A 70823-nucleotide genomic window follows, 5' to 3' on the forward strand; every position below is an offset into this window, starting at 1 on the left:
TGCTGCCACTGGAAGATGCTCCCAGCAGGCCTGGCTCAGGCGCTGTCTTTTGTTCCTTGCTTTGCTGCAGCGACCACCACCTTCCCTTGTCTGGATTTTCTCTGACCTCAGACACTGCTGTCAAGGGCGGCCGGCTCCAGAAGGCTCCTTCCATTGGTCTAATCTCTCTTCCCCTCTGAGCTGGGCTGACTGGCTCATCCTCCTCCCTGAGCTGGCATCTTTTCAGGAAGCCAGTCTGTGGCTTTGGCTGTGACTGCATTGCTGTTACCCATCACAGTCTCAGCAGAAACAAATTTCACCGGCTGACTTTTCAGCATCCCACAGTAGGCAGGGGCTGGCTTTTAAAGGAAAACTTTGATTTTCTGAACAGTTAAACCCCATGGGTCTGAAGCCAGACACCAGGCTGGGAGTCAACACAATGGACCCATTAGCAGGCAGGCCCTAAAGACGACTCTTGATAGAGGGACGAATCATAAGACCTCAGAGCTGGAAGGGATGGCAAGGTCCCTTCCTTCCTAGTCCCACCTGAACCAAAAAATTCAGACAAGTAGTCAACCAGATTCTGCTCAAAGGCCTCTAGTGAAGAGACATCTCTCTCCCCTCCCCCCAAAATATACAAAGACACACGCACAACCCATTCCCCTTTGGGACCCCTCTGTTAGCCTGCCAAAATGTTTGCTTAGAAAGGCTCCTTTTGGCATTTTCCTAAAATTCACAGTATCGAGTCTGCACCATTCTGTGCCCCACCATCCATCACAACCAATGCTGGCTGCTCTGCTGCGCCCTTTGTCTTCAGAGAAACTGACCCCATTCCTCCAGAGCATTCTCTTCAGGGCCTACTTCTTAGTGACCTGCCTGAACTGGGGAAGCTGCATTCCTTTTGGTGTGCTGACCCCCTGAGGTCCTTTTCAGCCCTAAATCTCAGCTCCTCCCGTTTTCTTCCTAGCAACAGATTCTCCCCTTGCTTGGGGAAGAGCAGGAAAAGGCCAGGATCGTGAGCGGAGATCTATCCCGTGGTTTTGGTGTCACCTCTGCAACTTAACAGTTTTTCCTATTTTTACGCCCAGAGCCAGGCCCCTGATGATGATGATGACAATGGCTAACACTTTAGGTAGGCCTCCTAGGTTTGCAAAGCACTTCACGTATGTAAGGGCCGTCCCTCGAGTCCATCAATCCACCACCCCTTAAAGCAGGCTACGTAATACCCTAGCTCGTCACCTTCAGCAGGTAAGAATGCCCCTAGTTGGTCAAGCCCTCGATCTCTAAGGCATTGCACTAACGGACAGCCTGCTGTTCCCTGCGGACACCAGCTCGGGGCTCAGCCTTTCTTGCAATTCCAGCCCAAGCCCGGGGAAGCAATCGCTTGGCGGGGAGGTGGGGAGTGGGAAATGGCAGGGTGCGGGGGGGGGCAGCAGTGACCAGTCGCAGGCTCAGCATCAGGGACCAAGCACGGCTTGGACCCCCGAGGAACTCCCATTTTTGGGGTGGGGTGGCCGTACAAGGCACGCTCCTCGAGAAGTAACTGCAGGGCGGACACCCAAATGCACGCGCGGTGTTGCGGCTGGATACACAGAGCTGCATGGGCGCTCCTCCAGCCTCACGCCAGCCCCGAGACACGTGCTCCCAAGAGCCGGGACTGCGCCTGGGGGCGGGGCTCCAGGGCCGGCACAGCCTCCACCCCTAGATAGCTCCGCAGGAGCAGAGGGGGGACTGCGGTGGCGCGCGAGCGCGCGGGGAGGCGGCAGGGGTTCCCGCGCCTGCGCACTGGCTCCGCTGCGGGCTCGGCGCGGCCACCGCCCACCTCCTCCCTCCGGGTCCGGGGCCGCAGTGCGCCTGCGCGTCCTGTCCGGCGCGCGCGCCCGAGCTCGGCGCCCCTCCCCCACTCCTCCTGAGCCCGGCCGCCCGTCAGTCAGTCAGTCAGTCAGTCGGTCGGTGGCTCAGTCGCTCGCTGCTCGCCCTCGGAGCCGGAGCCGCAGCTCTCCTCGCCGTCGTCCTCAGCCCTCGTCTTCTCGCCTCGCCTCTGCCCTTCCCGCCTCCCGTTGGCGAGGCCATGGCGGAGCCGTCGGCGGCCACCCAGTCCCCGTCAATCTCGTCGTCGTCCGGGGCCGATGCCGCCGGAGCCGCGGCGGGCGGCGGGGGAACCTGCCCAGGCCTGGGGGGCAAGAGCTGCGCCTCGTCCTGTGCGGGTGAGGAGGGGGAGGGCGGCGAGAAGCGGCGGAGGGGGAGGGGCGGGCGGCCCCGCGGGTTGGCAATGAGGTGGGGGAGGGGTGGCCCCTCGGGGGGGCGGGGTGGGGGAGGGACAAGGACGGGGCCCCCCCCGTGACCCCAGCACGGTCTCGGGGAGGGAGCCTCAGGTGGTAACCCTAAGCCGAGCCGGTGACTTTGCGGCGGGCGTGGGGGTGGAGCAGGGGCCCTGGGGTGGGGCCGTGGGAAAACACGGGCCGGGGGGAGAAGACCGGAGAGAGAGAACACTGGGGTTGGGGGGCCGACACCCCGCCCCCACTCTTACCCCCTCCCCCCATAGCAGAGCGTGGGTGCGGAGGGTGGGGAGGCAGTGGGGTGGGGGCGGCACGTTGAAGAGCAAAGGCGGGGAGGGTGGCTCCGCAGTGGGGGCTGGGCAGCCCACCCCGAGGGGAGACGGACCTTGGAAAAGCCCCAGCCCCTCCTTTGCCTTGGTTCCAGGTCTTTGAGATGAGGGGGGCAGGTGAGCCAGAGAATGAACGAGGAAGGGTCCACGCCCAGCTGGGGCAGTCAGCTCGCACTGATTAGGCACCTACTGTGTGCTGGGCACCCTGGGAAATGGCGAATGGGGTGGGGGAAGGGTCGGACTTGGATTGCGGAGCTGCGTTGGCGGCCTCGGGCCCCGGAGGACGAAGGGTCTCGGGGGGCGGGGGGAGCTCACTCGGGCGGCGTGGCCCCTGGCCCTTAGGGGCCCGGGTTCGTGACGGGGCAGGGGCTCGGGATGGCTCCCTGCGCTCAACCTACGTCCTCCGCTCCGAAGCTCGGGGCGCCCCCAGCCCCCGCTTTGGGAGAAGGTGGCAGATGGGGGGCCGTTTGTGCGGCGTCGGAGCCCCGGGAGGGAAGGTGACCGAGGCCGGCGGGGGCGGCCCCGAGACCCCGGTCCTGCCCCTGGCCATGGCGGGGAGGGAGCGGCAGAGCCCCACCGCTGTCGCGCCCATTGTACGCGCCCGCCGGGCGGTGGGAGCTGGCTGGCAAGCGCCCCCCTCGCCCAGATCTGCACTGCAGATGCCTCCTCGGAGGAGAGAAAGGCCAGTGGGCAGGTGACAGCTCTTAAAGGGGCCTGAGCCTGGAAAAAACCAGCCTTCGAGAAGGGCTCCGTAGGCGGTCAGCGATCTTAGGTTCATTTTCCACGCAGAGTTTAAGAATTTCATTTTAATTTCTTCATTAATCTGTTACTCGACTTCGGGGGCTGGTCTCCACCAGTCATCATTGTCGAGGTTAGCTGTCGATGTCCTTTCTTACTATATTCTGAGTTCTGTGGTTTCCACCTGTTCAGTGGCTTTCCTGTCCTATTGGGTTTCCCAGTGTGCTTATGATTATTTAAGTAGAAGCAGTTTATTTCATTGAAAACTGGCAGAAGCTTCTTTAGGTCAGGGTTTTAGCTACGCTGCTGAGGAGTGAGGCAGCAAATTTGGAACCCCCATGCTAACGTTAAATAATTGTTCCTCCATATTTTTCTCTCCCTTCCAAATTCTAAAGGAAAGGCAGTTCTATTACTAAGCAACTTGGTTTGTGGGAGGGGCATTATTCTTCGCCCTTAGCAACTTGGGGTTTTTAGTATTACCTGCCTTGTTCGGTTCCTTTGCTTTCTAATGTATACATGCCATTTAATTTCAATTTCATTTTGTGATTTAGACCAGTGGTGTCAAACTCCTATAGAAGGAGAGGGCCACTAATCCATACGTATGGATTTTAGCCAGTCCCTTTGTATTAAAATGTTATTATCTATGCTTTATTGTGCTTTCATTTGTTTTGTTAAATATTTGCCAATTATATTTTAAACTGGTTTGGCTGTCACTCTTCTGTGTTTGACACGTCTGATCTAGACCATAGTTCTGGGAATGAAACCTTTGTGCCTGATGGTGATGGAAGTATTCTCTAGAGGAAGCACTAAAATTTAATTCTAAAACTTGCAATTTTTGCATAAGTTAAGAAATCACTTCAGGATCACTTCTTTCTGTTGGCTGTCTGAAAGAACTATCCATCTTTATTAATAGAGACATGTTGAAATGATTTTGTTACATAGTAAAGCAGAGTACAGCCTGAGTTAAACTGTCTAGCGACACAGTTAATATTTTCTTTCATCTTTATCTTTGGTGTCATTTGCATTAGCCACAAATTTTTTTTTGTTATTTGTACTATCTACTAATGAGGGCAGTGTAACTGGTTTTCTCTAAGAAAATTTATATTAATGTCTTGATTTTACATCACCTTCATTTCCAAATGAACCTTTCTCTTGTCCCTTTAGAACAAAGAATAAAGGAAAAAATAGCTCATTGAAACTAATCAGCATATCAACTAAGTCTTGACAGTATATACTATATTCCATACCCACAGTCCCCTTCCCCTGCAAAAAAGGGAGGGAGGTACATTTTTCATCCATTCTTCAGGCCTAAACATGGTCACTAAAATTACACGGTGTTCAGTTTTAACTTTTTTCCTTCTTTCCACATAATATGTCTTTTAAGGTAGGTTTGCATTGCATTTTCATGATACGTTTAAATGTCACATCGCTTTTTCAAGAGTTAATACTACTAATTGTGTCGGTATGCATGTCCATATATGTATGTATTCTAAATGTATTGGCATGTATAAAACATTTTGTAACTATAAATGAAATTCCTCATATGTAATGGGCAGGGTCCCAAAAAATTGCACACACATTAAACATTAGTAAATGCTCTCATATTTTTGTGTTACCTTACATTATAATTTTAAAGCTTTCATATCTTTATTTCTGGAAAAGTCAGCCTCAGTTTTCTGATTTATAAAATAAAGGGCTTGTTATGTATGATCTCTAAAGTTCCCTCCATTTCTTATGTGATACGGTAATTTTTTTTTTCCTTTCTTACCACAGTAAATGATATCTAAATATTTATGTGAACTAAGAAAACTCACAACTTTTAAAGGAAAGAACCTTGCTTGGAAGCCTTTAGTAATACAAATAATCAGCACTTGCCTAGCTTGTTTTTATTAACTGCATATTTCTTCCTGTATATGGTACTAAGCTATTATATACTAATTTTCCTTGTGACAGATCTGTTGGAGACTTTTAGATGATAGGCACTGTCATTGTTCACACATAACATAAAAATGAAGATTTTGTTTTACATGTCTTCAACACATTATTAAATACCAAGGTGGAAAGACCTAGATGTCTTCTTTATACAGTACAGTTTCTTTGAGCCTTCTGCAACATCTCTATTTTTAGGTTCTGCACTTAATACAAAAGCTGCATATAAAGATACTCCAGTGTGTAGTCACCAGTTCATTACTGAAGCTTCCTCGTTGCAAAATGGTTTCCACAGCTCTAATAGTAGCAATCAGCCTTCTGCTTGCATAAAAATAAGATGAAGTTGGTTACTCCCAGACTAATTTTAACTGCCTTTTGTTCTAATTTTAATGAGTTTGTGAAGTCTAAGGCATGTGTCATAGTAGTATCCTTAAGGTTGTAATATCATGTCAAGCTGTTTAGAGGTGTTTTTCTTAAATCCTCGTCATTTTCTGTGCTTCTCTTCCTTGTTACTACCACTTTTGTGACTTTCCTGGAAGTTATACCAGCCAGGAAAGTCTAGATAGACTTGTTTGTACCATGTCATAACTTTCTTTTAAAGAAAGAGTGATGCAGTCACAACTTCCATCAAGGAAATCTTTGGTTTAGAGAATCAAGAATGAAAGGCCAGAAAGTCTTTGTGGAATAATGCAGTCACCAGTTTTCTATCTCGGTTGGTCTGTCCAGTGCTTTGGCAAGGTAGAATCAGGTCTGTCTGGGTTTACAGTTTTCTGACTTGGGCAGCAGCTGCAAGACCTTAGGCAAGTTGACCCTTGAGGCACTATTTACTGTTGCATAAAATGTAAGAGTGGGATTGAGAGAGTCTCTTAAAGTGCCTTCCAGTCTTGAGATTCTGTGAATTTTTAAATTTGAAAGTAGCGAGGGATCCTTGGGTGGACAGCTGGGAAATTGACTCTTGGATTCCCTTTCTAACATTTTTATATGACCAAATACTAATGTAACCTAGTAGCATGAGGCCCGAGATGAGTTCTTAAGGTAGGATGAAGCCTAGTAATCATGTGACCTTGGGCAGGACAGCTTGTGTAAGCTCTGGGCTTGTTTCCTCTTTTGTAAGTTGAGGTTATCTTCTACTCTGGCTACCTCCTGGACTTCTGAGGATCAACTGAGATAATGTTTCAGCAAGCATGGTATAAAGTGGAAAGTATTATACAGGAGATGAAGGAGGTCAGGGGTCCCAGATTTCTGCCTTTCAAGGAAGAAATGAGTGTTAATGTTGGAATTGAAGTGAAAGGTACTCACCTTTTTTAAATGAGTAGTAAATCCAGGGATATTATATAGTAGTTGCTTCTGCTAGTCCAAATACAGTTCAGAATTTGTTTAGTATAAATTGAAATACATTCCCTTCATTTTATACTGTCATATGAAATTTCTTGTGAAATTCCGTAACTTGCCACAGTCTGGAGTTTACATTCTCTTAAATGAAGTGCCAGAATAAAGTCTATGGTATTTTCCTCTTAAAAAACATCTTGGACAATTTAAAAACAAAACAAAACTAGAATCACAGATTCCTAGTGTTAGAAGGGGGCTCAGAGCCTGTATTTGGCTTTCATAGCCTGGCCCCTTCCTACCTCTCCGGTCTTATACTTAATTCCGAGTAGACATCTGAATATGCCTCCTCTACCTCAGCCTCCAGGCTTCCTTCGAGACTCAGCTTAAAACCTATCTTATGCTAGCTGTTCTGTCCCCTCTTCTCCCTCTCTCCCTGCAGCTCCACTTTAGCTTACATTCCCATTGTACATCTTGTATCTTCAGAGTTGTTTGCATGTTGTTTCCTCCATTAGATTGTGAGCTTCTTGAGGGCAAGAACCCTTTTTTGTATCGAGGGCTTAGCCGAGTACCTAGCACATAGTAAGTGCTTATTAACAAATGCTTCTTGACTGGCCAGTACATGGATAGGAACCTCTTCAGTTTGGGTTTAGTTCTCTTTGATGGGAACTTCCACTGGTACCCCTTGAGTGGGCCTTTTGAAAGTAGCATGTTCACACTCCCAGCAGGCCAATTAAATAGACTTAAATTTACATCCTAAATACCTAAATATTAGAGTTGCTTCAAATCTTTGAGTACTTGCAATAGTTATTTTTTCACTATGTGACGTATGAAGAAACAGTGAAAGTTTATTATGGCAAAAGTTCCACACGGAACAAGGATGAAGGTCAGCAGTGCAAGCTTGATTACTTTTGCCCTTTGTGCTGGATAGGAACAAAAGTGGATAATCAGACACTTTCTACTTTAAGTACAGGGGGGTCTTTTCCTTCTGCTAATAAGCCAGATTAGCCAGTTATTCTAACAGGTGACCTTTCTGTCCATCTTAGCCCTGCTGGCCTTTCATCTGATCTGTTAAGGGAAGGAAGGAAGCAAGGAAGGAAGGAAGGAAGGGAGGGAGGAAGGAAGGAAGGAAGGACTGAAGCTGTATTCTCATAGTGTTGGCATTATTAATACTCATTTATTCCCTGCAGCATTCTCACTGTAAGTGTTGCCATGATACATAGCGATTGTTCTTGAATGTGGAAACTCCCATCAGTAGAGACTGGAGTAAAGAAAACAGTAGGTAAGGTGGTTCTAGACGATGGGCAATATGATCAAGAATTGGAGAGCCTGTTTGCCGATCCTGAACATAGGAAGACAAAAAGGAAACAATTCCCCCCCTCAAATAGCTTATGTTTTACTGGGGGGAAACCAAGTGAGTGTAGGTAAGTCATGCAAAATACATGCAGAAGACAGGGGCCTCCTGCTGAGGTAGGTAAAGAGCTGGCCTTGATCTGTGAAGAACCACCTTGGACACTTGCTTCGTGGCCTTCCCCAAGTCACCTAACTTCTCTGTGCTCTTTAGGTAACTCTCTAAGACTAAATTGCAAAAAAGGTACTGGGTTGCATTGGTATAGAGATTTTCTTCACCCTGGAGTTGTCTATGATAATGAAATCACAGTTCCCAATCTGACATGTTCAGAGTAAATACAAAGTAATGTTTTTGAGTAGATTCTGCTGGCATAATCATTTTACCCCATCCATCTCCCCTTCCCCAAGGTCCTTTCAATGTAATTTTCATCTAAAGGTATAATTTACAAATAACCATTCTGAAAAGCAACTTAGTAGATAGGAAATAAATTGCAACTAGTGTACTCCAAGTTGTACTCTTTAAAGCTTCTTAATATTTTCCCCTTCCAAAAATGTTTTATTTTCCTCCCAAGAGTTTTTAAAAATTGTTCGTGAGGATTGTCTATTGTCTAGAATTTTAAGGGGAGTTTGGAAAGCAATAGTGATTAGCATTGGTTTTATTCGGTGTATTTTGCCAATTTTGAAAAAAGCATCTATCAGTTTGTTAAAACAATCATCCGTGTGTATATTTCAAACATGTAGGTAAATGATTCAAACCTGGGTTTAAATTGTGCCCCTCATACTTACGTAGCTGTTTGATTATGGGTGAGTTGTAACCTTGCTGAGCTTGTTTTGTCCTCTGTCAGATGGGAATAGCTGAACTAAAGGCTAGCATGTATGTGGTGCTTTAAAGTCCATAGAACACTTTGCAAACATTATCTCATTTGATTCTCACAACTACCCTGGGCAGCAAGTGCTATTATTATTTCTAATTTAGAGATAAGCGAATGGAGGCAGACAGGGTAAGTGATCTGTCCGGGTTCACACAGTTAGGAAGGATCGGAGGCTGGATTTGAACTCTGAGCTTCCTGACCTGAAGTCTAGTTCTCTGTTCACTGAACCACCTGGCTGCCGATACCTGCCTCACAAAGTTGCATGTAAAGCACTTTGCAAATTTTAATATAAATGTCACTTATTGTTTCAGAATTGAATTGATGGGGAAGTTAAGCAAGTGAAATTCAGTTTCCATTTTTAAATTAAGAAATTCCTTTGGAGAAAAGTGCTTTGCTATGGAATAGCCTTAATTCTGGATTGTACTGTATTCGAAACAGTACAGAAGAGCAAAGACTCAATTCAACAGATTTGGTGAAGAAATTAGCAACTCTACATGTCATGTGCTGAGCCCACTATTCAAACTTATTGCTGCTATTAATGACTTATGTTAAGATATACATTTTAGGATCAGAATCATTTAGTACTCTAGCAAAGCAAATTACAAATTATTAATTCAACTGGATATCTAGTTTACTGGTTCAGTTCATGTGATGCCTACTGACATAACAATTGCCAGGAAACTGCCTTACCTTTGGATAAAAGCAGCTCTGAGTTGTAGGCAGACTATTCTGTGATGGATTTCTTTTATATATGTTTGTGTGTACATGTATATCATATATATTACATATATATCAAGAAACACATTAACAAGACTGACCGTTGCTTGTAATTGCATCATTGAGTTCTTTCAGAGTATTTCTGTGGCTCAAAAGACATTTTGTCATAGTGGCAGTACACCTGCAGGAAGTCTCAGGGTGGCACATATTGACCTTAGATTTGTAGTACTTTTTAATGACTTTGAGCAGCAGCATTCTGGTTCTAATTTTTGATTTTCAAATCTACACTTAGTGAAAAGCCTGACCCTCAGTCACTAAGGGTTGGCCATGGAAGGCCTAAAACCAATCCCGTTATGCAGAGTGGAGTTGGGGGGGCGGGAAGGGGAACGGGGGATGTGGTGAAGGGAATTGGAAGATTGCCTTAGGAAGGATATTGCTTTAGGAAAGACTCGTAAAGGTGCATGCTGCAACTCCTATAAACCAAATTAATGTAGAGCCTAATCATCAACTTGAAATTCTTAACATTGAGGATTATTATCATTTTATTGATTAGGAGAAAGAGTATGAAGCAGAAGGGGTTGAAAATAGTTCAAGGTCACCCAGTGAATTCAGTGCTCAATAAAACTAGAGTCCTGACTTGTAGCTTCTGAATTTAGTATATTCAGTGTCCTGGAGAAATTGATACCTGGAAGTTTAGAATATCAGTTATTGACAAAGGTGGGATTGATGTATTCAAGCAAATGAAAGCCAGGAAAACTAAACTAGGTTTGCCATTTGAATACCTCCTTTGATCAGAAAACGATACAAGGATAGTTTAATGGATTTTTGGGGGGAGAGAGTACAAGTTGAAGATAACAGCATTTGTCTTTTTAAAATGCTGCATTATTTTAATCATGTTGCTTTGGAGTTTTAGGTTATTTTCTCCTGATGACCTTATTTAACCTATAAGATAAGAATTCGTACCAGTTGTCCACTAAGGTCCTTTCCAGATCAAAATATTATGTTACTATATAAAATGACCCTAACTTCCTGTATAGTTTTTTTAATAGGTAAATTTGATTCCCCACTCCATTTTTGCTTGCTCATATTGCTATATTTTGTTATCAACATTCACCTTAATTAAGGATTCTAACATAATTTTAAAGTTATATACTTAATTTCATTCGTATGATCCAAATGGAAGGGGACCTAAAAGTTCTAGGCCAGCCTCATTTTACAAATAAAGAAACTGAGGCCCAGAAAGTTTCTGTGACTGTAATGAAAGATTGGTCTTCTCTAGTGGGCAGAGTTCCTACATCAGACAAAAAGCAAAAGACATATTTAACTTGCTTTTCATGGTTGGGGTATCCCAACCAAATATTGTCGTGTTTGAACTTTAGGAGTCCAAATTCTTACAAGCTAACTAATTTCTTATGCAGAAGCCCATTTGCTTCAGTGCACTTTCTAACGTTAATTCTTTTGCATGAAGGGTTTGCCTTGTTCTCCTTCTTATATTTACATTGCCATCAGCACCAGAGGAACATGAAGTACTTCCCAACTCCTGGTAGTGTAGCCATGGGGAGGACTGAGCAGAGGAGGCCACTGACATAAAGAGGCCGTGAGGCCAGGCACTGAAAGGAGTGAGGAGTTCAGCCCCTAGGTTGGTTCTTCTGCCCTGTGGAGCCATTTGGGGTGCTTCATTTTTTGTAACTGACCATAGGGCTTTTCGAAGTCTGCTTGGATGCCTCTAACGTGATGTTACCTTATTATTGATCAGTCATGCTAGCTCAGAAGTTTTCACAGTGGAGTTGGGGAGGTCCTTAAAGTCATATATAATTTGTTTTCGTAATAATACTAAGATGTTCCAATACAGTAAATATCAATAGATATGATCCACATTACAGAAAGATCTTTGGAGTCCTCAATTTTTAAGATTCTAAAGGAGTGTCCTGAGAGCAACAAGTTTTAGAGCCACTGCACCAGCTCAGACAAACCTATTCCCTGCCACAACAGAGCTGGGATTGGAGGGTGAGGGGACAAGGATTGTGCTTTTGAGAATTAAGTATTTTACTGACATTCCAAAACTTTATTTTTGAAATTGGAATCTTTTGGTGTTGATGTTTCTACTAGACAGCTTCAGCATAATTGTTTACTGATTTTGTAATGAAGCTAGTTGTCCCAGGTGGGAATTCACAATAATTAGTTTTTGAAATTGTGTATAAGTTTTCAGAGTATTATGGGCTTGAAAGAGAATAATAATGGAACAAAACTTATGGAAACAGAAAAAAGTACAATTCTTTTTCAAAAGAATTGAACAAAACAAGCATTTTTGGACCTGGCCACTTTTAGATTTGTTTTGCTTGACTGTGTTTTTTTTTTCCCCCTTCTGTTTTTAAAGAAATTAGGAGTATTAGGAGTAGTAATAGTGGTGCAAAAAAATAAAAAAAGAAGGGAGGGTCATTGGATCCTTTCACAAAGTCTAACGGAAGAGTACTTACTTCTAACAGAAGGAAGTCCAGAAAAGTAGAACAGTTTTGAAAGTAATGAATTGAATTATGCTTTTAAAAAAAGACAAGTGATGAAGGGATGGAAATTTTCTTTTACAGTATTCATTGTGTTGTGCTTTGTGTGTATATGCTTTTTTGTGTGTCTAAGTTGAGAATTTTTTTTAAAATTGAAAATAGTTGAACATAGAGTAACACTGTGGTTATGAAGTGGAAAATAGCTAGCATTTGTCCTTACAACAGAAGAAAGTTGTGTCTATTTAGGTAATAGGTGTATAATTCAGTCCTGAATTTATGCATGACCAGTTTTGCAGTTTAATATTAGAGAGCCAGTCACTTTTCATTTCTGTATTCATTGGTAATTAGTTATAACCTTAGTGCTTTCAGAGTGTGAAGCTTTGTGTAGAGGAATTCTTTTTAAAGAAAGCCAGATTAAGGAAAAATGTTCAGAGATGGATGTAATTAGGAGTTGATCAGAGTAATCTACCCCCTGTAGTAATGGAAATGGAACATAAATACTTCCTTTTGCTTTAAAGCCTTTTTTAATTCCACTGAAGTTGAAGAGCATAGTTTTGTTTTTTAAGCTTTTCATTTAAACTTTAATCCTTTAAATGCAGACAAAATCTAAATTGGGTAATTCACTTCAACCAATCCTTTGGGGATCTACTACATTGAAGATACTGGGCTAGGTTTCTGATAAGGATGAGTAAGATAGCCGCCTGCATTTTACATGAAATACATCTTTCAGATAAGTGCTAAAGTGACAGCTGACCTGCCTGAACATTTAGAGGATCCTTTGGATTTTGGTTATTTATTGCAGCATACTGTTCTGTCATTTCACAGATGCCATAGGTCTGATTCTCTTGAATAGTATTTTTATGACGAGATACTACAGTTTGACTTTGAGATTTATGCTAGTTTTAGACAAGAGTTTGAGTCTCAAAACCACCATTCTTGAGTCCAGCTCCATAAACTAATTGCCTTTATAGAATGAAATCTGAAGAATACAGTAAGATCTCTTACATTGTGCATCTGTTAATAGATGCCTATACAATCTTGATGCAAATTGACTGATTATCTTTGCTCTCTATCAGTAGACATGCTGTGCATCATTAATGGTCTCATGTTAAAAATTTTCCATCAAAATAGGGTGTTAAGTGAGGGGAAGATGGAAAGACAGCTGGCAAATTGGTAGGATCTCATTCCCTTAATGCCAGCCTACTTTAATTTTTGGCATTGAATTTGCTGTTTGGTTTTTCTGGTTTGTTCGGATTTCAAACACTATTTGTCAGAGATTTCAAGGTGAAGGTAAATGCATATAGGATTGAGATCATCAGGAAACATTAAAGAAATAGGTAAATAAGCTTATTAAGGAAAAGGGATATTTGTGGTAATAAATGGAATGTTGGTTTTCTGTTTAGAATTGAACAGGTGTGTCCTTAGAGTCCCTACTTGCAGACACCAAGTCACCTTGGGGACACGGTGGAGAGAGTGCTGGTCTTGACATGAGTTCATATCCTGCCTCAGACACTTAATGGTTATGTTGCCTGAGCAAGTCCCCTAATCTCTAAAATAAGGATACTAACAGCATCTACATTATTGTGAAGATTAAATGAGAAAACATATGTAAAAGACTTAAAAGTTATATAAATGCTAGCTACTATTGTTAATAATACATGGTTTTCCAAAGTTGTGGCACCACTTCATAGGAATGGGGGAAAAGATATTTTATCTATATGCTTATTTTGATCAATTTTACTTGTATGTAATGTAAAGTTTATTAACTGAATTCTTTCTGTGTATTTATGGATCAGTGTTGTATACTTGTTCTTGGGCATTTTATAATTAATGCCTATAGGCATATCTCTTAGAAAAGAGTTTCTTAAATTTTAAGTATTTTTATTCTGTATGGTTAAGATGAATGTGTAAAACATTCAAAACTGAAAAATGCTTTAACTATACAGATTAGTAGGTTTGGAGAGCTATCATTTTAAAAGGTGAAGATTGTATTGGGATCCCTTATTCTTGATAAGCATTTGGGAACTCTAGAAAATACACAATAACTTGCAAATTGCTCGCATCAATAAATTACTCATAAGATGCACTTATAAATGTTTTTCAGTTTAATTTTTGTTTTCCTCCCACCTCCAAGAAAAACAAGACATTTGTAACAAATAGGCATAGTCAAGCAACACAAATTTCCGAATTGGCCATGTCCAAGGTATTTTTGATTCATTCTGCACCCTTAGCTACTCACCTGCTAGGTGCTTGAACACTTATTCTAGGGAAAATACCAGTTATTATCTTCTCTTTTCCCCACAAATAACAGTGGAATGTGGTGTAGGGGTTGGATTTGACGTGATAATGGTGTTTGAATCTTAACTTCATTGCTTACTTAGCTGTAAGTCCCTTTTTTAGTTCAGAGCTTCCATTTTCTCCTCATCAGGGGAACTGGCCTAGGGGATTTCTAATGTTCCTTCCAGTTCTACATCACGAATGCTATGATTGAAGTTATCCTTACAGAAAAGGTACTCTTCTTGCCAACTCGTCTTTAGTGGTAAAGAATGTGTTTAGCAAAAGAGTTGATCTGCTCCATTTTCAGAGGTCCTTAAAGTTGAAATAAAATTTTGCTGCCAGGTGAGTGGAAATCTAGCAGTGAAGCTGTTTTTTTCTTCTAAAAGAGAATGATAGTAATGTTGCTAAATCTGACTGGCGGAAAAGTTTTAAAAATTCCTGTGCGAGGTTATCAAATTCTCATCCTATATATTTTCTTTCAGATTCCTTTGTTTCTTCTTCTCAGCCTGTATCTCTATTTTCGACCTCACAAGGCAAGTCTGTAATTTTCTTGTGCATTAATGAAAGAAAAATGTTCAGAAAGAGGCTGTAACTGGGAGTATAAGGCACAAGTTTCTTATTGTCCATCCCCCATCACCCCCTCCATCCCTTAAAACCCAAATTAGTAGCAAATCAGTTCATTGTGTGTATATTCAGCAGCTGTTTCCTCATAATTCTCTAGAAGCATTCACTAGGCAAGTAAGGTTTACTTTTTAAGTGTCAGCCCTAAGAAACAAAATTGACTTTGCCCACTAAAATTTAGGACAGTTAAAAGTGCCTTGGGGGGGTGGGGTGGGAATCAACTCCAGAAAATGTGATATCTGCGTAATTTAGGATATTGACTAGCAGTTATATAACTCTTTTTGACACTTGGTGTTTGGAAGAAAAGTATGTAATCTTGCCTCCACTGCCTATACAGAAAGCACCTGTCAGCCTGCTGTGAAATGTCTTAGCTTAGGTCTCTCTCCTGATTGGCCCTGGAGTAAGTCACTTGGCTTTCTGGCAAGCAGTACTTATCCTAGAGATTGTTGTGACTTTCCTTTTTAAATCTGGTATCTAAGGGGGAAGGGAATTGGCAATGTGGTTAATTTCATGTTTGGGGATGCAGAGGATGAGACAGGAGTGTGGAAAATGTGGAGGCAGAAGCAGTAGGCTTTGCTCATTTGTCCTGCTAAATAAATGCTGCTCCCTTGGTGCTGTTGCTGTGGGCCCCAAATGTAAGCCAGGGGAAAACCCTCATTTAAAAAAAAAGTGTAATTAAATTATGAATAGCGTAAGGCCACTTAAAGAGATTTCTTTGTGGCTGCTGGGTCATAGTTAGAATTACCTACGTTGAAAGTTATACTAATTCTTTAGGGAGTCTGTCCTTAAATGGGACAGAATTGAATGAGCATAGAACTTCAGATGAGTGAATGAACATAGAATTTTTTAGCTATTTAATCTTCTTTACAAAAACTGTGGTAGACAGAATTGTGTGTAGCATGGGTGAGAAATCATGTTCCCTGAACTCAACTGTGCGTAAGTCTTAGATTACATACATGCTGCACATTGTAAAAGGACTTCACTGTATTTGGATTCTGGTATTATACCAGATTGTTAAATTCAGGAAAGGGAAGAACACGGTGGGGAGGAGAACCCCAAAACCTTCTATGTTATGTGCTCAATTTTTATCAAAAAAAAAATCCATTACTAATGACCGTTTTCATGCTGGAAAGGAATTGCTTCTATCTTCAATTGACTATATACTCAATATTTCCAGAAATAAATTGCAAAGAAATTAATCATTCTAGACACACCGTGCATTTGAAAAACAATAGTATATTCTAATAGACTAGCAAAGGAAAAGGATTTTTTGAATCTAAAATTTATTTATAGGAGGTTTCAGTTTCAAAAAGTTGATTAGAATTCTAGGATTATTTTAAACATGAAGAACAACCCCCCCCCCTTTTTTTTTTATAACAAAGTTCTTTTTGGGAAGGAGAGGTAGGTTCAGGTGTTAAAGGAAAAATTAACAGGACTGATATCTTGAAAAAGTGTCAGATTTCACAAGGCATTCAAAACCCCAGCCCCTTTTGATAGTACTTTTTTTTTCCTTAGTGAAAAATGCCTAGATGGAAAAGTTTTCCCAAATAGTACTACCCAGCTGTGTTTGTTGAAGAAATAAAATTGACTCTCTGTCCTGCAAATCTTGCTAATGACCAATGGTAGACATCAGAGATTTGTCTCTTCTGTAGAGTTCTACTCATTGGAGACTGGTTGAGAAATAGCCCTCAACAAATGAATTGGTTCTTAGCTACTTTTGGCAGATTCCACTTTCCTTCAGAACAGAAGGGGAAGAATACCAGCAACAGTCTGTTTAGTTTGAATAAATTGTATTCCTTAAAGAGAATTTTAGCTGCTTTGGGTAGAGGCAAACCATTACGTAAAGAGTTACATAGAGAGTAACCTTATATCACTGGCTATAAATTCTAGGATTCTAAGGTACATGGAAGCTAATGAGCATATGAATTATTTAGAGAGTCCTGTGTTTTGTTTTCTTAAATAGATTAAACAAAACTTTAAAAAATCTTTTTCTTGGAGCCATAGCAAATTTAACGCTAGCCCCCCCAAAGAGTTCCAGATTCATCGGGCACAAAACCATTTAATGACTTCAGATAATGAGGTGTTCAGTATTACCTTTTGCGTAGGGCCAGCTTGAATATAAAGAAATAACAGGAAGACATTAAATGTCACTAATTTAGACTGAGGGAGGCCTGGCTGAATTTAGAATCTAAATTACAAGATTTTCAAAGAGAAGTTTCAGTGTGCTTAGCAACGAAGTAAGTAGTTTTAGTCCTTGAGGTAGAGTATCAACTATACAATTATATAAACTATTAAAGCTGAAAAATGCACTAAGACTTTGGAAACAATTTGTATGTAGAGAAATACATTTCTATAAATGGTTTCTTCTTAAGCTGTTTCGTAAGAAAGTTAAATTAGTCCCTTATAAATCTTGCTAAACATATGCTTTTTAATTATAGAAGGGTAAGCTGCCCAGTCCTGGTGAATTCCAAGTTAGTGAAATACAAATTGCTATTTTACTGTGGTAAAAGTGGTTGTTGTTAATCAAGCGACTGCAGCAGGTCAGCAGGTCCAGCTCTGCTAAAGGGCCGGTAAGAGATGTCCATATTAGACAGGGAGCAGCTGGGGCCCAGAGTTAGTCACCAACTTGCTGCTCATAGTCACACTGCTTTTTCCCCTCCTTTTTCGTGTTTACTGGTTGTTCTTTAAAGGTGAGCAACACTTCTGTTGTTAACACGTTAGCCTGGGAGCGGCTGAAGAAGTAGCTAGTTTAACCATGTCATCACTAAATTGACTATTAGAGTAATGTTTTAAAGATGTACTGCGTCAGGCATAAATGCCAACTAATACATAATTATCTTCTTCAAACCACAATGAATATTTTTCACTAAAAATAGATGCAGGAGAAAATACCACAAGACTTTTCATCTTTAGAAAACGTTGCAGAAAATGATTGGGGCTGGGGGAACAGACAAATTTTAAAAATCTTGCCATGAAGTAGGGGAAACGTATTTGCTTCATTAGATGTTTGCATTCAGTCTGGCCAGTGCAATACTGTATAGGCATCTGGAATAGGAAGTTACAACACTGATAACTTTGGGATAAGTATTGAGGAGGAAAAAAATGAGCCAGTTACAGCCTTTTCAAATTTTTAAAATTAAAAATAAACCAACATTTTTCTTTGTACAAAAGAACCTTTTTTTTTGTTTTGTTTTGGATCTAGCTTAGCTGCAAAGTGTCTGCTGGCTAACTTCCTATTTTGATGCTATGGCTGAAAGTTGCTGATACTGTTTTGCACGTTTTTAAACTTTAAAGCTATCTTTCCCTCCTGTTTTTGTTAATAATAAAAAAAATTCATGTGTAGGAAAACCTATGCCTGAATATTTTTTTCAAGCCAAACTTGTATATGTGTGTGCACATTTGTATGTCTGTGTGTGGCAATGACAAAGTAGTTGATCAAGTTATACTGAAAAAGTATTTTATATTGCTCATTCCATTCAAGTGATTGTCTTTTTGTGATGGGTTAACTGATTCATTGTAACCTATCTTTGAGCTAAGTTTTAACTTGTTCCCAGGTTTCAGTACTGTATTGTAGAGACAATAAATATTCATGTACAGAAATTGTGTCATCTCAGGTAAAGGTGAAGTGTATTTTTTATACTTGACCTTCTTTGCAAATGGCAAGGTAAGAGCCTAACCTAAGATCTTTGCATAAGGTTTTTTCACAAGTCAGTTCCCCTCCCCCAAAATAAGTAGATTGGAGTTCTACATTTTGAGGTGAGGAGAGAGGGAGAGTTGAAAAATAAGTTATCTTAAATGCCAGCTATCTTCATATTTTGAAATTTTAGGAAAAACATTTTCTGAGTTAGATTACATTTTTTTTGATTATGTATTTGCTAATCAACAATGGAAACCAGGGCAGTATTTGTCATTTAGTGGTGATAGTTTTTCTGAAGACCAGAAGCTCAAAGTATAGCTTCTAATTTAATTCTTCTAGTTTTACCTTAGATGTTGCTATTTAAAACTATTGAAGGTTTTTTGGTCAGTATGTCTGACAAAATTTGGAACCTGATCATGTTCACTGTATTCTCAATCTAAAGCCCTTGTTTGCCATGTCTGAGTGGGTAGGGATTTTATCAGCATTCATGCCTCTTGAAAACAAAATACCAACTAAATATTAGACTCTATTAAAAAAAATAGAATGTTTTTTAGAGTTAATTTTAACAGTATTTGACAGTGTTTTTTTCCCACCTGGTTACTGAATGAGGTAGCTGTTTCTCTGAGATTAGAGATTAGCCAGAGTTTTTTCCAACAAGTAACCTTAACATTAGAGCTTATTCATAGTGCACAGTATTTTGAAAGCTATAGTAAACCTAACCTTTCATGATCCTCACAATATTACCATCTAGTCTTGGGCAACAGTCTATCATCACTAAATGTTCTTTGCAGGAATTATGCTTACTCGTCATATCAGAAAGTTGAAACGTTTATTAAATTCAGTACTAATTTGTACTACTTTCACAAAATCACAAAAAATCTGATTTCAACATTGCCTTGCATTTTTTCAATTAGTGAAAGTAGGTTCTGCCCAAGTCTGTTAGTGCCTTTAACATTGCCAAATAAATTAATCTTCATAACTGCTGTCACAATCCGGTGCTGAAATATCTAACAGGATGATAAAAATGAAAAGAACAGAAGGAAATACTTTTTCCTTCATAAATACATGAATTAAACTAAACAAAAGTCTTCCAATATCTTATTGGGACCAAAGAGGTGATGCTAGGTTCTGAGAACTATTCGTATACTTCATAGGCCAAACTAGAGGCTGGCTGACTGAGGATCAGTCTAGATCAACCAACAGACAATTACACAAAAATATTTTTGTGCACAGCAGCTGATGAAGTACCACTTACTTAAGTCTCATTGGAATTACTCTCTATGTGCCTTAAAAATTGTAGAGGCTAAGTTAATTGAAAGTATGAGGGCTAATAAAAACAATTTTTTTAATCAGTGGGGCTTAGCTTTTGCAACAACAAAAAAAAAGAATTCTATTTAATACTTAAAGCAGAACACTTTCCTAAAGATTATTTAACATCAGATATTGCTTCATTCAATATAGTATTTTATGGCATTGATAGTCAGTGAATGTTAAATACCAGTCAATCATTAAGCATATGTTAAGTATCTACAGCATCCCAGACTGAGCTATATAATGGCCATATTTAGTAGGATTTCTCTTTAGTACCATTGTTTCCCTTATGATTGCGTTGTGAGTTAAAAAAACATTGCTTACCTTCCTGTACAGAAAAGAGTTAGGGGCCGGGGGAAACAAAAGAAGCTTAAATGAGATTCTTGTTGTCCACAAATTTATAACCTAAGAGACAAATCAGATGAAGGGATGATACTGGGTAGACCACTTTTATTAAACTCAGAATTGCCGCTCCTTTAAGAAAGGAATCACCAAGTGGTTATCTTCCAGGCTACATCTATCTAATCCAAACTATATAACCATTTTTTAAAGCCCAGTTTACTAAAGTTATTATTGCCATAGGTTATGATAGTGAAAACTGTGTTTCTAAGCCCTGTTGTGGTATAACATTGGAGCTTAGCTGAATAAGTTTAGTTCATCTTATGCTTAGAATGCCTATACTGCATTCTAGCAGAGGTGTACTATGTTTGCTATGTTTGGGTTTGGGCTTTTTTTTAATTCATTAGTACTGGGTATGGACTATAATTGGGTTAAACAATTTTCTATCTTTGTTGCACAGATTGTGTACCACTAACTTTTAACAATTTTTTCTCTGATCTCAGATTATGATTACTGAAGTCTACTAGTAGATCCCATTACAACAGGGTTCAAAGGAGTATCATAACAATGGAATTTTATGACTTTTTTGGTGGAATTTAGCCAATTTTTATTTTTAAGTGTGGAAATTAAGTCTGTAGGTTGAGATGAAGTCACTATTTAGGATTCTCACTTGTTGCTATGTTTGTAGGTGATTTATTATTATTTTCACGTACAAAAGAGAATGAACCCATTGTTGACTTCTGATGAAAGATGCTATGGGAGTGTAATGTTGTGGAATTTGCCATGCCAGCCCTAGGCAAGTTGCAAAGGAAAGTGAACTTTGTTTAGCAAGTTCCTGCTTTCTCATTTTAGTGCCTCTGCCCAAAGCCCTCTGATTTTAAGCTCTCCTGATGTGTTGATTTGTGCTCTCCCTGATCTGAGGACTGAACTTTTCCTTCTATCGTTCTCCAGTCCAATTCTAGGTCCTCTATCAGCTATGAAATTGGAAAATAATCAGATAAAATATCAATAAATATTTATTATGAGGTTCCTTGCACTGTGCTAATGAGCACTTGGTGATGCAAAGACCAAAGGAAAGTGGGCGCTGACTTTCTGGAATTTACCTCCTAATGGGAAGATACTAAGTAGATTAGAGGTATTCTTAGAGGTGTTAATGACTAATTAGGCTAAATCTGTTACCTTTGCAAGAGCATTTGCACATTAAAAGATGACTTCTGACTGTGTTGGTTTTGCTTCTACAGAGAGAAATCCAAATGGTTGAAATATATGAGCTGGGGGGTCTTTTCAAGACCCTTCAAACTACACCCTATAAGCAGTTATCTATGTATAATATTATCCTAGGACAGAACCTTCTTGGCTTTTAACACGTATGAGAGTACTAGCTCTGTGTTCTCTGCAGTTCAGAGGGAAGACCAGTCCTGTCAGGGACCCTTCTCATCAAGACTGGGTCAGATTAGAACAGTGAATTTTATTTTTTAAAATGTCATATCATTTTTAGTGGTACCTTTTTTTATATCATCTTCATTTCCAAATTTCTACCCAGGGAGCCATTTTTTATAACAAAGATTTTTTAAAGACAAAAGCAATTCAGAACTACTCAACGCATAAACATGCTATATCTGAGAATATAGGCGACATTGCCTTTCTATATCTGTCACCTCTACAGTAAAAGTAGGGAAATGCCTAAGGTTGGTCATCAGAATTATGCAGCAAAAACCAGCAAATTTTATAATGAAATGAGACTATGTGTTCTAAATTGTTTAATTTACATATCTTAAATTTTTCTTCTCCCACCTGATTCCAACTGACAAAGAACAGAAGTCTGCAACACTTTGTGTTACCATGTAGTTAAAACTGCAAACTGGTGTTATAGTTTGTGCTACCCTTCTTAATGTTTCTGCAAAGAAAGGCCCTGCCTTCCAAAACCTTCCCTGTGCTTCTGTACTGCTTTGCCCCATTGCATTCATAGCATGAAGTGGCTTCCTGATTTCATGCATGCTTTATAAGATAAGTGTGGTCCTTGTTTCGTTGCCCACGTTTATACATATATGTGCATATACATATATAAATTTAAAATGGAAAGCATGCTGCTTTGCCTGCCTAGCTTATGTATATTGTACTCTGTAAACATTTTTCTCTTCCAAATCCTGGCTTCAGAGGGATTGAGCTCTCTCTGCTCTGGTAAGAGCACAGCAGAAATCAGGACTCCTTTTCTTTCTGCTTCTGAAATTCCTAACACTCACATGATACTACATGAAGAAAAGAGCCAAGTATTAGACATTCAGCCTGTTTTGTCAAAAGAAGGAAAAGACAGTTTTGCTGATACTGCTAATAAAAAGATGGAGAGGCTTCATGGGTCCAATGGAGATTCTTCGATTGACACTCCAACAGTTGGGTTCCTTGACACAGAAGCAGAAGTACACCATAGTCGTCCATCCATTCCAACCATTTTTCCTGAACATCCTGCCATTATAAAGGAAACTGGTTCAACTAAGCATCATGTAAGTAAAGACCAAGAGTTAAAGAACCAAAGTGAGGTATGTGCTAGGGATGATGAAGCTGCTTCAGATGCTGATGTCAAGTTCACTTTGCTGAAAGATCAGAAACTACATATTGAACAGTCTGAGGCAGAAGACAGCAGTAACCATTCTTTGTCCCCATCTGAAATTTCTGGTGTTGAAAAAGATTCTCCTGAATCCCCATTTGAAGTCATTATTGACAAAGCAACATTTGACCAAGAGTTTAAAGACTCCTACAGGGAAAGCATTAGTGAACTTGGTAGCTGGGCGATGCATACTGACCCAGAAATAACTACAGATAATTCACAGGACAGTAGCAGGATATTCCCACTGAGAAACCAAGAGGAAAGGCATTACCCAGCCCCTGCCCTGCTCACCAGACAGTTTTCACGAACTACTGCTGCTCTAGAAGAGGTGTCTCGGTGTGTAAGTGATATGCATAACTTCACAAATGAAGTATTGACTTGGGATTTAATTTCCCAGGTAAAACAGCCAGAGAAATCTGAAAACATTGCTCAAGTTTCAAGGTTAGGGGGAAATGAATATGCTTCAGACATTCCAGTGTCACGTCCTAAAATTTGTGCTCATCAGAACATTCAGAAAATCCCCGTACATTCCATTCATGAGACTGGTCCTAGCACTGAATCAGGGGCATCCCTGTATGAAAAAGTTTCACCTAACAGTGTTGACTCTGCAAAGAAAGTCAGTATTGAAGGTATGGGAGAGAGTGTGCTGAAAGAAGGTGGCACACTTAGCAGATTACCAGAGTCTCAAGGTGGAAAATGTGCATCATCAGGCCTTGAGGGGATTACTGAAAAGGTAGTTTTACCTGATGACCCCCTGAAGGTTGAACTAAATGGGCAGAATTCTTTACTAGTAGAAATGATGGAAGGTGATAGTTCTGGTGAATCAGATGATACTGTCATTGAAGATATTACAACAGATATGTCATTTGAAAGTGATAAGCAAGACTCTGAGAAGCTTTTATGCCAAACTACTGGTGGTGCCACAATTCAGGCGGAGAAACCTGTTTCTGTTCAGAGTACTATAATAGAAGCAGATGAAAAGGAAATCAAAGATGAATACAGTCAAGGTATCAGCAATAAGACATACAAGAATTTCAGAGAGTCTGTTGATGACTTTGAAACTTTACAAGTTCAGCTGGATGTTCATGGAGAAAGTCCAGTTGGGGAGATTTCACATCCAAAGATAATAGCCACTGATTCCACAACAAAATACATGAAGCTGTCGGGTAATTTGGATGAAATCCTTACCCTAAAACCTATTAGAACTGAGCATCTCAAGCTTTCTCCAGGAGAAACTTCAGCAGTGTTAAGAGGAGACTCCATGAGGGAGAGTACAAGTGATGACTCCCCAGAAGACCTTATAGCAACACTTGCAGAAACCCAAACAACAAATAAAGTGTTAGCTGAAGTAAATGCCTTTGAAACAGCAATAGAAAAGGACACAAATTTGAAAGCAATCTTTCCTCTTGGAGTTTTGCATGACAACAAATGCATTATACCAAACCAGAGCACTGATGGCAATCAACTCCAGAATGATTTTCCCAGTCAGAGCACTCCGGTAGCATCTCTTGACTTAGAGCAGGAGCAGCTTACACTTAAGGCCCTTAAAGAATTAGGTGGGAGACATGATGAGAGGATAAAGCCTTCACAAGAGGTTGTGAAAGCTTCCATTGAAGAACATTTCCCACAAACCTCAGCAGATCTGGTCACCTCAACATTCGCTCCAGAATCTTCTTGGCCAGAGAAATCACTTGATACCCTGAGAGAGCGAGATGTCAAGACTGTCTCCGGCCTTGACTCTGGAATTCCTCAAGAAGCTACTGAAGTAGAAATGATGTCCAGCCTTAGCAAGACTGAACAGGTTAATGAGCATTTCCTAACAAGACTTCTCGCTCACTTCTCAGGTAACCCTTTATATTAGAAATACAACATGTAATGACATTTCCTATCCTGGTAGTGATTAGATGATAATTTTTCCCAATCTGTAAACCATGCTGATAAAATTGCCCTTTTTAAAAAGAAAAAAAAATGTGATAGAGAAAAGGATAGGTCAAGTCTTGTTGTAGTTGCTTGACTTGGTTTCTCTCTGCTTTTGCCATTTCCACAAGCAAATAAACTAAAATGGAGCTTTCTTGTCACAAAAGTTGACACTCCAAGAGATTTATATGTAGGTTTTCTTCTCTTGGCTATAAATAAGTGATTGACCTCAGAGCTCCAGACATTAAAATCATTAAGCCTTTATTCCTTTATGTGACTCCTTGACAATCACTATTTCGTTGACAGTTCTTAATGTGGGGTTTTAACATGAGACTTGTGAGATGAATTGAGTAACAAAAGGTGAAGGAGGTCCTGTTGGGAAAGAAGCTAAATGGAACTTTTAATTAATCTGGGCCTGTACCACAGAGAAATTTCACATGCTGAAAGTAGGTAACTATTGCAGCCCTCTTGTGGATAAGGCATAGAGAGAATTTATGCTCTGAGGACAGGGACTATTTCTCTTTGGTCATTGTATCCCCGGTGCTTGTCACAGCATCTAATCAACCAGCACTGTCATGGTTTTTTGACAGATTGGTTGTGACTGGTATGGATATTGAGGCATCGGCTTTGACAGATTTTTTTTGTGAAGAGGAGGGAGGTAGGCTGGATGGTATGCCACACTACTTTGCCTCTGTACACAAAGAACTGTAACACAAAGTAGAATGTAAGTGTAAGGTAAGAGATAGCAGTGAAGTGTTGTGGGAGTTACCTCTTAATGTAGGGATCACAGGAGGCTTTTTGGAAACGGCGTTTGAGTTAGACCATGAAGCATAAGGATTGGATAGGTGGAATTGGGAGAAAAGAACATTTTCAGTCAGAAGGGCTTGACAGTATTGTAGGGTATAGAGTTAGAAAAGAACTTAGAAACATCTCTCTTAACCCCCACATTAAAAAAAGTAACTAGTGTCTTTTGTTTTTACATCATTGTCATTTCTGAACATATCCCTCTCCTTTCCATACTTCAGGTAGCCTTCTCTTGTAATAAAGAGTAAAAAGGGAAAGAGGAGGGAAAAAAACCAATTTAGCAAAAATAATCACTACAGTGACCCATGCCTATCTTCCCCCTACCTCTGCAAAGGAAAGGCCTCCCTAAGGCCAAACTTGGTTATTGTAATTATACATTAAATTTCCAACCCACTCGTCTGATTCATGAGGAAACTGAAGCCCAGAGCAGAATAGAGATTTGATCAGGGCAACACAGGTGGCCAGGCCACATTGCTTCCTTTTGGTAGAAGCAAGAAAGCTCATGCATACATAATACAGTTTTGCTAGTGCATAGAATTCTTGCAGGAAAGTCCTGACAAATAGATCTAGAAAGATAGGTTGCAAATCTTTGATGAACTCAGGAGTTTGAATCTTATTCTTTAGGTAGTGGGGAGTTTGTCAAGATTTTTGAGCAGGACCTTGACGTCAGAATTGTGTTCCAGGAAGATTGATATGATTGTAATGTGTAGGATGGATTGGAAAGGGACAGACCAGAGGCAGGAAAATCAACCTTAGAAGGCTTTTGTAGTAGTTTAGGCTTGAGGTGATGAAGACCTTGATGAGTCAGGAATTGAAAATGGAGAGAAATCAGTGCAAAAGGTGTTACAAAATAAACTATATTGTAACAGCACTTGAGGCCGAGTAGATTTAGCAGATGAAGGAGGGTCAAGGATGATTTCAGGGTTTTGAGCTTAGATGGCCATTGCCTTTACTTGAACATGTAAGAAAAGAATTAAAAGAAGGTCATTGAAGCATTGTTTTTAAATGTACAGAAGAAAAGCCAGAAACAATATTATAAACAAGCAAGACAGCTTTGAAAGCTGTATTTAATTTATTTTTAAAAAGAAAAGCAAGTTGTACATAATAGAGATCCACAGATGGATGTAGTTTCCTTTTTCATTCTATGTATGTAGCAATTCCCACTTTATTTGGTGTTACAAGTTCATAATAGGGGCAGCTAGGTGGCGCAGTGAGTAGAGCACTGGCCCTAGAGTCAGGAGGACCGAGTTCAAATGTGGCCTTAGACACTTGACACATGTACTGGCTGTGTGACCTTGGACAAGTCACTTAACCCCAATTGCCCTGACTTCCCCCCTGCAAAAAAAAAATGTTAAAAAAAAGTTCAGAATAACAATTTTATAGATAAAAAGGCATTTTAAGCTACTTTCATACCTAGTAATAACCTAGTTGGCAAATGATGGACATTGAACTGAACGATTCTTAGCTGCTGTCTCACAAACTAAAAGAAAGCTACTGTTGCTGTTTTCCAGCGATTAAACCCAATTACATCAGGTTCAGTACTGTTTCTTCTTCAATACTGTGCTAGCTCTTTCTTTAATGGCATAATAGTAAAATCATGATCAGAACTCTGCTTTATAATTCTTCACTTAGACTTGGCTTCACCTTAGACAAAACAACTTCACTGGAATGCTTCCAACTTCATTCTTGGTTAAAATGATCACAGGGTCGTTTGGGTAAAGCCCTGTAACTACTGTGGTCATGACCACTGACGCTCCGTTTTGGAGCTTGGGCCCGTCACTAAGCCTCGATGGACTCCAGTTGCCTTGTGTAAAATGAAGAGTTGGACTAGATGTTCTCTCAGGTCCCCACCAGCTCTAGGTGTAGGAGCCTATGGACAGCTTAGAGTTGTTGAGTTGTAATTTTCTTTAGAAAGAGCTAGAAGCAGTAGGTTCTTGTATAATTCTGCAATGAGTTTCTTTTAATAGGTTCTAAAAGAACTGTATATTGTATACCAACCTAAACATTCAGGTTCAAAAAATGACATTTTAAAGTTTGTTTATTCCCCTATGAATAGACTCCAGCTTGGACCAGCAACACACGTGATACAATTAAGTTGCTGTAATTCGGATACTTTTTTCATGCCCTATTTGGATGGTAACATGAGTGAAAGAAAGCAAGAGGAAGGGATCATTTCATGTTCTGGAGAGTAAAATAAAGGAAAAGATGGGTAAAGGTAGGTTTGGAGGAGATAAAGTTCTCCAAGCATGGCTTTAACTTCCTAGGTAAAAAAGGAAGCAAGGTAATTTGTTGAGTGTTGTTGGCAAGTAGATTTAGGAGCTTGAAGAGATTTGAAACAGCTGCTGGTGAGGAGTGTGATATAGTCAGGATTGCTCTGTTCTCCACAGGTGAGGCCAGCATACATTTATGGTGGACTCTAGGTAGCACATCTCTGTGTTGGACTTCAGGGTTGGAGTAGGAGTGGTGAAATCAACAAACATTTAAGTCCTTATTATGATGAGTTGAAGTGGTCTGTGACTGAAATAGTAGGACAGGAATAGTAGTAATCAACCAAGTGATTTTGCCAGGCTCTGTACAGTAGGTACTGATGATACAAAGACAATTCCTGCCTTCCAGCAGCTTACATTTGGGAGCATAGGAAGATAGCACAAACATAAGTAAGTAGAACTGGTTGGAGATGTGTGAGGAATAGAGAATGACTGGGTGACTGGCAAGGTGGTAGACCCTTGACCTTAATAGGGAAGTTAAATAAGAAAAGACAATATGTTCTGGTTTGAACATGTTTGGTGTGAGATGCTAATGAGTCACATCCAGTTGGAAATGCCTAATAGGCATGTGGCGTTGTGGGGCCTAGAGCTCCTGAGGGAAGTTCTGGGAGTCATCTCGCTAGGGATGGTGTGTTTGGACTGATGGGGGCTGACGGAGGTTGTAGAGAGAAATGGATGAGGACCCCGGATAGAAAGATAAGGGGGGAGAGAAATTCAAGAGTGGAGGACAAGGCCTTGTTGACATGGCTTGACTGTAGGTTAGAGACTAAAGGGCAGAGAAGTAAAGCTTTATACTTAGATAATGGACAGGGATAATAAGTTCAAAGAACTAGCGTTCATGAGGTAGAAGCAGATTGAGAGGGAATGAGGCAATGAGAGGAGAATTGGAAGGTCCAGAGATGGGGATCAGAGAGAATTTCAAAGTTCTGAATCTTGGAGGTGATGGTGAGGTCTGAGATGTAATCTCAGCCTAGCTTTCCATCATAAGTGACTGAGATGCTGTGGTGTTAGAATTGTCATTAATTGGAGTGTGAAATCACCAAGGATGATGCATGAAGGAGAAGGATAACAAAAGTTAAGTTGGAGAGGAAAACTGAACCTATTACTGATCACTGAGGAAGGAGAGAAAGTGAAGCAACCTGGAGCTTTTTATAAACCATCTTATGTATTATCTTCTAGGATTGATAAGAATTGTAAGTTTGTGATAAGACTTTCCCTTGGATCTCATCCATTTTTCTCACAGTAAACAAATAGAGGGAAATGATTGAAAAGAGAATGTCCAGTTCTTTACAAATGACTGCTGGCACTTCCTCCTCCTAGGCCATGTAAACATTTTGATCACATCTGCTCAGATACTTGAGTAGCTTTGCTTTGTAGAAAATTCAAGATCTTGGTGGTTGGGCTTCAAGCCTCTGACAATCTGCTGACAAACCTCTCCTTTCCTAACAAGTCTTTGCTTACAGTCTCTCTGTTACCAGTTTTAGTATAATTGCTTTTTGTTCAGTTCTCTTTTACTGGAAGTTAGGCTTCGCGTGGAAGGGGAAGTACCATGTCTTCTACAAACCATGCTTCATCCTTACTCTAAAATACTGTTTGAAACTCAGACTAACCTTCCCAATCTCATTCATAATACTACCTCAGATCTCTAAGGTTTTCCACTAAGTTTGCCCGTGCTCAGATTCTCTTTCCCCCATCCTAACTGGAAAGAAAATTCTGCCACAGTAGTGTGAGGTTACAAAGTAATTAAAATTTATTTAAAATGTAAACATTTTAATATTTGCTACTTTGTTGGGTTCTGTGGCTATGATCTTGTTTCTGTGTGCATTTACTCCAGTGGTGTAGATCACAGACTGTGGCTTCTCATCAGGTGTAGTTTTGGACTGTGGCTTCCTATAAATTCTCTGCAGCGGTACCCAATGTGTGTGTGTAGCAGTGAGGGGATGTGCGGGTGGGGCTTTTCCCTTGACATCCCTTGCTTGCTTTTAAGTTAAATCATTGACTACTTTTTTTTTTCTGATTTACATTTACAGGCTTTCTTTTAAATTATTTCTTTTAAGTCATCATTGATAATATACTCATATTTACCACTACTGCCTTTTGGGCAACCCATAGTTTGATTCTTTGGAGATTGTGATAGTCCATACTTTGTGTCTGTGCAGCATCACTGGAAGAACGTTGGTGTTTATTTTTGTCTTTATACACGGTCCATTTCAGTCAGACTGGCCTTCTGTGTCTTCTCTGTATAGGACATTCCATCTCCTGTTTCTATGTCTTTATGCAAGTGGGCCCCATAGCAGGAATAACTTCCCTTTCCCTTCTTGGGGGGAGCCTGGTTTCTTTCACAACCTGCTCAGGTGCCATCTTGTGCTTCTCACATAACCTTATCCTTCATCTCACACTGTGACTGGGGTGCAGAAAGCTTACAGGCCTATACATTTGAGGAGCTTTCTATAGTTAAAAGGCCAAGGCATTTGTTTCTTATGTAAATCTTAGGTTTGAGGCTTAAGGTCTTGTACCAACTAAATTTAATCCCATATGTTTATTTCTTCCTTGGAGAAAAACCGCTACCTAATACAGGTAAGAATGGGGGTAACTGAAAAGCAGGAAGGGGGTGTGTGTGTGTGTGTGTCTGTCTGTCTCTCCATTCAGCTGCCATTCTGGATTGCATTTTAGAGTTTGTATTATACTTCTGTTTGATCCCTTAGCTGAGCAAGTCTGCAGTTTCTCATTCATTTCTGTATTTATCCCTCAGCTCTGTTGTGTATGAGGTAGTCAATTGATACTTTGTTTTCTGTGTATTATAAATCTTAGTTTGAGTGCAGAGGAGGAGGCAGGGTTGTTCTAATGGAGGAAAAACTATTTTTTTTTCTGAGTCTGAAGGAAATGCTGGCTTGAAAAGGTTCCCACAAATTTTTGGGCTGTGGCCAGACTTGTCCGTAGAAAGGGAGCATGCGTGTCCATATTTCACAGTAACAGCGTTGTGCTCTTTGTCAATGCTGCTTCTGTGCCCTTTTGAGGGTGATTTATTTGGCCGAACAAATCTATAGCAAAGCAGATTGTTAACCCATTTTACCACCCACAAAAGTTGAATTAAAATTTGAAATATCATCTGATTAAAGTAGTTCTTTATATTTACAACTTGAAAAGTGATTAGGCTAAACTTTGTAAAAACCGGCAAGACAAGAAAGTCACAATTTGTGTAAGAGTGCTGCTTTTTTCTTTAAATGGATTATAAAATGATTTAACTAGCTGTCTTGTCCATCTTCATTTTATATCGACATAGATTTCTTTCAGGAATGCCGGTCCTATTAGAATAGGATAGACCCTAAACCAATATCTCTGTGTTGTAGGGAGAGAAAGAGCTAGTGGAGGGTAAGTAGAAGGAGTGAGACTTTTTTTTGAAGGAAAAGTTATAACAGTCTACTAAAACTTATATTCTACTCCATCTTATTCTTTTTTTTGTATGAACAATTGAATTACTGTGATTCAGACTTCGGAAACCTGGATCAAAACCAGCCCAATGGAAGTGACTGAAACAAACAGTTTATCAAGGGGTCTTTCCTAGTGGCAGCAGTTAAAAAAGGGGTGAAGGGCTAATTTATGGAACTTCGTAAGTATTGGTCTGAATGACATTTTCCTCGACCTGACTTTTCAATTGCTGCCCCCTTTTTAGTGTAGGTAGGGTACTGCAAGAAACCTGGATGAGTAATGTATAGGAGTAAAAGGTAGATTTAATCTTTTGTCAGAAATTTCATTCCCTACTAATTAGAACATTTAAAAGATGTTCATGTGGGTTTCTTAGAGTATAATTTTTGTTCCCTCACCAAACTACAGGTCTGAAGGAATGAAAAGGCATTTACTAAGCAGTTACTATATGCAAAGCCCTGCTAGGTGCTGAAAATACCAGTAGACACTTGGAGACTGTTCCTGTTTGACAACGTGGGCTCTATTTTCATGTCAGTTTCTGCTGTTAAAAGATTTGATAAGACCAAAGACACCAAAATAAGTGGCCTTTTTTCCCCACAACCAAATAAAAGGCCACCTAAATTTTAAAGTAAGCCAAATTATTTCCAGTGACAATTTCAGGTAGACAGCACAGTGAGTGGGGGTGGGGGTGATCATCATAACTAGCATGCTAGAGGTCCTTGAAGTTCGCACAGTACTTTATATGTGTGCGGCATATAAAGCCGTTGAATTGAGATTTCTTTGAGTTGCCTTGGTTTTTCTTTTTCCGAACAACCCGCAGACCAGACTCTAGGCTAGGGATCAGTGGCCTTTCAGAAGTTACCCAGGTTTTATCTGTGGGTTTCTTATATCTACAGTACACTTTTAACATTTGTGTATGCTAAAGTAAATAATATTTTAACATTTTGGAAGCTTGATTTAAATTGAAATGAAGGTTTTACTAATTTAATGTTTCTTGCCTTTAAGTTTTCTAGACTTCTGTTTGTATTTGGTTGTTTTGAGTTTCACACGTGTCTCTGCTTGCAACATTCCTTTTTTGCCTTTCAACTTCCTACTCAGACATGAAGTGATAGCAGTAGTCCCTTAGGAGGCTTAAACAGTACTGGTTCCTGGCACTAGCTGTCACTACCGCATCATCATTCCTCCACCTCTTCAGCCCTATCAGGGTGTATAGTGGCTGGGGAAAGAAAGATTCTATTCCTTGTTATAAATAAAATGTAAACATTTAATTATTTAATAAACATAGCAGAAATAATCTTTTCCTTTAGAATTCCCATTAATTAGATTGGCATCATGCCTGATGCTGAGTGAAAACCAGTCTTGTACTAGCCCTATACCAGAATATTTCAGGGAGACCCAAGAACTAGCACTTTTTTTTAACACCCAATGATATCTTTAATTGAAATGCAGCGGAAGAATAAAGGTCATAGAATTCTAAACATATCTTCTGCTCAAATGTTCCATATGTATACAGTGAACTGGGTTAACAAAGAATCATGAATATTTAAAAATACAGTAGTAACTTATATTTCTATAGGGCCTTTCTCCAGGGACCGCAAAAACCTGTACAGACTACATCATTGTGTTATAATTCCTAGTTTGTTTCTAATTCATTATTTATAGCTCAACATTTATACAGAATGCACATCTTTATTTTTTTCTTTTTTAAAATTTTATATGTTTTTAGTTTTCCGCATTCACTTCTATGGAAGATTTTGAGTCTTAATTTTTTTCCCCTTCATTCCCCCTCCCCAAGATGGTGTGCAATCTGATATAGCCTATATATGTACAATCATAGTAAACATTTTCACATTAGTACTGTAAAGAAGAATTAGAACCGAAAGGAAAAGCCCCAAGAAAGAAGTAGCAAAAAAAGAGAGAGAGCAAATAGTCTGCTTCACTTTGCATCCAGACTCCATAGTTCTTTCTGTGGATGGCATTTTCCATCATGAGTCTTTTGGAGTTGTCTTGGATCCTTGCATCACAGAGAAGAGCTAAGTCTGTCAAAGCTGATCATTGCACAATGTGGCTGTTACTGTGTAGTGTTCTCCTGGTTCTGCTTTCTTCACTCAGCATCAGTTCATCTAAGTCTTTCCAGGTTTTTCTGAAGTCTGCCTGTTCCTCATTTCTTATGGAACAGTAGTATTCCATTATACTCATATACCACAAACTTAAAGAACTAGCACTCTTTCAGTAAACAAATATTAATTAATCTCATGTTGTAAGCAGGGCATTGTGGTAAATTGTGAGTTTAAAATAAAATGAGATCCCTTCTTGGACCTTAAGCAAAAGTGCACCAAGGGAAATTACTAGGCCTGTTTGAGAAGCAGTGATAAACCCAACTGGTCAGGAGCATAGAGTTTGCGGAGAGTGAACGTAGTAGAAGATAAGACCGTATTAGATAAGGTAGCAGAAGTCTTTGAATGCTAGAAGTTTCATCTTGACTCAGTAGATGAAGGGTTCCTAACCTTTTTTCTTTTTGGTATTCTGGTAAAGCCTATAGACTTCTCCTCAGAATGAAGTTTTTAAAAGAATAGAATAAAATACATAGGATTGCAAAGGAAACCCATTATATTAATCAAATATTTTAACAGTTCTGATAATAGTAATGTACCTTATTAATGCATTTAATAACAAACAGTACATCTAAAATTCAGGCAAGTTAAAGGTTATGATAACAGTAATTTCAGATTATTGAAGAGTATGAACACTAGTCTGAGATGTGCACATGCAGCAACTGTAAATATCTGTGATTTCTCTTGGTGATAGTCACAGATACTGCTGGTAATGTTATGGTTTATTGCCTACGTAATTGATGGAAATGCTAAGTTTCAGTTAGACATTAGTGGAAATAAAGATGTAGTTTTTTTTCCCCATCTAAGTTCACAGGTCTCCACGGACCCCACGTTAAAGATCCTCACAGTAGAATAAGGAGCCACTGAAGCTTACTGAACAGACAAGTGACAGGCCCTAATCTGTGTGTAAGAAGAGTCACTGTGACTGCAGCCTCATAAAGGAGTACAACTTTGAAAGACTTGAAAACTGATCAATGTCATGTGAAGCCCCCAGTGATGGTATCTTGCTTTCTGTTTATCAGCAGAGAGGTGTTGGTGAGAAGGGTTCAGGATGAGATGGGTTTTCAGCCAAATTAGTTCTGCTTGATCACACCAGGAGAGGCTGGGGAGTGGGGGAGGGGGAAGTAATGACAGTGATGCTGGGAAGAGGCATGTCAGTGAAACTCTTTGGAAATACATAAAAGAGCCGAGCTAAGGTCAGAGAGAGACAGTTTTGCAATTGCTAGGGTTAAATTTATTAACATATTTTACAAACATGAAATTCATGGATTCTTTTATTTGTATACAGAAATGACCATGTTTCTGAATGTTTGGCAAATTCATACTAAAGAATATTTTTATTGAAAAGTTCTAGTGGCATAAAGGGTAGATTTGATGAAGAAAGAAATGAAAATAGGGAGACCTGTCAGAGGAGTGTTGTAATAGTCCAGGTATGTGAGAGTGGAGGTCAGTACTAGCTAGGGCTTTCAAACATACAAGAAATTTTACAGAGATGGAATCAATAGCACTAGGCAACTAGTTCCAGGAGAGGTTACCATGAATGAAGTCAGTTGTCACCTCTATGTTGAAGACTTAAAATCTATGTATTTTGTTGTAGTCTTCCCTTCTGCATCACCTGTGTCCCATTGAATGCCCCCACAGGCTTCTCAAATTCAGCATACCCAAAAGAGAACTCATTGTCTTTCCCCTTTTTCCTCCCCTAATTCTGTTGAGGGTGGCACCATCTTGCCAGGTACCAAGATTCACAACCCGAGTCATTCTCAATTCATTACTCTTTACCTTCCCCATCCAGTTAGTTGCCAGGTCTTGATTATTTTTCAATGACCTCATCATTATATGTTCTTTCTTGAAAAAAAAAATTTGTTTAAAAATTTTCAGTTAACAAGCATTTATTTTCTCATCCTACTCCTACAAGAAAAAGGAAAAAAAAAAAACCTTGTAACAGATATGCATAGTCAAGCAAAGCATGTTCCTACATTAACCAGATATTAAAATGTCCGTCTCATTCTATATTGAGTCCCCTTCACTTCTCTGTTGGGATGTGGATAGCATGCTTCATCTTTAGTCCTCAGTTCTCACATTTTTCTTTGTAATATTGTCTAAGTTGCTCACCTAGTGTTCAAAACCCTTCATAACCTGTCCCCTGCCTGCCTTTTCTCTTACACCTTTCTCCCAGACAAATACTCCTTTTTGTTCCATGTACTAGACATGTCATCTCTCAGCTGCAAGGATTTTCTCTTGCTGTCCCCTATGCCTGAAATGCCTCCTTGTCTGTGCCTGGTGGCTTCCCTTCATTTAAGTCCCAACTAAAATGAAATCTTCTACAAGAAGCCTTTCTGGGGGGGCGGAGCCACGATGGCAGCTGGAAAGCAGGGACTTGCGTGAGCTCCCCCCCAGGTCCCTCCAAACACCTATAAAAATGGCTCTGAACAAATTCTAGAACTGCAGAACCCATGAAATAGCAGAGGGAAGCAGGGCTCCGGCCCAGGAAAGCCTGGATGGTCTCAGGGTGAGGTCTATCGCACACGGAGCTCGGAACGGAGCATAGCCCAGTGTGACCCGTGCCTGGACCAGCCAGACCAGGAGCTGGGTGGAACAGGCCCTAGCGCCCTGAATCAGTGAGCTGTGGCAGTTACCAGACTTCTCAACCCACAAACACCAAAGACAACAGAGAAGGTTAGTGGGAAAAGCTGCTGGGACAGAGTGAAAGGAGTTCGCCGGTTTGACCACTGCCCCAGGGATGGCGGAGGTGGTGCAGCTACAGAACTACAGCTGCAGTTGCTTCTGGCACCAGGTCCACCTGGTGGGTGGAATTAAGTGGTGGATCAGAGCAGGAGTGCAGAGCCTGCTCAGATTTGAGTCGCAGTCCGGGTTGGCAGTTCTTGGGGGAGAAGTAGCACTGATGTGGCGGAGCTTGCTGTGGAGAAATAGCTCTGAAAACAACAGTGCAGCCCCTCAAGCTTGGGACAAAGTACTCTATACTCTATAAGCAGTCATACCCCAACAAAAAACTCAAGGGTCAAGTAGTTGGCTGGGAACATGACCAGGCAGAAAAAACGGACTCAGATTCAGACTTTCAAATCTTTCGTTGGTGACAATGAAGACCAAAACATACGGCCAGAAGAAGTCAACAAAGTCAAAGAGCCTACATCCAAAGCCTCCAAGAAAAACATGAACTGGTCTCAGGCCATGGAAGAGCTCAAAAAGGATTTGGAAAAGCAAGCTAGAGAAGTAGAGGAAGAATTGGGAAGAGAAATGAGAGTGATGTGGGAAAACCATGAAAAACAAGTCAGTGACTTGCTAAAGGAGACCCAAAAAATACTGAAGAAAATAACACCTTAAAAAATCAACTAACTCAAATGGCAAAAGAGCTCCAAAAGAAGCCTTTCCCAGTTCTTCCTGAATTCTAGTGCCTTCCCTCTTTTACTTACTCTCTTTTACCCTATATCTCTCTTGTTTGTACATGCTTGTTTGCTTGTTGTCTCCTTCATTAGATGGTGAGCTCGTAAAGGGGCGGGACTGTCTTTTTGTATTCCCAGCACTTAACACAATGCCCAGCATATAGTAGGCACTTAATAAATGTTTATTGATTGATTGACTTGGTTCTGTTCACTTCACTCTTCATCAGTTCATACAAGTTTTACCAAGTTTCTCTGAAACTGTCCATTTTATCTTAAAGCATAATCATATTTTATTAAATTTATAAATCATAATTTGTTTTGCCATTACCCAATTGATGGGCACTCCCTTGGTTTCCAAAAACTTCTGCAAAAATAAGTCCTTTTCCCTCTTTCTTTGAACTTTTTGCACTATACATAAGCCTAGTATTAGCCCATTACTGGGTCAGAGGTATGCAGAGTTTAATGATTTTTGAGGCATAATTCCCAGAAATTGCTTCCCAGAATGGCTGAACATCATCAGTAGTGCAAGTTTACCTGTTTTCACGTAGCCTCTTTTGTTCTACCATTTTTTCTTATCTTATTTCTGTCTGTTCGTATCCTTTGACCATTTTCATCAGGTGAGATTATCTGTTTGGTTATGAAGTCCTCCCTATCCGTTGATCAGAGAGGTAATTGTTTTCCTTGTTCTTCTATAATTTGTTTTTGATGTCACCACATAAAAGTCTAAGTCTCATGTGTATTTGGAATTTATCTTGATAACATAGCATGAGATGTTGGTCTGTACCTAATTTCTGCCACACTACTTAGCAGCTTTTCTAATAGTCTTTGTCCTTGTCCAAGTATCTGGACGGAGTCTTTGTGTTTTATTAAGCACTATTCTGTTGTGTTTGCTTGTGTATGTTGTTGATCTACCTCTCTTGGGTTTGTTTTTTAACCAATTATTAGTCAATTAACCAGTTTAATGATTGTTACTTTGTAGTATAGCGTGACATTATAAGAGCATTAGAATTAAAGATACTATGACATGCCATCTAAGCACCAGAGGTTGTATAATTAGGGAAAGGGTTCCTGGAAGGTACATTATCAAAGGTTGAATGTTTCTCTTGAATAGAATCACAGAATCAGAAGAATTGGAACCAGCATTGGAGGCCATCTAGTCCAAGCTATAGTAGACCAAGAATCCCTCCTCCAACCTCTACTTAAAATTTTAGTCAAAGAAATTGTAGACTTAGAGGTGGAAAGACATCTTAGAGATCACTTAGTCCAACTTACTGATTTTAAAGTTGAAAAGGAACCCATTCTCCATTAATGTAATGTGCTCACTCCGCTTTCAGACACCTTTGCTAGTTAGAAAGTTATTCAATATGTTGAGTTAAAAGTTATTTTCTGCAACATTATTCCTAGTCCAGCCCTCTTGAAATTAGAAGAGCAAGGCTGGAAATTTATAATTGCCTCCTCCCCCCAGGTTTCTCTAGGCTAAATGTTCAATTGCTTCAATCATTCTTTGGGTTGGCACAGTTTTCAATCACTTTACCATCCTAAAATGCTCTCCAACTTGTGTATGGTCTTAAAACGTTACATGGAATTGAACTTCATCATGACCAGCATTTACATAGCACTTCTAAGTTTTGCAAAGCGCTTTACAAATAGTTCCTCATTTGATCCTCACAGCGAGGGACCACTATCTCCATTTTACACGTGAGGAAACACATTCAAGTGACTTGTCTAGGGTCACATGGCTAGTTAAGTATCTGAGACCAGATTTGAACTAGAGGCTTCCTAACTAAAGGCCCAGGGCTATGCATGGTGCCTCATACTGAAGATTTCTGACTTCTTTTCTGGAAAATGTGACATTTACAGCAGCCTAGGAGAGCACTAATTTTTTGGCTGTTCATGGGACACTGTTGAATCATACTGAGCAGTACAGACCATTTGAAAACCCTGAGATCTTTTTTTTCGTGTAAAATGTTGATTACTCATATAAGTAACAGAAATTATGTCTCCTGGAGTTCAAAGAGTTTTAAAATGAGGAGGCTTAATCTGTTTCCCCTACCCATTTTTCATTTCTTTTATTTGGCTACAAATTATTTTCAGAGTGAATGATTTATATGAGTTTACACTAGGCAGGGGAAACGAAAAATCCACACATAAGATTCAAGCCCCAGCACTTTCCCCCACCCAAATCTCCTGTTGAGGCTCTTCCCAGATCCATATTGGTTACAAGGTAACGTGCTCATTGTCAGAAATCTCAAAATTTTGTCATAAAACTTATATGTCCAGAGGAGATACAACATGTCCCCAAAGTCTGGGTGTAGTTTTAAGACTATTAGGATATCCTGTATTAAAGGATATTTCTTAGCGCCAGGTGAAGATTGGAGTCGGGGCACCAAGGAGAGCAGACCTCCATATTCGTCCAGGTTGGGGCTGATGTTGGGATTTCCCTTGACTGCAGCTCCAGAGATGTCTTCTCAGCTCTCTCATTTTGTGTAGGAAAAGTTCCATCTCTGACTGATGGTAGAGATGGTTTTACATTTTTAGGAAATCCAGGATACTGATGGGTGCTCTCTCCAGAGGTATGCTTCGTGATCCTTGAATGCAGTAATTGACTGAAAGAAGTGATAATATGTGAGTGGAATAAATGTTTTGATTTATTTACTAAAGTTAGCTAATGAAAATGGTATGATGTAGAATCCATAGTTTCATATACAGTTCTATTTTTGCATGTTTTTATGTATGGAAATTTCTCTTTGTCGTGTTGAAACTTAGTAATAAATAAAAACAGTTCTAATTTTTTAAAAAAAAGCTAATGAGAGGGAAGGGGAGGATTTGTCCTATGATTCTGTGGCAGCTAGGTGACACAGGTGGATGGAGTGCTGGGAGTCAGGAATCAGGAAGACCTGAATTCAGATGTGGCCTCATGACACTTAAGAGCTGTGTGACTCTGGGCACATCATTCCACCTCTGTTTGCCTCCATTTCCTGATCTGTAAAATGGGGATAATGATAGTACCTACCTCCCAGAGTTGTTGTGAGAACCAAATGAGATAATATCTGTAAAGTGCTCGGCTCAGTTCCTGGCCCATAGGAAGTGCTATATAATTGTTGGCTATGATGATGACAGTAATGACATCCAAGCCCCAATTTGTACCTTCTGTGTTACGAGGCAAAGACGGGGGAGGGAAAGGACCCAGAGGGAAGCTGAGGAAATGCTCATCCTTTGGGAAATAGACAAATGTGATGAATATTTTCATGCTTTGTAAGAAATGACAAAGGGAAGGGTTTCAGAGAAGCCTGGGAAGACTTGTGTGAACCTTAGGGAGAGTGAAGTGAGCAGAACTAGGACAACAGTTCGTGCATTAACAGTATTGTGAAGACAGTCGACTTGAAAAGTCTTAATAATTCTGTTCAACACGGGGATCACCTCTAGTTCCACAAGATTTGGGCTCGGAGTATAAATGAGAGTTTTTTCTTTTTTGACATGGCCAGTGCAGGAATTTACTTCGATTTGATTAATTTCTTTAAATGAGAGCTTTGGAGTAGAGAGCTGGAAAGAATAAATAGCATAACACAATACAGACTTTAAATCTTACCCAAGTAAGAGACTCCCTAAAAATGAGAATATACCAAATAGAAGTTGGCTCCTTAGACAATAAGAAATATTAAAATCAAAAGTTTGAAAAAATAGAAGAAAATCTATGGTATCTCATATCAAAAACGGCTGGCTTGGAAAATGGATCAAGGAGAGGATGATTTAAGGACCACTGGACTCCCTGAAAGCCATGACCAAAAAAGAGCCTGCATCTCATATTTCAAGAAAGCATAGAAGAAGACTGTCCAGACACATTAGAACAAGAGGGCAAAGAAAGATAAAAGGAATCTACCAATCACCTCCTGGAAAAAAAAAACCCAGATTAAACTCATGGGAACATCATCAACAAAATCCGAAGCTTCCACATCAGAGGAAGAATACTCTTTGGACCGACTTTACACTGACCCTAGGAACACCATATTACATTCCTTTGGTTTTGTCTTTTTTTAATCTTATCCTGGAAAAGAGGTTGTCTTTTCTTGTACTGAGAATAGATAGCAAAACTCTTAGTTGAAGGAAGGATTCCATTGACTTAAATTGGGGTCTGATTAATTCTGGTTTTACTATTTACGTAAATGTAACCTCTGAGTGCCTGTGACTTAGTAGAATATGACTCATTGGGTATGCTCCTAAATTAGGTAAGGAACTATAATATGACACACATTTATGAATTTCATATAAAGACCACATAAACAAAAGTTAAAAGGAAAACTAGTAGTGTTTGCCCCTTCTTCATTCCTTATGCTGATGCATAGGCACAGTGGCAACAGATATCTAGTTCATTTCACTGACTATTTCTGATGCATCTGACTATTTGCAGGGCATGAGACAAGAATACAAAGATCCCCTCAAGGTACTTCCAGTCTGCTAAAGAAGATGCAACCGTGTTCACCCTTAAACTTAATACAAGGTAGCGTGACATAGGCAAATGAGAGAACTTGAGGAGGGGAAATACTTTCAGCTGAGTGACAGGAAATCAGGGAAGACTTCATAGAGAATGGGACGTCGATACTGAGCTTCGAAGGTAAAGAAAGGTTTTACTAGGCAAATAGGGGAGAAGAGAAGAGACATTCTAAGTATAGGGAATACATGTAGTTGGAAGGGCAGCAGAATGCTATCAGGAAATCACTAGTAGTATGTTTTGGCAAGAACGTAGGAATGATGGCGCAATATGTGAAATAAAGTTAGAAAGCTAAGCTGAAACTGGCTTGTGGTGGGCCGGGGATGCCAGGCTGAGGTCCTGTAGGCAGCATGAAACCACTGAAGGTTTGAGGCAGGAGTGGATTGGGCTGACTTTTGCCTTAGGAAGATTGGCTTGACAGCTCTGTGGAGAGTGGATTGGAGGCTAAATTGCTGGGGCAAGAGGTGATTGGAATTACAGAAGGGTAGGCACGTAAGTGGAGAAAATGGGATATATGTGAAAGAATGTTTTTGGTTAGGAGTGGGATACATATTTTCCCATAGAAATACACTTTCACCACTGAAGCCTAATGTACTTTGGTCTTAATTGCCTAGGGCACTGGAAGGCTATGACATTGCTAATGTGTCTAAGAGGCTGGGCTTGAACCTGAATCTTACTGGCCGCTATAGCTCCCTATCCAGCAAGATGTGCTACCCCTGCTAAGGTGTGGGGCAACTAAACAAGGCTTAAAAGCTGATCGGATATGAGGAGTGAGAGGGGAGAATCAGTTGACTTAGCAATTTCCATCTTGGCTAACTGGGGAAGTGTTTCTATAATTTGTCTCTGCCTCATTTTCACCCCCATTCAAATGTAAGTTGCAAGTAGGGACTATTTCATTTATTGTATGTGTATCCTCAGCACAGTGTAGGCACTTGCAGATGTTTTCGGATGGGTTGGTGCTGTCCACAGAAAGTGAGAACCTGGGAAGAAAGGTTAGGTGTGGTTTGTTGAGTTTCATTTTGCATTTGAGCTGTCAGAGGACTCTCCAGATAGCTGGATCTTTTATTAAAGAGCCCATTGCGTTCCAAACCCTGTGCTAGGCACTGGGGGTACAAAAACAAAAGCCACATCTGGAGGTACGTGGTAACTTCTGAGAGGTGGCAGTAAAGACAGAAAGGAGTATATTCCAGGCTTAGAGAGAGGACAACCCAAGGAGAGGGGGAGATAGTTACATAAATAGGTCATTCGCAGGGGTTGATCATGGAAGCCATGGGAGGGGATAGCCCAAGCAAAGTTCAGAGATGGGGGTGAGGAGACAGGCACAAGGAAGGGTGCGGTGACCAGCAGGTGGAACCATGGAACCAAGGGCAGACAGGCAGGTAGAGGGAGAACCTGAGAGGACAGTGTCTGGTTTGCTTCAAAGTCAAGTCCAGAATGGGGAGCCAATGAAAAACCAGCCCTTTTTCAGATCAGGGAGATCAGGGATGCTGGGGTAGGAGTAAATGCAGTCTCGGCATTCTTTTGGTCATCCCTGGCCTGACAAAGAATACTGAGCGCTAAACCAACATGAACAAAGGGCCCTTGAATGGAGTTTCTTTGGTAAGAGACAAAAAGATGAGCAGATCAGTTGTTTGTAAGTGGTATTTCTAAAATGCTTAAGCCTTTTGAAAAGTTTGGCAAGTGGTCTGTGTAGCTCTTACAGTTAACAGACCTTCCTTCACAGATCAGCCAGCCCAAGTGCATCACTGCGCTCTCAGTCTGGATCATTGGCACCTAAACCAGATACCTTGTAAAAGTCATTTCTTCCTTAATAGTTTAGTTGTGCCTCATGCATCAGGATTAATGTTTTGTTAGCTGATTCAGCCTTTCAGCAAACAAGCTGTGATTATTCGGTATTTTTGATACTCTTGACTTCCAGTTTGCTTTAAATTGCACACAAGGGAACAGAGTCTGGTCCTAACTTTAGTGTTCAAAGAAAGGGCATTTCCATACATATAGAACACAGAAAGGATTCTATATGAAATGAAATCTCATCACTTTTAAAAGTATGTAATATATTCTACGAATTACTTTGAAAACTGTCCTTCTTTTGTCCTTCCTTCTGAGTTTCCCTCCTGTTTTTTTTTCTGTGCAGTTTAAAAGGCATTTTTTTTCATATCACTGTTGCTAATTTCCCTTTCTTTCCTCGTATTAATCTAGAAAGAAAAGGAAAGCTAAAAACTCTTTAACAGACAAGCAAACAAAATGAATCCACATAGTAAGTCATGTCCAAAATATATTCATCGTTCCTTTGTGTCTCTCACTTTGTGAGAAAACAGGTAACAGGTGTCCTCATAGGTCTGCTGGAGAAGTAGCTGATCATTCCTTTGATCGGAGTTCTTAAGTTATTCCAAACTGTTTTTCTTTACAGTGCTGTCATCTTTGTATCAGTTTTCATCCTGGTTCTTACTTCACTCAGGTTCATTTCATAATGTGTTCTCTGATACTGTCTCTTTCGTAATTTCATCAATGATGTTAATATGCCACAATTTGTTCAGCCATTTCCCAGTTGTCCAGTAAGGCCCTCATTTAAATTCTAATTCTTGTTTTCCCTCTTAATTCCCCCTTCAGTGTCAGGAAGTTTGTCCTGCTTGTGACTCTGCTTCAGCTTGTTATCCCACATCCAACTTCCCCCGAACTCCCAAACTGGTTTCCCTGCTGAGTTTGATCAACTGCTATAACAGACTGCGTGGATTCAAATAAGACAGTTATCTGATGACCACTTTTTGCTTCCCTTCCTCTTGCTTGTATGCTGTGTACTCTAAGTAGGAGAAGTAGCAAGTGCACACCCTTCTTCCTTTCTACACTAGTATATTACTCTTCTTTCCCTTTCCCCTCTTAAACATCCTCTAAACTGAACCAGTCCACCCCAGGAGCTGTTGATCTTATTTAATTAACTATATATCCTTTAAGACATGAAGATTCTGAAGAGACACTCATTTCTTCTTCACCATTAGAATGTTCTACGTTGGGGCAGCTAGGTGGCGCAGTGAGTAGAGCACTGGCCCTGGAGTCAGGAGGATCTGAGTTCAAATGTGGCCTCAGACACTTGACACATTTACTAGCTGTGGGACCTTGGGCAAGTCACTTAACCTCAATTGCTCTGCTTTTCCCCCCTGTTAAAAAAAAATGTTCTACATTATCCTGTGGTTCCTTCTAGTTGCTCAAACAAATTTCCCTTTCTAGGTTTCTCTTGATTCTAATGTTTTGTATTTAAGAATTCTTTGTTAGCTCTGGCCTTTTTATCAGGAATATTTAAAAAGTCCTCTTTGAATAAAGTTCATGCTTTTCTCTCTAAGATTATAAACTTATTGCCTTTTGGAATATTGTAGTCCAATATTCTATTCCTTTGATTTTAGTAGAAGCTGCCAAACTTTTTATCTCTTGCTTCATTTCTTTTAGGTATTGTAATCCTTGAAGAAAATTGAGTTTTTCCTTTGAAAAAGGAAAAACTTACAGTTGTTACAGAGCTAGATTTGCAATAATTCTTGGTAATGCCTGTATTCTTTGACTTACTCATTTCTCCATTACTCAATTCTCTGAATTGGAGCTTAGTGCCAGAACTCCATCCCATGATAAACTTTGGGTCCAACTCTTTGGTCTTGTTCTGTGTCCCTTGGGTTCTTTCCAGGGTGAGGGCCCCCCTCCCCCCAGATCTTTGAGCACTGAATCCTGAGGGCCCTCTCTCTGGCATACCAGGATAGAGTATTAGGGTTCTTAAAGCCCCTGGGCCTGAGCTGTCTTGTTGTAAGTATTGTGGTATTGCTGTCCACTGCATCTCTCTGGGATATTGTCACGGGAACTCACTCCTTGCTGCCTGCAGATACATAACCTTGCGGCTATATGTGTCCCTCGCCTTCTCACTGGACATGCTCTTTTCACTCTTGAGGTGCCCTTTCCTAATGTCCATGTGCTTCTGGCTAACTTTTTGTACAGTTATAGAGTGGAAGAAGTCAATTACTGGATAGACTGGATGATGAATAAATTAGTGAACCTTGTGTTTCAGTTTCTTTGTCAAAATACTTGAATATTTTGATCAAATTCCCTACAAAGAATTTTGTTTTATTTGTAAAAATAAAAATAAGGAATATTGTTTTATTTGTAATCACATAAAGAGATGTCCATGCTGAGGAACATATTAAGATCATGTAACACTAGAGTTGGGAGGATTAAGGAAACTGAGTTTTGAGATTGTGATTTGCCCACAATAATAGAGTTAGTGCATATCAGAGATGCTCTGACTCCAGTGCTCTGATCTGAGGGACTCCCAGGGTCCTACTTAAGTTAAAGAGGTGCCACTTTCTATTATTGTATTAATTAAATAAAAGCTTAAAGTACCAGTTCATTTATCCCAAGCATTTAATGCTTCCTTTAGTCCTAGGTCTTAGGACAATTCTCCTTCTTTGGTAGTTCACCAAACCTCCACCATCCATTCCAAGGTTGAGTTATCTCTTTTAATGATCTCAATCACTAGAGATTCACAGGCCTTTTATGGGGTATAGCCTCAGGTTCATATTCTGTGTTTCTGGTTTGGTTAAAATTACCTTCCTGAAATCTACTTGAAGCAGCTGTAAAGAGTTTCTCCAAGCTCCTGTTCCCCAAAATTCATAAATCAGCTTTTTCTTTGTGAATTCAGAGTATCCTGGTCAGTTCCCCTCATTTCAGTATAGTTCAGTTTATTTGGATATCTCTCCTTCCCCCAATACAAATTCATTCTTTTTCCCTTTATGCACCCAAAGGTTCAGTAAAAAAAGACTGGTTTTCCCTAAAGTTTCACTCCTCAACTTTTCACCAAGGATAACATTTGTTAACCCTGACCTAAAGAGAATAACCATTCCTAATCTCCCATCTGTTGGCCAGAATGGCTTTTTATATATATACATTTATAATATATATATTTGACAATAGCTTAGTATATCTTCACTTACTATTTTCCCCCAACCTATGGACATATCTGTCCCCAAATTTCTGAAGGTTTAGGGGAATGGGGGGAATGGCGTTAGCATAGCTCTCCCTAGTAATGCTGTACAAGCGAATAAGGCTATTAGACATAAGTTGTCTATCCTGGATATATTAGCTTGGATTCTAAAATGTCTTTTGATAAATAGAACATACTTTTTATGTCACTTTTGTGGTAGATACACTACAGTGGTACTGTCAATATTAGAATTAGCCGCCTTTTCATCAGCGAAATCCTAATAGAATAATGTCGTGTCTAGCCAAGGTAAAATCATTGTTATTAGCTTGCTTATTGGTAGCTAGCTGTCATATAATGCTCTTAAGACTCTTAAGAAATTAAGCCTCTTCCATCTCTGACCTTGAAATCCTGTAACATCCTGAGTTATTCTGGTTATAGTTAAAAGAACACATCCAGATGTTTTTATTATAAATTTCTCCTCCATGCAAAAACACTCTTCAAATAAACATTGTTTGGTGTTCTGTTGAATCCAAACTCTTAAACCAGACTTGAGGTTTTACTGAATTCTGATTTGCTTTGTGATATTGGAAGTATTCCTGAAAAGCTGTACTTATTTTAGATGCAATTGGGGAAACTCAGTGTTGGAAGGAACACTGTTTATTAAAGCCTTTTGTCTAATGAAACCCATTTACAATAGTAGCCTCTAATTTTGTCTCTTGGGTTTTTCACAGAGTGAGAACGCACCGTGTCCTGGCTAAAACAAAGACAAGCCAGAAGCAGACCCTATTCAGGTCCTTGCTTATGTTCTTAGAGCTTCTTCCTTTTCCTTTGGCAGTGCACGACCTCATCTTCTGGCGGGATGTCAAGAAGACTGGCCTTGTCTTTGGCACAACCTTGATCATGCTGCTCTCCCTGGCAGCTTTCAGTGTCATCAGTGTGGCTTCTTACCTCATCTTGGCCCTTCTGTCTGTCACCATCAGCTTCAGGGTCTACAAGTCTGTCATCCAAGCTGTACAGAAGTCAGAAGAGGGCCATCCATTCAAGTGAGTGGAAGAGTATTTTAAAGGGAATTCTGCAGCTCAGTGACTAGTGTGATCATGTAAAAGACTGTAAGAATCTACCCCCATGCGCTAGTATGGTACAGTTAGCTTGGGATTCTACTAAGGAATGTCTTGCAGAGAGAGGTTTCTCCAAGAAGGGGCACTTTGTAGAGGCTACAGTTGTAGACTAGGTAACCTTTCAACTCTCACATCCAGCAGAAACTGGCAATTTGAAATAACAAACAGATGGGGTAACATGCAGCTCCTAGCAGAGCACTCTATAAATCTTAATGCTTGGAACATTTCCATCCATGGTATGTTAAGTGGGGTTCTTGATTCATCTCATAGTTTTGTTAATGCCTTGATACTCATTGTCCCTCCCTCTAGCTGCATTTATATTATAGGTCAGGCTTTGGTAAAGCTAGGTAGATGGGCGTCTAGGATCCAATTTCTGGCTACTCAGACTTTTTTTTGCAAATATCAGTCATAGGATTTCTAACACTTTCATGTTGAAAATCTCAGCCCCTTCAAATATTACTTTGAGGAAAAGAAGTGACGATTATTTTTATCATTTTTTAGAGGAACGGGAGCTTTCCCAAGTAGGGAGAAAGAGATTTGTTCAGAGTTGCCCCAAGATTTAATGCTGCCACTCTGCACCTCAGTTTCCTTTCCTTTGAAGAAAACAAAGGAACAATTTTTACCTCAAGCATGTTCTTTAGGATTGTAAAATAGGCAAGCAAAGTGGTTTAAAGAAGTAATTTTATTATTGCTCTGCTAGTGCATTTTCCAAACAACTTTTTTCTCCTTAAGAACACCATTTTGAATTTATATGGTTTTTTTTTGTTTTATTTTGTAACTAAATGGTCTGAATAGTTATTGCACCTAATTCTTACCAACTCATTTTGAGGCAAAATTTTACTTATTTTACAGAGAAGAAAGTCAACACAAAGGCCTATGGTTATATCACAATCCCAGGACAGAGCTGAAAGTAGACACCTAGAAATTCCTGAGTTATGTCCCATTCACCAGATTGGCACTTCCTTGCAAGCCAAGGGGAAGGCTTCCAGCTTGTTGGGTGGATCCCCAATTGGTTGTGATCTTATAGGAGGACATGGATAAGATTTGGGATGGGCAGGCATGGATGGGTTGCACTCTACATCATTAGAAAGAAAATCCAAGTTGATGAATTTACAGACTAATTTGAATTTTTGAGTCAAGTGTATGAATGTTTTTTCCTTTTCCATTAAGGGCCTACCTGGATGTGGACATTGCTTTGTCCTCAGAAGCTTTCCATAATTATGTGAATGCTGCTATGGTGCATGTCAACAAAGCTCTCAAGCTCATCATCCGTCTCTTTCTGGTGGAAGATCTGGTGGATTCCTTAAAGGTCAGTTGGAGCTCAAGGACTTGGTGGGGAAAAAGTCAAGAGGAAGCCTTGCAGGAACTGTAAACAGCCTAGCCCTGACTGTGTCTGCAAAGTAAGGATGGAAGATTGTGGAGAAAACCCTTCTTCCTGCTAAAAGAGCACAGACAGGGAGAAAGTAATTAGCAAGAATTAGGTTTAAATTTGGCTTTGGGGGTAAGGGTTATGCTGAACCTTGGCAGCTCTGAAATTTTGAGAGCCTTTAGAATTAGTTTGCAGTGATTGGGGGCAGGTGCTTACTTAAGGAGCAGGGGCTGCCAACTACCATGGTTCGCCTTTGAGGTAAGAATGGTTTGTACATTTTTAAATAAAGTTTCATTTTACTTAAAAATGCAAAAGCCATTGTTGGCTCACAAGTTGTACAGAAAAACAGGCCTCAGGCCAAAGTTTTCTGACCCTTGAGCTAGAGAAGACCGATACTAAAGTTAGAGCTGGGGGAGTCTCAGGTGAGTTGTCTGCCACCGTGGACTGTGCTTCTAACAGTCTGACCTTGTCCTTTGTAGCTGGCTGTCTTCATGTGGCTGATGACATACGTGGGTGCAGTTTTCAATGGAATTACCCTCCTGATTCTTGGTAAGGCAGTGGTGCCACTAGAGTGCTTGGAAAGGGGCACAAGTCTAAAGTCTGGGAGAACTTCCCTGGGGAGGAGGCTGCTTCCCATTTGTTATAGTTAGTGATGAGTCATCTCTTCCATTGGAATGGGAGCTCCTTGAGGGCAGGAGCAAACACAACCCTGTTTTTGCCTTTGTTTGTATCCCTAGCACATGGCACAGAGGCTGGCCTGGCGCTGTCAGTTACTCATGTCCTTGCCTTTACTGTACCGTGTGGCCTTGGCCCCAAGTGTCCTTCACAAACCATGTTTACTGATGTATGCTGCTATTTTCCTGTATCCCCCTAAAGCTAGAATTACATTTCTAATTTAGATTTTTTTTTCTGGGAGCCATTTTGAATCAGAAGTCAGAACTGTTTAATTCATATTTTAAAAGTACATATATTGCTTTGATTATGCCACACATTTCCTCCTTACATAACATTGTTTCTTACAGCTGAACTGCTGGTCTTCAGTGTTCCCATTGTCTATGAAAAGTATAAGGTAAGTGACTGACTATTTGAGATAAAATGTTATCGAAGAATGATTGATTTCAGTGTATTAGATGTTGAAAATTTGTTTCCAACTTTTATCCTGGTTAGTTCCCATAGACTTGTCAGGGAGCACCTCGGGACTCAAGCTGAGTGCTTCTCTGATGAGGAACATTTGTAACAGAAAGTAAAAAGCCAAACTATATCCCCGAATCATGGAAGAAGTCACTGCTACCTCTTCCTGTTGCTTTGCGGCATTGTGTTACTCCTTGCCTAGGTTAGAGGAAAAGGACTTATTTAGGAGGGGAGTTGCTTAAAAGAGATTTAGAGTTCTGTCTGCTTTTACAATTGCACTATTTTTCTTCCTCAAAGACACAGATTGACCATTATGTTGGCATTGCTCGTGATCAGACCAAAGCAGTTGTTGCAAAGTGAGTATTTTTTACTGCTACCTTGTGAAAATCCATCATGGCATATCAAAATTCCTTCCCCTGAAGTACTCTGAAACACACTCTTGTGATAGGGCTGGCCAGATGGCTAAGTGGATTGAGTTCTAGCTCTGGAGTCAGGAAGACCTGAGTTCAGTTCTGGCCTCAGACACTTACTAGTTGTGTGACCCTGGGCAAATGCCCAGGAGAAGGAAATGGCAAACCACTGCAGTATCTGGATCAAGAAAACCCCATCGACAGTGTGATCCACAGGGTCGTGAAGAATTGGACACAACCAGACAATTGAACTATAACAGATTAGGGCACTTCAGTATTTGAAAGTTTTGGTTAAAGAACACTCATTATTTATTTGCTTCAGTTGTGTCTGACTCTGTCCTCATTTGGGATTTTCCTGGCAAAGACTGGACTGGTTTGCCATTTCCTTCTCCAGTTCATTTTTCAGATAAGCTTACTGGACATCATTTGCCTCAGTTTCCTAATGTAGTGGAGAGCATGTAGTTTGAAGTCAGGAAGACCCAAATTCAAATTCTGCCTCAACACTGAATAGGTGTGTAACTGGGTAAGTTAACTCCCCTCTGTGAGCCTGGCCTAGTACTGATCAGCTGAGTCATAGATTGGTACCAGTGTTGGGCAAAGGGAATTCCCACATCAGGGAATCCCTCCCCTGATGAGATCACAGACCTTCTACTCAATATGTAAAGCACAAATTAGGGATCCTTCACCTAGTGTAAGAGTTTAAATGTTTCATTTTTCTTTTGTTTTTCTTCTTACTTAGGATCCAAGCAAAACTGCCTGGCATTGCAAAGAAAAAGGCAGAATAAGAGCTGAGAAACTGGAAATCCAACAGTTACTAAAACACCGTGTAATAGTTATAACCGTTGTTACTCGTACCTATGAAGGAGTATGCTCATGTCAGCCTGAGCCTGCATTCCAAGTTTGTTTCTTTAATTTGGTATTCCCCCTCCCTTATCCTTGCCCTCAATATCAAGCACAAGAACATTCGGGACTAAAAAGAACTGATGTCTTAGAATCCACAAGAGTAAAAGAAAGATTCACATTAATAGGATAAATCCACAGCTAGTTTGGCGGGGGGTTGGGGAGCACGGTGGAAAGAGGAAGGCAGAGGCGGACCTCCTAATTTTCAGAGTGGCTTTACCAATCTCTCACCATCAGCCTATCTTTATTTTTAAATTAAAGGAGAGACGTTTTTATTTTTGGCAAATTATTTTGGGACAAGAGTACGGGCATGAAAGGACTTGAGGAATTTTCATGTCTTCTGGGTCTTTCGTGCCTCATTTTCCTGCCCACTGTGGAAAAGGTCGGCATAAGTGGACCCTGCTCTTCTCATGGCCATCTTCTCTCCAGTGGGACCTCTAACAAGGTTAGAGCTTTCAGTTCCATTTCATAACTTAGAAATAGTCAGGATTTTCCCTCTGTCTAATAAGCAAGATATTGGTACTGGGGAATGAGGACTAGAAGGAAACCCAGAGGATGGATCCTCATCAGCCTGCCACTCTCTCTCCTCCCTAAACGATTAAGAAACGACTGTTATTGAGAAGTAGCATTTGCTTTCTTCCTTTTCTGACACCAGTTCTGAGCTTTAGTCTTCTATAACTCATTCCTGTATTGTGCTTTCCTCCCTCTCCCCACCTCACTTCAAGTTTAATAAGGTTGTACCTTTCATATTATGAAATAAAAAGTCTGTAACTGCTGTACACTGCTGTAAACTTGTTAGAGAAAAATAATCTGCATGTGGCCTCCTCAGTTGTTGTAATTCTATCACAGTCCGGGGTGGGGGAACATGTGAAGAGGAACTTGTGAAACATGACCCACCTCCTCCATCTCCCTTCTTTCCACTGGGCTGTCCTCACATACCTTTCTCATCTTTGCCCTAAGGAGCAGTTTGCCTGAGCTGTACTAGAAACAACCCCTGACCCCCAAAACAAGGGGTTTCAGTCGGGAGGAGGAATTCAAGCCTTTTTTTTTCTTTTACTCAGAAGAACAAAATGCAGATTAGTTTATAGAAGTACATTTTGTGGTTTACATGGGAGTCAAACCTTGTTTTGAGGGTAGCTTTGCATTTTGGAGGCTATATATTTTTATTTGGAAGGTTTTCTTCATTTTTAAGGGGGAAAGTGGAGAGTATGTCTTTTCAGCATTTGCCTTGGCCCGAACTGCCCCTCCTGACATGGCGATGAAGCGGTTCTTAGCTGGAGCCTGGGGCTCCTGAGGTGCCAGGTTATTTTGGTGCAGAGCAGTCGGGCCTAACTCTGCTGCTGGTTCGAGGATCATTAGTGCTTTGGTGGCTGTCTTTCCTCCCTCCTGACATTTTCTTCTGACAGTAGATTTGGGAAGCTCTTGATTTCCAATAATACATTGGTTGCCGAGTTTACATGTGAGCTGCCAAAGGTGTTTAAGTAGTGGATATGGAAAATCTGGAGGGAATGGACCTATTGTTTCTAGGCTCACAACTGCAGCTCAATAGAAAGTAGCATAGGAAAAGTTCTCCCTTTGTTTAAAAACTCCTTTTTAGAGATTTTAGCTGAGTAGTAGGAAGACTTTGGTGCTGGGAACTTCAGGACGTCCTTGTCCCTCCCCATTCATCCTAGTCCTCTTCAGTCTGTTGTAGCAGATGAGTCCTGATGAGACAAGCCTTTCTCCACCCTCCAGGGCCCTGATGGTCGTTGGGCTTCCCCCTCCAAAGGACCTCTTTGTGCCCTGGGAGCCTCCATGCCTTGCGCTTCTGTCTGTTCTATTATTACTGCTGTGTTTTGGTCATTGGACAGATCTCTGTGCCAGGCAGGTTTTGTTGTTGTTTTTTTTTTTTTTAAGGAAAAAAATGTAGACAAAAAATTACTAATGAAGCTCTGTGTGTGTGCGTGTATGTGCGTGCAACATAAAATACAGTAGCAGCCCTTCTAAGGAGCCTGGAGAATCTTGGTTCCTGTCAAACTGCAAATTGATGTATTAATAAAAAGAACACATTGTCTGTGATTCTGGCTGACTTGATTCTTTGTCTCGACAGCTGATGTTCCCCTGGACCACAAACACATTTGTGATCCACCTGACAAAATTCCCAAAGGCTGAAACATCAGTGTCATTCAGCACACATTAAGCAACTCCTAGATGCATGGAGGGACCGTGCTGTGTGCTGGGGATGCACTGACGGCCTAGGGTGGGATGGGAGGAGAGCAGAAACTTTGCTTTGTTAAATCTTCCAAGGTCTCCTGATGTCTCCTGGTGTAGAAGGGATCCTAGGTCCTCAAGGGCTGTGCCAGTGGAGCATTAGCCCTGATACATTGTACCCAGCTGGAAGAGCTTCTGGTCATTTGTTAGCCAGGTATCCCTGGTCGTACATTTAGAGAAATGTGTTTGCTTTGGGTCAATGCATTCTCCTGCTGCAGGGATCATTGACAGGCTGGAAATCCCACATTTCCCAGCACTTAATTTGACTTCCAATCTGGACGGATCATGAAGAGGGTACTCTTAAAAGAGAAAAATGGAAGCCTGTGTTTGGAAGCTGCCATAGGATGGGAATTTGGGAGACCTGGCCAAAGTCACGGTCATCAGTCACTGTATAAAAAGATGGCCAAGGGAGGGAGCAGCTAAAGATGACTCTGAATTTCCCTCTCAGTCCTCACATCATAAGTTCTGCTGAAGAAATTGTAGAGCTGCTCATTTCCTGCCTTCCTCCATCTGTCTGGACTATCCACCCAGCACCAAAAATGTCTGGCAGAACCATGACTCTCGTTTTTAAAGAATTTATTCAACATACCTCTTTTACAAAACTTAGGTGGATATAAAAAAAATTGATGCAAACAACTTTTCACAAATACGCATACAAATGTTTGGATAATGTCACTAAGTAGTAACATGGCATATAAATATATATTCAGAGTAACATTTACATATTAGCCATAACAGCAAGCATACCATTTTAAAAAATGTTCATGAAGACACATCAGCTGTTCAGACTACTGAGGCAGAGTGTTGGATTGGCATGCAGCACACCTCAACCACCAGAGCACCAGGTCTCTGCCCACCTCCCTTACTGCCACAGCTTCTGTAAAATGCAAATGGTACCACTTTGAGCAAGAAACTGGGGGGCCTAATACTATTAGAATGGAAATTTCTCAGAATTTCCAACATCTGTTGGGGAGCACTTGGGGCTCGGTTCCACCCCAGTGTGCCTGGTGCCCCTGGGTGCAAAAGGAGGTTTTTTATTCAGGCTTAGCCTGCTCTCCACCCAGGCATAACTGAGATAGGAGCTGGATTTAGGGGATAGCAAAATCCGATCTTTGCCTTAAACTGAACTCACTGGGTTGGCACCATAGGATTGGCTTAAGTGCTGGCTTTATTCCACTGAAGACTGCATTTGATTCCTGGCTCTTGGGTCACCTTGAGCCAGCCCCTTAACTTCCCTGTAAAAAAGGGGGAGGGAGGACCTTAGTCACCATTGGGGTCTCTTCCCAGCCCTAACACCCTTGGGAATTCCATGAGTATCAAAGGAATGGTACCACCCAATAGGCCATTTAATTTCATTCCTAGAAAGCAAGATATTTTTCAGAAAAAGATCAGACGTTTGGAGTCATTTGTGATTCCCTTTATGAATAGGCCCAGCTAACATTCTTAACTAGTAGTGTGGACAGAATTTGAAATCTGAACATCCCAGATCAGAATTTTCAGAGTTGCAAAAGACCTTCATAACAAAAGTGACCTCCATTTCCCCTTTGCCCTGGCATAAAAACAATCCCATTCAAGAGGGCCACTGATGGGGTACTTTTGGCAAGGCAGGAGCAGCCCCCCTTTAAAGAAGGCAGCAAACAGCAATGGCTACTGGCCATTTCCAGGATACCCCCGAGTCCCTAACACCAGCCCTGTGTCCTTAATCATCCCCATCAAAAGGAGACCCTGGATCCACGAAGAAATGCTCAGGATCATTTAAATGAACTTAAGCCTTTGGCTTTGGGCAGGGCCTCCAACACGTTCTGGACAGAACTGAGTAAGATTTTCTGCTAACGGCTGCTTAGCAATACAGTATTGGCTCAAGAACCTACCGGCTCATCCTTCAGCCTAAAGACAATATCTCTTCCAAAGTCACCTTTCTCTACAATGACAGCCCCTGAGGAAAAACCCTTCAGCTCCCTAAAGCCTTACTTTCTAGAGGTTAGAACTTGGGGGCCCAAAGAAGCACTTGTGGCAGGGTAATCTCAGTCCTTGCTGGCACCAGATACCTTCCCACGTCTGCCCTCCCTCAGCCGTCCAGAACTCTGCCTTCTTCCCCAAGGGCAATGTAAGAAAGTCTCTTGGGGTGCACCTCACAGCTTATCTCTGATACACGAATAATAAATAAAGACATTTGCACATAAGGGTGATGGCCAGCTCCCTCCCCCCCTCCCCCTTCATATAAAAGCATTAAATAGTTTTCCAAATAAAATAAAAAAAGAAGAGCCAAGGGCCTGATCTTGGGGCCACCTTTTCTCCACAGGAGAGAATGAATCGAAACACCCCAAACTTGGACCTGCCCTAAAATATTCTGGCCCCAAATACCTAACCAGTTGTCCTGACCTGCCCAGCCCCAGAAATGAGATTGCCCCTTCCCCCAACCCTAGGGAGATGGAGGGGCAGGGTTGGAAGAATGGAATGTAACAAGGGACAGGATTGCCACCTCCCCCAAGCTTGTACCATCTAGACAGGCCTGGAAGCAGAGGGCAAGTGGCAGGGTCCTTACCTTCCAGCTTCTCAGAAATGACATGTCGATTTGGGCAGAATGAGGTCGATGGGGCCCCAACGAAAGGGAAGGGGGTATTAAAAAAAAAAAGTGCTAAAACTTTGAACCTGACGACCAGGGTCTCTGCCCCACCCTCTGCTTGCTCCCTGCTCTCGGAGGCCACCTGTTTGCCGTCATAATACTGTCATGCTTAGAGCTGAGAAAACCCAACTGGAATGCCAAGGGGAGCAGGGTAGGGAGGACCCGGGACACAAAACCCAGCTGGCATCCGCGGAGCCTGGGACTTCACGGGAGGGGGGCAGGGTAGGAAGATACCTGGTCACTGTCTTCCCAAAACCCCTCCCGTCTCAAACACACCCACTTCAGGAAGGCCAGGCTCCCATAATCAGCCTACCCCAGTGCCGCGAATCGTGCAGTGTTGAGGCTGGGGCTTGTAATACCACCTTCCTTGTAATACCACCTTCTGGAATGGTGCCTTTCTAGGTCATGTGCAATGGAGCAGAGTAATGCGGAGCTCGGCCAACCCCCCCCCCCCCATGTAGAGGGAAAGGGCTGGAGAGCAGAGGCCCTAATACTGAACGGTGGACAACGGACACCCATCTTGAAAGGAGAAATCAGGTCTGGGGTACCCCAGGAACTCCATTCTGGGGACTCCTGGAGTCTGCATTGCTAACCCAACTTCTTTCCCACACTGGACGGTGAGAAGTCAGGGCCAGGCACACTCATGCCTAATCCCAAGGCCCAGAAGTTCACATTCCTAAAACCGCTCAGGTAAAGAGCCAGAAAACAAGGCAGTGAGGGGGTGGGGTCGATGGGGAGGCCAAGCAACCTAGGGCTCTGCCACATGCCGCCCTGGCCTCCTCCTCCCACTCTCTCAACCACCTTGGGCAGCTCCAAAGCAGGGGCCCCTGCTGCTCTGCCTGGGGCCCGCCCCACAGTAGCTCCGGGTCCTGAGGGGTGTGGTGCGGCTGGGGCTTGAAGCAAAGCCTTCCCCAGAGCCTGCTCCTTATTCTCTATGGTCCAAAGAGATAGGACCCATCTCGCATGGAGAAAACGTGAACAGCTCAGAAGCGCGGCCCTGGTCGGTAGAAGGAGGGGCGCAGGAAAGGGGTGGCTGGGGGGGGACAAGGAAGGGAAACCAGGGCGGCCACGGAGGTAAACATCAGAAAACAAAAGGGCCCCTGACGGGGCGGAGAGGCAGCCAAGTGGGGGCCAGGCGGGGCTGCCCCGGGAAAATGGGCCTCTCAGTGGGGTCTGGGGTACCCCTGAGGGTTCAGGTTTCACTGGGGGAGGAAGACCGAGGTGGAAGGGGTAGAAGAGGGCTGGGCAGGGGCTCCCCAGCACTGAGCCCGGCCCGTCCGCGCTATGCGCGGCACACAGCGCCCGGCTGGACTTCTCCATCGGGCCCCCCCGGGGGCGGCGCGGGCTGCCCGAAGCCCTCGTGGCCGTAGCAGCGCAGGGCCGCCTCCTCGTAAGCCTCCAAGATGGTCTTGCGCTCCTCGGCCGTGAAGTCCATGGAGAAGGGGTGCACCTGCAGAATGTGGCGCTTGATGGTGCTGACTTTGAGCGTGGCCAGCGCGCCCCCGCACACCATGCACACCAGGCCGCGCCGCCGGCCGTCATAGTCCATCAGGTACTCGCCCCGCCAGCGCGGCTGGTAGTTGCGCCGCTGCTCCCGGCTGCGCGGAGGAGGTGGGGGAGGGGGCAGGGGCGGAGGGGGTGGAGGGGGTGGCGGGGGCGGAGCAGGCGGGGCACTGCTGGTTCGCAGGTCCGCGGCCTCGGCCTCTTCTTCCTCCCCTTCTTCCCCCTCCTCCTCCTCGGGCCTCCTGGCACTGACATTTTCTTCTGCGGAGGGCGAACCATCAGCTGCGGGGGAAGGCCAGGGACAGGGAATACTTAGAGCCAGGGCGCCCCTTCTTTTCCACGACTCCCCCCCTTCTCCCTCCCCCATCAGTTCCCCTTCCCTGGGTCCCCCCACATCTTCCTCCCCACCTCCTCTCCCCCGGAGCTCCAGCAGGGGAATACTGCCCCAGCCCTCCTCCCTGCTGCTGCAAGCCCTCCCCCTTCGTCCTCTCTTCTCTCCCAAGCAGACGTTCTTTCTTGGGTCCCCTCTTTCCCTTCTCCCGCTCTGGGGTCCCGAGCTCACCCCACTCCCCCTCCTCTTCTTCCTCAGGTTCCTCTTCTCCCCCCTGTCCCTGCTCTTCCTCTTCCTCTTCCCTTTCGCCCCGGGCCCCCTGGGGCTCGGGGAAAGGCAGCCCCAGGGCCAGCAGGTGCGTGGCCTTCCGGCTCCACTCCTGGGCGATGAGAGCTTTGACCGGCCCACTGAGCCCCGTGGAGCCCGGGTGCCGCTGGCGAATGTGCCGCTTGATGGTGCTCATCTTGAGGGTGGCCAGCGCGCCCCCGCACACCATGCACACCAGGCCCCGGCGACCGCCGTCATACTCCATCAGGTACTCCAGCCGCCAGCGCTCCTGGTAGTAGCGCCGATGGTCGCGGCCCCTTGGCAGGCCAGTCGAAGCTCCGGCCGCCGCACTCCCCTCTGCAGCAGCTGCCGCTCTCGGGGCCCCAGGGGCCGAGGGAACCGGCTCCAGGGAGGAGGGGGCTGTGGCTGGAGCCTGGGCTTTTCGGGTCAGGTCTTGTGGGCCGAGGTCATCCTCTGTAAGGGGGCAGGAGAGACAGAGCTCAGCTTTGTGGCCCATTAAGGGGTCCCTTTGAAGCCGCCTCCCAACCCCGTCCCCATCGAGGACCTGACAAAATGGAGAAGGGACCTTGGAGTTGAGGGAGACTACCCTCCCCGCCTTGCAAAGACATAAACTGCGGCCCAGAAAAGTAACTGGTCCAAGGTCACAGTTAGTCATGGATTCTAGATCTGGAAAGAGATCACAGCCAGTACGACCGGGGAGGGGGGTGCTTTTTGAACTGATCCGCATCAAACTCCCTCATTTGACAGAGGCCCAAGCCCGTTTGGGCTACCGACCTCGGACTCAGACCCAGGTGTCCTGCCCCCCAGTTAAGCTCCTCTCACCAACACCCCACTATGGCACACTACCCAAGTGTCCGGCGTCCTAGCCGTCAACCTCGGGCCGATGGCCCAGGCCTGGAGCCACGGAGAGCTCCGAGATGCCCCTGCCTACCAATCCTGCCTGAGGGCTTTCCTCTCTTCCCCCCACCTCCCCCTCAAAGCCCAGGGTGGTCTGGAGGCGCCCTGCTCACGCCCGAGGATGGGGAGCAGTCAGGCCTCGCACCTGGTGGAGGGTGGGGTGACCCTGCAGCCGGGGCGCTCCAAGCCTGCAGCAGGGCACTGCGCTGCGGGCCCGTGAGCCCCAGAGAGCCAGGGTGCGCCTCCAGTACGTGGGCCCGGATGTCATCCAGGTGGAGGCTGGGCAAGGCCCGGCCGCAGGCCATGCACACCAACCGGTTGCCACGGGGGTCGTAGTCCATGAGGAACTCGGCCCGAAACCAGCTTTGCAGGGACTCCTTCAGCCGCCGCTCCAGGCTCCGAGGAGCCCCCAGCACTCCACTTCCCGCGGGCCTTCGGGGAGCTGAAGGACCCCCGCGCCTCCGGCGCCGGCCACCCGCACTGCCGGAGGAGGAGCGGCCTGGAACAAGGGGGTACAAGGAAGTGAGAGGGCTGGGGTCTGGCTTCTGCCCCGCCCCCATCTCCCCACCCCCTCCTCCGAGGGTCCGGGGCTCGGAATTGGAAGGAACCCTAGGGGCCCGCGTGCAACCTCAGGCCTCGCAGATTAGGAAAGGGCCCAGGCCGGGCAAGGGACTAGCTCCGAGCTGGGATCATAACCCAGGTCCTCCGAGTCCCAGTGCGGAGGCTCCCCCTCGACCCGCGCTGCCTCCGGCCATCCTCTGGCCTTTCACCACCACTAACCTCCAGCTCCCTCTCCCCCTTCCCATGATTCTCAGCCTTTCCCACCTGTCTGCGCCGCCGCTTCCATCCCCCACCCTGGCTCCCTTGGCTTCACCCTCCCTCATTCCACACACCTCCACCCCCACCCCCATGCACAAACTTCCTAGACCCTCAGGATCCATTGCCCCTCTCCCAAGTCTGCCAGTTCAGTCGACTCCTTCAGCTTCCTCAATGATCTCTCCAGAGCAAAGGGCACAGCCAGGCTCGGGAGTCAGGGGTCTGGGTTCAGATCCCAGCTCTACTGTATACTGTGCGACTTTAGTCACGTCCTTTCCTCTCTGGGCCTTGGCTTCCCCCTTCGTAAAATAGGAAGGCTTGGACATGGGGTCTGCCTCTTTCACCTTCCCCTCAAGTCCCTAAGGTCCCCCTGACAGGTGTCTTCCTCAAAATGTCAGCTGGGAAGGACCCACCCCTCCTTTAACAGAAGAGAAAACTGAGGTGGGAACCCTGGTTCTGGGCTCCTTTCCCGTCCCCAAGCTGCCTCTCCCTTCATGCTCTTTGCCCCCTCCCACCTTTACCTGTGCTCTTGGGTAGGCAAACTGGCAGGGCTGCAGGGGCTTCCTCCTCTTCCTCCTCCTCTTCCTCTTCCTCCTCCTCCTCCTCCTCTTCCTCCTCCCCAGCCCCTTGGGCCCCCAGCCCGTCGGCCTCCCCACAGGCCCCCAGCCCCAGGTGGGCATCCCAGCTGCTGCTGATGACCTCCTTCTCGCGGGGGCTCCAGTGTAGGGAATAGGGGTGTTTCTGCCGGATGTGCCTCTTGATGGTGCTCAGCTTGAGGGTGGCCAGAGAGCTGCCGCACACCATGCACACCATCCCGTGCCTGGCTGGGTTGAAGTCCATCAGGTACTCCAGCCGCCAGTGGTCGTGGTAGTATCGACGATGGTCTCGGCCGGGGATTCGGCTCTTGCCAGGGCGGGAGGCCCGGGCTTCGCAGTGGTCCGAGTACTTCCGGCCAGAAGGGGGAGCCCTGCTCCGGGGGGAAGGGAGGGACCCCAAGGCACCACCCTCTGGCTTCGGCTCTTGCCCTAGGGGGGAGGGAGGCACAGCAGATGTGGGTTTCACCCATAGTTTAAAGAGAACCCGAGTCCTACTCCCTGGTCCTAAAAAGAGAATGAAACGGTGAAGTGCGGGTGGGGAGGAGGCGGAAGCAAAAATGAATGGGATCGGTGACCTGGGAGCCAGGGAGGACCTCAGAGATGTATCATCTAGGCTTGCTTTGGCCAGGAGGGATCTGGGGATTACCTACAACTTATCTGCCTGGCTCTGATTTGGAGAAGGAAATGGCAAACTGCTCCATCGTCTTTGCCAAGAAAACCCCATGGACAGCGTTAAAAGGCTCGACATGGGAAGAGGACCCTCTCCTCCAGGGTTCACCAACAGTTGGACCCTACTGAATGACTGACTGGTTCTACATCCTGTAGCTGTTTGCCTGTTGTCTCTCCCCATCCGACTGTGAGCTCTTTACCTTTCTTTGTAGCCCTCGAGCTTGGCACAGTGCCTGAAACTTAAATGCTTAATAAATGTTTATTGATTGAAACTTTCTGAACCACAGTGACTTGCCCAAGGTCACACAGAAGTAATCAGTGGCAGAACCAGGATTTGAACCTAATGCTTCTGACTCCAATCCTGAATTATTTTCTTTTGCAGACTTAGGGGGTTCCAGTGTGGTCTCAGGGGAGATGACTAGGGGGTGATAAGGTTGCTTGGCCATTTAAACAAAAGCAAGAAAGAAGGCGCTGTTTCTTTAAGAGGGAGTGGAAACCAAAGGATATTAGGACAGAGCATATAATTAGTCTTCCTTAAAGAAGAGTAGTCAGAAGGAGGAATCTGTCCCTTTAAGAGGGAAGGACACTCACAGAGTAAGCCAGAAGGGGCCACCAAGGGATAGGAAAGGGGGGCTGGACAAAGGGGAACACCTGTCTCCAGTAGTTACTACAGGCAGGAGGACTGGCTTACTGCTTGGGGAAAGATTGGCCCCTCCTCCCCAAGTGGAGGCATTCCTGGGGCCTAGAGCTGGGAGGAACCTTAGTGCATGAAATGTGAGAGGGAGGGGCCTTAGCTTTAGAACATGGGAAGTCAGAGCTAGGAAGGGCCTTAGAACATGGAATATGAGGAGGAGCGGCATTAGAACATGGAATATGGGGGGGGGGACCTTAGAGCTGAGAGGGCCTTAAAACATGAAATGTGAAGAGGGAGGGGCCTTAGAACATGGGAAGTCAGAACTGGGAGGGGCCTTAGAACATGGGTTGTGAGAGCTGGGAGGGCCTTAGAACACGAGATGTTAGAGCTACGAGGGGCCTTAGAACATGGAATATGAGGGGGAGGGGTCTTAGAACAAGGGACAGGAAAGCTGGGAGAGCCTCAGAACATGAAATATGAAGGGAAGTCAGAACTGGGAGGGCTTTAGAACATGGGAAGTCAGAACTAGAAGGGGCCTTAGAACATGGGTTGTGAAAGCTAGGAGAGGCCTTAGAACATGGAATATGAGGGGGAGGGGCCTTAGAGCTGAGAGGGCCTTAAAACATGAAATGTGAAGAGGGAGGGGCCTTAGAACATGGGAAGTCAGAACTAGAAGGGGCCTTAGAACATGGGTTGTGAGAGTCGGGAGAGGTCTTAGAACATGAGCTTGAGGAGAAGGGCCTTAGAACATGGGATGGGAGAGCTGAGAGGGCCTCAGAACATTAAATAGGAAGAGGGAGGGGCCTTAGAACATGGGTTGTGAGAACTAGGAGGGCCCTTAGAACATGGGACGTCAGAGCTAGAAGGCACCTCAGAACAGAGAATGGCAGGGCTGGAAGGGGCCTAAAGTTACCAAATCCAAATTTTCATTTTACAAATGAAGAAACTGAAGCCCAGAGAGGTCAAGCCTTCTGCCCAAGATCATGCAGGTGGCAAAGTTCAAGGCTGGGCCTCTAACCTCACAGCTTCCTCTCCTCTGGGTTCAGGCCTTTCCTTTCAATCCACCCCCAAGCCCCTGGGACTAGGGACACTCTAGGAAGGTACAAGAACTTCTCTGGGCACCCTCCCCGCCCCCGCCCCTGTGGTGATGGGGCCAGGGGACAGGAAGGCAGAAGAAGGGAGGCCAGGCTCTGGCTGTGGGGAGCTGCCCAGCCCTTCAGGTCCCAAGCAGGCTGGGTGTTCAAGTCTGTCTCTTGAGTTAAGCCAGTGGCCTGGTAAGAGAACAGAGGGTACCTTTGGAGTGGCCTCGTCCCAGGCCAACTCAAACAGTGCTCCCAACGCCCTGGCAGAGCCTGCCAGCACCCCCTCCATTCCCTCCCCCCCCCCCCGCAACTATTTCCTGCTCTCAGCTCTAAAGTGGGGGCCTAGGGATCTGAGTCTGGGAGGGCTGGTGGAAGATGGAACAGAACACTAGGAAAGAAAAACCAGGGGCCAAGTTCGAACTATAAAATGCCCCTCCCCATCAACCACTGCCCAATGCAAATGAGCTGGGGAAACTGGAGCCAATTCACCACTGGTCCCAGGCCCAGCTTCCAGACCTGGGTGGGGCACTCAGGAACATCCGAGCGGGTCCCTGGAGGAGAGGGAGGAGGAAGTCAGCTGGGGAGGGAGCTTTTTACCTAGCTTAAGAAACGCTGGCAGGGCAAACTGTGGAGAACAGAGGCTCCCTCCCTCCCTCTCTTTAGAGGGTACAAATCTATTTGAATTCCAAGCAGTGGGTTATAAGAAAGTCGCAGCCAGTAGCCTGGGGGCTGGTGGGTTGTGCCTTGTGGGAAGGGAATTCTGATTTTTGCCTTAAGCCAAAGGAGAGGCAGCTCTGGGTGGCCTGCACTGGATTCAGAGTTAGAGCTCACAGATCTGGTTTGTGTCCTGGTGTGTCTCCTTCCCTTCCTCTCCCCTCCGCCCCCCCCTTCCCTGAGGCCAGGAATTGCCTCCCTTTTCTCTGGAAAGCCCCCTCAGCCAGCACACAGTAGGAGCTTAATAATTGCCTGTGGATGGACTGACGTCACTGCCTCTCTGGGCAGACTAGATGAGGAAGGAGTCAAGACACCCGGGTTCTGCTCCTGGCGCTGACAGCTCGGTATCAGCTGGGCCAGGTCCATCAGTCACTGGCCTCTTCCCTCCTCCTTAAAGTAGGGATAATAACACTGGCACTCTGTGCCTTCTCCAGGTGGCCGCGAAGAGATTCTGGGAACCTTCCGGCGCAGTCTCTAAAGGGGAATCCCTCCTGGCTAGCGAGGTCTATACTTGTTCTCAGGAAAGGACAAAAGAGAAGGGGCCACTAGACATTCTCGGGGTGGAGCTGGCCCTTTAAGTCAGCCGGGCAATTTACCACTTCTTAAAGGCGCCGCCGGCATCCCCGGCCCGGCCTGTGGGCACTACTCTGATGGGGGGGGGGGGGGGCTGCCTCTGCAACTCGGTGGCCCCCCCCACACACACACCCCCTGCGCTGGCAGGCTGCGGAGGCTTCGCTCCACCCCTTCCCTGGCCCCCCTAGCTCTAGGACACCAGTCCTGGGTCTTTTGGTACAACTGGTCAGGAGCTGGGAGCCGGCTCCAGGTCATCCAGTCTAACCCCCTCGGGCCACAGAGGTGAGGAAAAGGGGAGGAAAATGCCTTGCCCAAGGTCTGACAGTCTGGGGAGCTGGGGTTCAAACCCATGTCTTCTGTGTCCCAATGCAAAGAAAACAATGGTAGGGCTGGATTGCGAGTCGGAGGCCCTAGGTTCAAATCCCGGCTCTCGAGAGCTTCTGGACCCCGGACAAGTCCCTTCTTCTTCTCTCAGGGCCTGTTTCTTCTTCTGTAAAATGAGGGACTGAAATACATGACCTCCAAGGTCCCTTCCTGCTCCCAAAGACTCGGATCTTACTTTAAACAAAGGAGGATGTATTGTTCCTTTAAGAGGGGAAGGGCTTTGTCTCTTTAAATAACCAGGGTGGGGATGGGCTGTTCCTTTAATAGGTAGGGTCCTAGGAGAGCCGAATCCTCTGGGGCCCCCAAAAGTCACTCGATCCTGTAATAACCACTTCGTTTGGGGGCTCTCAGACTGCGACGAGAGGCATCTGACCTCCCCACTCTTCTGCCCGTATGTTAGTCGGACTTTGTGTAAGAGAGCAGATTTTTCTCAGGCTCTTAAGAATTGTCTCTGTGCCTGGAATGAGTCAGACCTAGAAATAAAGGGGGGTGGGGGGGGGAACTCTGATCTTTAGAGTCCTCGGGGCTGTCACTGGAAGAAAGGAAGGGCATGGTCATCCAGCCCAACCCCCTCATTTGACAGGTGAGGACACTGAGGCAGAGAGAGAGGTCTCAGCTTGGCCAGGGTCATACGGGTGGCACATCTGAACTCAGAGTCTGGGACTTCCACGTTTATCCATCTCCCCTAAGCTAGGAATTCTTAGCATTGTGGGATTGGAGAGGTGGGTGGAATGTTGGAGACCCGGTTCAGCGTTCCCATTTTACAGACTGGAAAACGGCCCCAGGGAGGGGAAAAGACTGGGTCTCTATTAATTGGTGGGGCTGGGATTCCAGCCCGTGGCACCAAGAATCACCACAGCGAGCAGGGAGGAGCATATACAGAAGCATGAGAGACCTGGGAAACTAGCCTGGTCAATCCACCTCATTTCACCAAGGAAAGCGAGCCTCGGGGAGGGAAGGGGGTTTGCCCAAGGCCCATGAGAGGGAAACGCCATCCCAGGGATGCAAAACCCTTTCCCTGGCCCAGGGAGCAGCTGCGCTTGAAGAAGCTGTGCTGTTGGGAGAAAAGATGGAGCATTTGGAAAAGACAAGAGCGTAAGAGCACTGGACTGGGATTCAGGGGACTTGGCTGCCACAGGTGGGGCCCTGCCCAAAGTAGCTCTGGGGACAGAGCACCAGGGCCAAAGCCAGGAAGCCCTGAGTACAAATCCAGCCTCAGACACTCCCTAGCTCGTGGGTGACCCTGGGCAAGTCAACTGCACCTATGCCTTAGCGTCCTCGACTGGAAAACGGGGATCATGATAGCACCTACCTCGTAGACTGAGGGTCAAATGAGACAATATACTGCTTAGCACAGTGCCAGGCATGTAATAAATGCTTATTCCCTTCCCATTGGGCCTCAGTTTCCTCATCTGTAAAGAGGGGAGATCGGACTGAATAGTCTCTAAATTCCTCCCCTCTCTGGGCCTGTGCAGAAAAGGGGGGGAGGTTGGCAGAGAGGTCCTTCAAAGGGCATTTACCCACCCCCCAAATCCTGATCCTGGGGGACCCCGGGCAAGTGTCTTCCCCTCTGCCAAATGAGGGGATCGGATTAGGATCTTTAAGGAGCCCCTTCTCCCTCTGCAGGCGGAGCCTCTCGGGCGACCTGTCCCTTTAAGGAAGGGTCCGTCTCCCGCAAAAAGGAGGGCCTGCCCCTTTAAGAACAGCTGAGCGCGGCTCCGGAGCCCGGAGCTGGAGGAGGAGAGAGATGGGGTCTGGGGGCGCCCAGGGAGGCGGGGGACCGTCAGATCAGGGGGGTAGCTGGGGTTGGGCTCCGCGGGAGCGGGGCGAGTGGGCGCGCCTGGGGCCTGCGGCCTGGGGGGCCGGGCCCGCGTGGGGGGCCCTGGGCCGGGCCCCGCTCCCCGCCCCCCGCCCCGGCTGCAGCTGTTGTCCGAGCCCGCCAGGGGGCGCCCCGCCAGCCCCCTCCCCCGCTTTGTTCGGCGGCCGCGAGGGCCCGGGGGCCGCGGACCCCCCCGCCCCGCCCCCACCCCGCTCCCCGCCGGGCTGTCCGCTCACCTCCGGCCTCCTGGTCCTCCAGGCCCTGGGTCCGCGGGGGTCGCCGACCGCGGGGGGCTCCGGGCCCGCCGCCGCCGCCGCCGCTCCTGCTCCGCGGGTCCCCGCCGGGCTCCATGGGCTGCGGTGCGCGCCGCGGGCGGCCCTCCGGGCGCGGGCTGCTCGCCGGGCCCGGCGCCGGGGACACCTCCTCCGCTCGGGCGGCGGCGGCGGCGGGGGCGGCGGAGGCCGGGGGGCTCGCTTGCTGCTCTGCGGCCGGCGCGGGCTGGAGCCGGGGTGGGGATTCCTGCCTGGGGCCCCTGGGGCTCCTTGGAGGGCTCCTGGGTAAATTTAAAGGGGCCGCGCGCTATTTCCTCCTGCAGGCTGGTGGGGGGCTCGGCCCGGCCGCGGGTCCTTAGGCGGAGCTGGCCTGCGGCCCCCAGCGCCTTCGCTGCCGGGCTCCCGCCGCCGGGCCGGGGGCCTCACTCTCCGCCCCCTTGGCTCACCTCCCACGTGCCGAGGGGTCGCGGCGCCGGAGGCGGGGGCCGGTCGGCGGGGGCCGAGGGACTCGGGCGCGGAGCCGGCCCCCGCCCCCTCGGGGCATCCCCGCGGCGAGCCCCGGAGCGCTCAGGGAATCGCGGCCGGGGAGGGGGCGCAGGGTTTCAGTCCCCGTGAGCGCGGGGCTTTGTGCCAGGTGCCCTGGGGTGTCGGGCTCGAGGGGACGGCGGCGGGGCACGGGACCGACAAACGGACGGACGGACGGATGGATGGCAGCCGCCCCAAGGAGAGGGTGGAGCCCACGGGGGGCGGAGGGCCACGGGGGCCGAGCCGCGCCCCCTCCCCAAGGGGAGAGGCTCTGGAGGGAAGGGCGGGCGGGCGGACTCCGCCTCCAGAGGGCCTACCGGGGCTGGGCAGGGACGGAGCCGAGAAAGGCCCAGCCTCCTCACCCCCGCCTCCCCCGGAGCCCCGGGACCGGACCAGGGAGGGCCAGCGGTCCCCAAGGCGGACCCTGGCAGGGGGAGGAGAGCGCGTGACTCAGACCGACCCCAGGGAGAATTCTAGAGAGACAAACAGCGCTCTCCAGCGCTCTCCATCCCTCTGCCTGGGCCCCCCGATTTTGGGGCGCTTGGAGATCCCAAGGAGGGCAGGGAAGTCCCGATTTAGAAAGGAGACTGGCGGGGCCGGCCTCCGCTCTCTCCCCAGCTACCCTCCGGCGGCCAAGGCCGGGGAGGCCTCCACGTCCCCGCGCTTAGAGCTGCCGAGGCGGGGGGAGAGGGGGGCAGCCCAGCACGGCTTCGTATTTCTCTCCCATCCTCATTCCTTTCCCCTCGATCACAAGAGCGCCCAGGGCTTCCCTGTCTTCCAAACCTTTCCCTGGACCCTGCCATCCACTCCAGCTACCCTAAATCCTTCTAGCTAGCCCGCCTCTCATCCACAGCTAAGATGCTACCCAGCAAAACGCATCTACTCTGGGCTCCCGGAACGTCTTCCCACCCACTCTCATCTCGAGAAATACCTTCGGACCCCACCCTTTCTCCATTTCTCCGAAGGGCGCTCTCCAAGGTGCACACGGATCTGTTAACTGCCAGATCGCACGGCCTGTTCCTCATTCTCCTTGACCTCTCTGCGGCCTTTGACACTCGACCTTCCCCTCCTGGATGACACTCTCTCCAGGCTCCTGTACCTGTCTGCCCCTTCTCATTCACCTTTGCTTGATCATCGGCCATCTCCGCCTCCTCCTCAGCTTGGGTTTCCAGCCCCCCAACCCCGAGCACCCTTCTCATTTTCCCTTACACTCTCTCCCCTCCGATCTCATCGGCTCCTTTTCTGCAGATGGCTACCACACCTATGTACCCGGCTCTTATGTCTGTCCTGCCTCTCCAGCTGCCTGCTGGACAGCTCCACCAGGATATCCCAACGAGCATCTCCAGCTACGTCGAAAATAGAGCTTATTGTCCACTCATCCTTGGCGATTCACCCTTCCTCCAAAGTTCCCTATTTCTGCTGAAAGCACTACCATCCTCCCAGTCACCCAGGTGAAACCCTGGGCGTGCATTCCACTCTCCCCTGCCCCTCCCTGATGTCCCAGTTGCTAAAGCCTTCAGATTCAAGGCGCCTTGAATGCGATCCCTTCTCTCCACTCCTATAGCCGCCACCCCACCCCAAGCTTCCCTGCCTCTCAGACGGGCTATTCACTATCATCTGAGTTAATTTCTTTCATTCCGTCCTCTCTCCTCTCCCATCCATCCTTCCTACAACTGCCAAGATACAGATCTGACACGTTTTCTATAAAATGAGGGGTTTGGACTGGATGGCCCCTGTGGTACCTTCCACCAATAAGGGCGATGATTCTGTAATCCAGCACCACCTTCTCCAGAGCCTTCAATGGCTCTGTGTGCCTTCCAGAGGAGAAGGGAAATGCCTCAACCTGGCATGTATGGCTGCTCACAATCTGGCTTCCCCCCCCACACACACACACATTTCCAGACTTATTTTGCTCCCTCTCTTGACTCTATATTCCAGCTGTTCATCACATCCCACTCCATTCTTCCTGCCTTTGCAATGCATGGCCCCTGCCAGAGATGCCCTCCCACCTCATCTCTGCCTCTCAGAATCCTCAGCCTCCTGTAAGACTTGCCTCATGTGACACCTCCTCCAGGAAGCCCTCTGTTCCTTCCATTTGCTCCTGCTCTCCCTTTCCTCAAATTACCTTCTGTTCAGCTTATCTATCCGAAGGAATGTGATCTCCTTGTGAGCAGTGATTCTTTCTGCCTATCTTTATATCCCTAGTGCCTGGCACAGTGCCTTGCACATAGCACTTCATAAATGTAAGTTCACTAGAAGAAGCATGATTTGTAGTCCTGACCCCAGACCTCACAACCATTGTGGGAGACAGAAAGAATGATGGGGGGGGGGGGGGAGAGAAAGAAAAAAAATGAGAGAGCTGCTTTCTTAATGGGAGGGCAGGCCTGCCTGCTTTGGCCTTAGAAGATGCACACGGACTACTTCCTGGACAGCCAGGTTACTAGGGGATACACAGCATCCATTCTCAGGGATATTTGTGTCTGGCAGGGAAGTGTGGTCATGTTACTCTTGTGTTCAAGGCTTTGTACTGGCTTCCTATGGCCCATGAAGTAATGGTCACGTTCCTCTGATCCCAGCTAGTGGCCTGAGAGTCAGACACTAGCCGGGTGACCCTGGACAAGTCCCTTAACTGCTCTCAGGCTCAGTTTCCCCATATCAAAAGGACATAGTTACATGAGCTCTAGGCCTGTCTGGCTTATTAAGCCTGTTCTAGGCTGCTGTATGGATGAGTGGAGAGGTCATCTGTGATGAAGCAGGGGCAGGAACCCAGATCTGGACTACTCAGTATGAAACCTGACCTAGTGCACCAAACAGCCTTCTAGGAGAAAGACAATGTCGTCACCAACAAAAAGCTTCCATGAGGCACAAGAGCAGCTAGAAATTGGTTCAGCCATTCTGGAAAATAACCAGGAATTATGCAAGAAGCATCACTAACCGTCCATTGTGTGAAAAGGCGACCAGCGTGCCCATATCCTGTGACCCAGAGATCCCACTGCTGGGCAAATACTTCCAAGAAATCAAAGACAGAGAGAGCTCATCGGCATTGGCCACTCTTCAGAGCAGCATTTTTTATTTATTTGCTTATTTTGGGTAACACGGGACAAAGGAGATGCCCGGTGATTGGGGTGGCTGAACAAAGTGTGACATGTGAACACGATGGAATCTTACTGTGCTATCAGAGAAGGACAAATATGAAGGAACAACTGAGGCTGAGGGAAGTTAAGGGAAAATGGGAGGACTCATACAAATTGATGTGATGTGACATGAGCAGAACTGAGAAAACAGTAACCCAGTGACTGCAGCAATGAAAATGAACATCACGCTGAATGACGCCTGAGCTAGAATTCATTCTAATGACCAGTCTCTTCTGGAGAGCAGAGGATGAAACAGAGCTTCCTGTTCCCAGTAGGCCAGTGGTGGCCTATGAGTTCAGAATACTACTTATACCATCAGGTATGATTGATGCATTAGTTGACTTGGCTTGCTTGTTTTCCTTTGTTACAAGAGAAGCTTCAATGGGGTAGAGGAGAAGGAGGCATATTAGAAAAATAGCAACAGGGTTAGAAGGCACCAATACAACGTTTCAAAAAGAAGAGAAAAAATAGCAATTCTCTTCACACCACTGGACTGGAGTTTAAACTTCCTGAGTTTAAATCTGGCCTCAGACATTTACAAGCTGTGTCATCCATGGCAAGTCACTTCACCCTGTTTGCCTCAGTTTCCTCATCTGT

At 44.5% G+C, this 70823-nt stretch overlaps 2 protein-coding genes across 3 annotated transcripts; one reads left to right on the top strand and one right to left on the bottom strand.

The window, feature by feature from the left end:
• The first annotated feature begins 1709 nt into the window (after nt 1-1709).
• RTN3 (reticulon 3) lies at nt 1710-53171 on the top strand. Of its 2 annotated transcripts, none has more exons than XM_036762619.1 (7): nt 1710-2186; nt 47021-47228; nt 48474-48612; nt 49152-49221; nt 49695-49741; nt 50101-50159; nt 50953-53171. In XM_036762619.1, exons 1-7 carry the CDS (start codon nt 2051-2053, stop codon nt 50996-50998), a joined length of 705 nt encoding a protein of 234 aa, XP_036618514.1. In that variant the 5' UTR covers nt 1710-2050; the 3' UTR covers nt 50999-53171. The 2 variants fall into 2 exon arrangements, with proteins under 2 accessions (XP_036618514.1, XP_036618515.1); XM_036762620.1 differs by lacking the exon at nt 1710-2186 and adding an exon at nt 41177-41237.
• A 4072-nt stretch (nt 53172-57243) lies between these two features.
• On the bottom strand, nt 57244-66646 carry C6H11orf95 (chromosome 6 C11orf95 homolog). The gene is made up of 6 exons (XM_036765293.1): nt 66317-66646; nt 66122-66230; nt 60330-60849; nt 59152-59488; nt 58051-58562; nt 57244-57803 (listed from the first exon to the last, which is right to left on the bottom strand). The coding sequence occupies exons 1-6, from the start codon at nt 66644-66646 to the stop codon at nt 57272-57274; spliced, it is 2340 nt and encodes a 779-aa protein (XP_036621188.1). The 3' UTR covers nt 57244-57271.
• Between the last annotated feature and the right edge of the window lie 4177 nt (nt 66647-70823).

This window comes from Trichosurus vulpecula, chromosome 6 (genome assembly GCF_011100635.1).
Source record: "Trichosurus vulpecula isolate mTriVul1 chromosome 6, mTriVul1.pri, whole genome shotgun sequence".
In the NCBI taxonomy this organism is placed as follows: domain Eukaryota; kingdom Metazoa; phylum Chordata; class Mammalia; order Diprotodontia; family Phalangeridae; genus Trichosurus; species Trichosurus vulpecula.

What these genes read in the sequence shown, in the direction of transcription:
- RTN3 (XM_036762619.1), top strand. Translation starts at nt 2,051, where the DNA reads ATGGCGGAGCCGTCGGCGGCCACCCAGTCCCCGTCAATCTCGTCGTCG. An exon ending in GAAGAGGGCCATCCATTCAA is followed by an intron (nt 47,229 to 48,473) that starts GTGAGTGGAAGA and finishes TTTTCCATTAAG; the next exon opens with GGCCTACCTGGATGTGGACA. An exon ending in AATTACCCTCCTGATTCTTG is followed by an intron (nt 49,222 to 49,694) that starts GTAAGGCAGTGG and finishes TGTTTCTTACAG; the next exon opens with CTGAACTGCTGGTCTTCAGT.
- C6H11orf95 (XM_036765293.1), bottom strand. Translation starts at nt 66,646, where the DNA reads ATGGAGCCCGGCGGGGACCCGCGGAGCAGGAGCGGCGGCGGCGGCGGC. An exon ending in ACCCTTCCTTAAAGGGACAG is followed by an intron (nt 60,850 to 66,121) that starts GTCGCCCGAGAG and finishes CCTCCCCCCTAG; the next exon opens with GGCAAGAGCCGAAGCCAGAG. An exon ending in CACCCCACCCTCCACCAGGT is followed by an intron (nt 58,563 to 59,151) that starts GCGAGGCCTGAC and finishes CCCCTTACAGAG; the next exon opens with GATGACCTCGGCCCACAAGA.